The 72,089-nt window shown below is 36.4% G+C and overlaps 1 protein-coding gene across 1 annotated transcript; it reads left to right on the top strand.

Annotated features, from left to right (window-relative positions):
- The first annotated feature begins 37,122 nt into the window (after positions 1 to 37,122).
- On the top strand, positions 37,123 to 58,943 carry LOC137400637 (calponin homology domain-containing protein DDB_G0272472-like). Its single transcript, XM_068086967.1, has 11 exons — positions 37,123 to 37,557; positions 40,758 to 40,892; positions 42,291 to 42,301; positions 43,214 to 43,356; positions 48,930 to 49,039; positions 49,364 to 49,480; positions 49,656 to 49,807; positions 50,756 to 50,902; positions 52,291 to 52,519; positions 58,197 to 58,317; positions 58,639 to 58,943. The coding sequence occupies exons 1-11, from the start codon at positions 37,123 to 37,125 to the stop codon at positions 58,941 to 58,943; spliced, it is 1,905 nt and encodes a 634-aa protein (XP_067943068.1).
- The last annotated feature ends 13,146 nt before the right edge of the window (positions 58,944 to 72,089 follow it).

The following is a 72,089-nucleotide window of genomic DNA, read 5'->3' on the forward strand; positions in this document are numbered from 1 at the left end:
TCACCTCCCTTAATTCGAATATCAAGGTATGTGTCACACAAAAATCCCGCACCACATGTGTAATACACGCTTGCAATACTAGCTATTTGTTGCAAAAGCTGGAGGAGTTTTCAGCGTTCGAATTTTGGCCAATGCATCAACCACAACTGCGTCAAAGACTGGTAGCTGATTCTGGTTAACATAGATTGATGGTTGATCAGCAACATCTTTCTCAACAGCAGCCATTAGAGCCAACTTAGCAGTCTTCAATATAGAGCCATCACAGTCTGCCATGGGCCAGCTGATGTTGCCAAGAGAGAATGATAACACTTTTTTCAAATCTAAGTTACACTGTTGGCTGATGACTACCAAATTCTCAAACAGTCTGTGCGAACACTCTAGGAATTTTTATTTTGATTTCTTTGTAGCTAATGGTAATGTGGTGAAGGTTTTGAGCTTGGTTGACTTGATAGATCCATTGAAATCAACCTCTTGGATGCTTAACCTCTTCTGGACAAACTCTGAGAGCTGTTTCTCTCCTATCACATTTGCCATTTCAAGATCCTGCTTCACTTCAATGGAGGCTTTTGCACCACTGGTAATATGTACTAGCTTATTGGTTTGGAACGCAAACTGATTTATTCTTGCTGTTATGAGTCTTTCATGACTTCCCTCATTTCTTCAGCAGCCTTCCATGCCTTTTCACGCATCTCATAACTTGCTGCATCCGAATCACCAAGAACTGGCATCTTCTTCATCTCTGTATATACAGCTGTTCGTTCCGGGTGAGATGGAGTTCAGCTTTGAGAGGCCAATGACTTCCTGGTAAACCCTATGATTCTACCGTGAGACTTTGAGTCTCTTTTAACTGTTTGCTCAACAGATTGATCACAAGCGATAGAGCTGAATGGACAGTGATGTCGTGATTGATAAGTAAAATATCCCTTCTTCAAAAGAGCCTCATACACCTTGCCATGCTATACTTTCAGATTAGTCATCTCTGTATAGTACGGCATGCCATATTTAGCGTAGTTTGTGTGATCATATGCAAAAATAAACAAGGAAGGATCATACATGTAATTTATCTATAAATTTATGTCCAAATTGTAGGCTACAACACGTCATGTAAACTGCAAAGAGTTAGTTTTGCTGCTCACAAAATGTGCAGACAAAAATGAAAATGTTTTCTTTTTCTCCCACCGAAGTACCATCATCATGGAGTAATCATCCTGAATTTGTAAAGTAATAAATATCTAGTATCACCTCTTCTGCTGTATCACATTCTTTCTGTTTTTTCTCATGTCTTTTCTCAGCTCTTTCCATAACGAGTTTGTTACAATACTTTTTATAACATGCATAATGACAACAAGTCTGAACTCTCAACACAGTTCTTAAAGCTTAGCACTTTTGGAGCAATTTCATATTGATTGCTTTCTTCTTCCAATATCAACCATCTGTTTGAATACTGCTCGGCTGTCTCATATTGAGGTTTAGTCACTCTGACGAGAGCCTTATTCACAGACTCATCAAGACTGCGAAACAAGCAATTTTGCTGCATCCTTGGCATGGGTTAAGAAGTGTTGAGAGTTGACTCACCTAATTTCAAATAAAAGCACTTATTAATTTTTGAGATTATAAAATATTGTTCTTTGTCGGATATGTAAGGTTTTCCAAGCAAACTTGGAGTTCCCCCTCCCATTTCAAAAGTGTTTTCTAGCTCAGAAATGTGCAAACACATAGATGTAGAAACATTATAATTGAATTCAGCATAAAATTCTGACTATGAAACATCTTTGTTTGAGTAGCCCACCCTCCGAAGGAATAAGCTGATTATAAGTTCATGTTCCTGCTTGACTATTATACACGTTTATTGTAATGACCCTCTGTTTTAAGGATTATTAACTATAAGTGCTGGATTGGTGGTTCAAGTAGTTGGTTTATGATTTGCAAATTTAGAGTACTGTATCTTAGGTGTAGATTTAATGCTGAGAATTAGGCTGGTTTGTTTTAGCTGAAAACTTAAAAACAGATTATATTTATTAAAAATTCAAACGTTCAATAGCAAAAACATAACATATATAAAGGCTAATCAAGTCAAGAGTTGATGCTAATTGCGCAAGTCTAAAAATATAAAAAATAATACAAGAGCAGAGTGATACCTAGAGTGTGAGTAAAATATGGAATTCAAGTAGTTTCTGATTTACGCATGCTTATATACATTTGCCTAGTCATTATGACATATGTCGGAACTTCCTAGGCATAAGCGAATAAGTAAAAATAAGCAATTAACATTTATGCTATGCATTGAAATAGGAGGTGCTAAAAAATTAGAATAACAACCCGGCGTGTCAGGCTACCAAGAGTTCAGAATTCTGTTTCCTAATTATGTTAAAATGAGTAATATAAAAGATGTATGAGTGGTTCCGCAAGAGGCGTATAATGCTCTAACGACAGGATTCATAAATATTAATATAAAAGTGGAAACACATTATGAGTTCTTCAGAATGACAGGTTTTGATGGGCTGTGTAAGCAAAGATAACAAATGCTGGGTGCTTCACATCATCAGCATGAGGAAAAACTTTAATAATTGCTAATGAGCAAATGATAGTGCAGGTAAATAGCATATAAATAGCATGTAAACAGCGTTTAGCAAAGCCAAAGCTGAGCACAGCTGCTATACTTGAACAACTTCAGTTTTTAAGGAGTGAGGTGTAGATCAACCTTGCCTATAAACATAAGTTGACAATATTAAGGGAATGTTTGCTTTAACTGAAAACCAAGGTTAAAGCCAAATGAGTTAACGCATTAATTTTCTACATAGTATTAAATTAACAACAAACTTGGCGAATATTTCAACATAATTACAGATTACAAATTAAATCGTAGATAAAGTTAAATTACATGACAACAGTTGGATGGCATAACATTTAATTGTGATAATTTGTGTTAATTTTGAAACTAGAAGTTGTACTAATACCTGAAGCATTGAACACCAATTAAAAAAATTGTCTATTTTCAAGTTGTCTTACCTTTGTGGTATGATTCATGAAACTGTAATAGTCAAAGATTTGTTTGCTCTTGAGTGTTCTAACTGGTTGATCCTATAAACTGGTCATTTTCATATTAAATTTGTTTGTTCACACGGAGTGATGTAAGCACAATGACATATATTACAATATAATTATTTATAAAGAATATCAATATTTGTTTAGTAAAATTCAGCTTGCATGCTTGGCAGGGGGTATTAAGCTAAATTTCATTAAATTGTTATTCATTGTTTTTAAGTAGCAACTGCCATTCATTGACGTTCCAAATGTGCATTCATGGATTGGAATGAAAAATGTTAGATGTGTACTTAACCTAAAGCTACCGCGTTCGCATTCCTTTGGGTGAACCAGTCAAAATATCTTTCATTTAGTTGATGCCAGTCAATAGGGCACATTGAATAGAGATCAACCTTGCTCCATGTTTGTTAAATTAATTCACATTTTACGCCTGGCTGAGAGTAGTAAGCTCAAGGTTCTAAGATTTCAATTAATAAAACTTAATGTGTAACTAAATCTTTAATATCACTTATAATCTGCAAGTACAACAGGGCTAATGCAACTATGGTGTATGCGTGAGGCTTTGTAAACAAGTCTATATTCGTACATCGCTCTTTTCATGCTTCTCAATGTGGCTGCCTAGTACACTAGTGGTCTAGTGGCAAGACTACTTTTCACTAACTTCAGAATGACTTGTCCTACCTTCATCTCTATATATTTTTTATAACCCTTCCCCAAATCTTACTTAAGAAAGCATCGCTTTTTTTATCTTTTGCCACAAATAACGATAGACAGAGGCACTACAGCTACAACTAAAACTGCTAAAAACTGTGAAAAATTATATAAAGAAAAATTTTGTGCATGTGGATGTATTCTACTAAGAGCTCATACACATATGTTTGTCATTTTATTTGTACTGCCAAATGAACAAAATGTAAATCATTCTGTTTTGCTATTTCATCATTAAACAGTACTACCGTTCTTGTAAAGCTGGTAAATATCTTACTTAGCAAGCTTTGAGAGAGTTATTGGTGATAATGTACTTACTGGTGCTTCATTTTAGTATTATCTTGTTATTAGTGAGGAACCAGATTATTAGTAGCAAAAAATAACATTTTGTTAGGCAAACCAGATTGAATGCAATTTCTACTGTGATGTTATAACAGCAACAACCATGGTAACGATGCATCTTAGGTCGGTACAACGCGTATACAACGCATGCGCAATGCGCATACAAGGCACCTGCAACGCACATACAAGGCACTAGCAACACACAAACATGGCAGATAACACGCGCCTACACTAGCATCACAATGAAAAAAGGCAACAAGGAGCTCAGGGTTGCCATAAACAAAAGAGTTGTTTTGTTTTAGAGCTGTTTTATTACCAGACTATAAATATAAATATTTTTTGTTAATGCGTTGTTACTTACTTGTGTCGGCGTTGTATCCACAAAGTATGTGCGTTGCAAGTGCCTTGTATGTGCGTTGCGCATGTTTTGTATGCGCGTTGTGTGCTCTGCACCGACTTAAGATGCGCCTTTACCACAACCATATCTATAACTGTGGGTTAAAATGATGGGTGTACCTTTGTTATAGCTACCGCCTGTTTATATAGAGGTTACTTCTAGAAATTTATCAGTTAGATTCAGTAACTAACTTGACATTGATAATAGATTGTAAACAATGTAGAGAACATCTTGTTAGTCTTATATCCAAGTTGAAATTTTTTTATTTTAACCAGTAATTTTTATTTATTTATTTAGTTTTTATTTTAATTACTCAACTAGAAAACAGTTTTGAAGAAAAAACTGTACTCTACTTAATCAAGTATTAGTTTTCTGGAACTAAAGCATTATTGATAATTCTTTTATTGTTATAAAAGGTAAGGTGAATGATGTTGCCATTTGTCTTTTTGTAAAGGAATTTGCCGGCCTTTAGTAGGCATGATCTAGACTATTACATACAGAAGAGAAAATGTGTAAGGGTTTCATTTGCTTTTATTTCAGCAAAAGATTTCCTTAGTCGAGGAGCTTACGACTGTATACTCTGCCCAACTGAGTGAGCGCGCTCCTTTATATACAATAAATTCACCCGTTCCTGCTAACAGAACCGAGTAAAAACCGTACAACAACAGTAATAAACAGAATGCGTTGGCATGGGTATAATACAGCGATTAACGAATGCATAATAGCGATATAGTATAATGAGCAAATTAATAACAATGCAATAAAAGAACAACACAGCATGCAAGATATATAAATATAAAAATATTCACAAGAATTACAAAGCGACAACCCGGCGTTCACCACACGCTCCCCTCCATTAGAGACAGTGTCGAATTAATACAAAAGGGTGGAGCAACCAGCCGGGCCCACATCTCAAGCTGCTTAACACGGTGTTCAAGGCAGCTAATTTCTTGATCAATCTACTGTTTGTCATCAGTAGCTGGTGTATCCTGGTTTTGGTACTGCGGGCTGCCTCTTTGAACTGTCTTTCTTTTTTTTAAAGTTATTACTACATGACCTGAATACAGGTGACCAGCTGGAGGCTGTCCTATTAGAGTGGTCAGACAATATGGACTAGGCTCTCGGGCATCTGGTCTGTGGCTAGGTCTTGGTATTCTCTCGTTGTCTGATAGACCCAATCACCAGTGGTCAGTTCCTTTGTAAGGGCCAAGCCCTCTTGGCCCCTTTTCATATTTGGCCCTATTCGAAGCTCCAACGTTGCCGGAGCACAGCCAGGGCTTTTTGGACAGGCTTGATAGGGATTTAACCTGAACTCATGTTGAGTCAAGGTTTGGCCCTGTCTTTCCATCACATAAGTGTAGTTGTGACTTGGTAGGGGCATACGAACTTAGCTTGTAGCTTAGTATTTGCCCTCTTTTGCCACCGCCGCCTTACCAACCACACCCAATCATCAGGTGCGAAGAGTGGTGGCTTTTTCTGGTCTGCTTGCCTAGCCTTCATCTGCCCCTCCCTGAGAGCCTCATGCGCTTCTTCCAGCCTCTGCTTCCTCTGCAGCACGTAGTAGCTGGTAGATTGCATATCCGTGGGAGGGGGGTGACACATGAATATCATGAAGCTAGCCGTCTCGCCTGTCACAGTGTGGGAGTTGCCTTGGTACGCCGGCATAAGCTTGGGCAAAAGCTCATTCTATTCCTCCTGGCCTTGTTCCAACAACATGGCTCTCAGAGAGTCGCCCAGGCCTTGATTGTTTCTCTCTACGGTCCAATTTGCCTGGGGATGGTAGGGAGTAGTCTGTGTCTTGCTCATCTTCAAGAACTGGCAGAGCTCCTCCATCAGTTGGCTCTCAAATTGAGCCTCTTGGGCTGCATAGATTTGTTCTGGAAGCCCCAGGTAGCAGAACACTCTTTCATCCAGGGCACTGGCAACCCCTGGAAGTGTGGCCTCCAGAATGGCAATGGCATCCTGCCATCAGGTAAAGTGGTCTGAGAGCTCTAATATTCGCTTATTGCCTCTCGGGGTGGTAGGGAGGAGACCCACAAAGTTGATGGCAACCCTCCGCTAGAGATGGCCAGCATATAACTGCTGCCGGCTTTCTGCAGGCTTAGTCTCCCCATGTTTGGCAGTTTGGCACCCCTCATAGCTTTGTACTAATCTGCGGACAGCGGCTGCTAGTCAGGGCCAGTATCATGTAAGCCGGAGGCAGCTTACCATCCTCTCCACACTGGAGTGGGCCATTACATGGATCCTCCAGATAATTGGCTGCCTCATAGCGGGGGGCACGCAGTACACTATCGGGTTTGACCATGAAGAGCCACTCTGGCTTCTTTCACGCCACCTTGCCTGATTTTCAGGGATTCCCTCCTGCTATGCAGAACCCTGAGTTCCTTGCTCCCCAACTCCAAATCTTCAGAAGATACTTTGGTGTGGCTCCAAAGAGCTTGGTACATTACGGCTACAAAACTCTTGCCCTCGCTCTTCAGTTGAGCCAACTGGTTAGTTAGCTGAGCCGATGCCTTAAGTCTCAGGGTTGCCTCGACCGACCTCAGACCAGACCATGCCCTCATGGGGGTAGGGCACTGGCTGTCTGGTCAGTCGTCTTACACGCAATCCCAGCGACCTCTGCCCATCTCCTATGTGGTTCCTGAAGGTAACTAGTAGTGCCTCAGGTCATCACCTGCTCAAAATCAGGGGATTTCAGAATGGCCTCGACTAGTCCGGGGTTGACCTTGGCTGTCCCGGTCGAAACAGGGGATCACATCCGTATTGACTAGCCGCTTCATACGTGGGCCTGCCAATCCCTGACAGAGCATGGTTTTCCCCCGATCACTCTAGCCTCCTCTTGTTTTTTTTTGTTCAACTCTAGCTAGTTTGGGCTCCCATCGCAGTGCTCTATCAGAGCAGACTGTCAACAGTCTTCGCAGGTCTGTCGGCTTAAGCCATATGTGTTGTCGTGCTTCAGCCCCAAGCGGTGTTGAACATTTTTGAACTCTGCTAGTACCTCTAGCTAACGCGCCACCTGGTGCGAGGGCTTCTTCCCATGGCAGAGCCGTTGCAGGGAGGCATGGTCCATGCAAAGCCAAAACTTCTGTCCGTATAAGTACGGGCGAAAGTGCTTTACTGATTTGACCACTGCCAATAGCTCTCTGCATGTCATGTAGTATTTTCGCTCCAAAGAGGTGAGTGTTTTGTTGTATTAAGTAATCACTTGTTCCTATTTGCCCTGCTGTTGTGACAGCACAGCTACCACGCCGCACCTGCTGGCATCTGTGTCCAGGATATAGGTATTCTCAGGATCCAGCTACTTCAGCATGGGCGCTGTGGTGAGGCTGTGGCGCAGGGTGTCACAGCCTTTTGCTTTTTTGCAGAGTGCTTTTTGCTTGTCTATCGCCAAGACTCATACTTCCCCACTAGCTGATAGAGGGACTTTGTAATGGTGGCAAACCCAGATATGTACTGCCGATAGTACCCAACCGTACCCAGAAAACTTGCAGGTTCTGAACTCCACGCGGGGTTGGCCACTTCTCAACCACCTCCACGTTAGCTGGGTCCGTGGCAACAACTTTGCTACTTACTATGTGACCCAGATACCGCACTTGAAACTGTAGCAGATCGCACTTTGTCAGTTTGAGTCCGGCTCGCTGTAGCCGCTGGAACACTTCTTCAGCTGTTGGAAGTTGGTCTCAAAATCAGGTGCAATCACAATCACGTCATCAAGGTACAACAGTAAAGTCTGCCAGTGGCGCCCGTGCAACACTCTCTCTATCTATCGCTGACAAGTGGCTGAGGCAAAGCTCAATTCGAAAGTAAGGACTCCATTTCCACAATCTCAAGCGAGTGATGAAGGCCAATCTTACACTGACATCTTTGTCCAGCGGAACCTACCAGTGTCTGCTGTCGAGATCAAGGGTACTGAAATATCGGCTACTAGCTAGGGCATTCAGACTTTCATCTATTCTGAGAAAGGGATAGGCATCTTGTTCGATTACCGCATTGAGTCTATGGTAATCCACACAAAACTACCACTTGCTATCTTTTTTTTTCACTAACACATTAGGCAAGCTCCATGCTCCTCCACCCGCCTCAATCAATCTTCTGGCCAACATATCTTGCACCTGTCTCTCAGCCTCTCTTTCCTTTTTAGGCCCTAGGCGGTAGGGGGTTGAGGGGTAGGCCCGGTTTCATTGTTCACGGGTATGGAGTGCTCCACGAGTGACGTTCCACCCATATCGTTGTCTCCATTGCTAAACACTGACCCATATTTAGACAGTAGGGTAGCCAGCTTCCTATCTTGCTCTGCGTTTTGGCATAAGGGTCTGGCGGCCCGGTACAGCTCTTGGAGGTACTGAGGGATCTGTGGCTCGGCCTCAACTCGGGTGATCGGCATGGCAGAGCCTGCCTTGAGGAGAGGGGCACCGGCAACGGAAGGAGGTGCTTCTATACTAGTGTAGGTGCCTATGGTGGTTCCCGAACAAATGATCAGGGGCTGGGGGCTTGAGTTGAGACACCTAACCAACACCTTTCGATCTACTCCGGGCTTGTTCAGGCTTGTGACTAGAGGTGGGCCTTCAGGGTACCTTTCTATTAACCTGAGTGAACAAAGGTTTTGTGTAGTCAAGCTACATCAAACCGCAACCTCTGTCTGGACCTGCACTTTTTTTCTAGAAGAGTTTCTCTACTTGTTGGGTACAAACCAATGGCTTCCCATTCACCATTATGGGTGGTTCAAACTCCATTGAGCATTGGAGTGCCATAAAAAAGGGCATGCAAAAAGTTGCGTCTTCGCTAATCTGGCTGATTATGGAGACTTCTTTGGTCTTCACTTTGCAGAGCTTTACTGGGAGCCAGATATCCTTGTAAAAAGGTAACCTGATCCTATCAGCAAGCAGGCCATGGGTGTCACTCTCTTTCAATTGGTCATTTATACCCCAGAAAGTCGGTCGAACACCTGTTTTCCCGGCAGGTTAATAGTGCATCTAGTATCCAACAGAAAGTGCACCGCTCGATCTTTGATTTTTCTTAAAAGAAAGTAGCTGGTAGAGTGTGGACGCCGCAGCAGGCCTGCTTTGGCAGATTCTCTGTGCTCAAAAGAGCTCCCTGATGCCGCTCTATTTGTGCAGGTAAACAACGTGTCTGGGCAAATATTTTTGGGCGGCAGGGCACTGTCTTCTGTGATACAGGGTGCCAAGATACCTAAAAGAAAAGCATAGTGCTTACTTCGGAAGGACTCATGGCTGACTCTTCTAGGCCTAGTGGTTGGAACGTGGTTGGAAAACTGCAAGATCCCAGCAGAGTTCTCAATGATAAAATCAGAGCAAGTTAAAATCAATAAAACAGTCAATAAAGTTATAGTCTGTTTTATTGATTTTATGTATATATATATATATACATAAAATCTGTCCTGTATATATATATATATATACAGGACAGATAGTGCAGTTGGTAAAGTATTGGGACAGTGATCATTAGGTCCTTGGTTCAAACCCCAACAACTGCACTTTTCTGGTGGTCCTTGGACAAGACCCTTGCTTGTATAACGTCTACAACTTCTATGATGAGTGCAATAACCAAAGCCATGCCGGCTCAGGCGTCGCCCGGTCAAACGAGGTCCGCGCTGCCTGTAGCCGAACCAGGACAAGGCAGTGAAAAATGGGCTACTCGTTCAAAACGGATGAAATGGACTCGACTGATTTCACGGACCTCATGCCGTGCTACTTTATGAGTGAACCTCAAAAGTGGGGCTACATGGGAAAGATGCTTCAACTGAGGATAAACATGCACCCTGAGTCGCCACTAACCGCTAAGCAACTTGTAGCTCAGAGGAGTAACATAATCAAGCGGCACCTCATATCAAAACTTGAGGTAGATGAAATTAGGGAACAGTTCACCCAAGTAACCTCAACCAACGAGGAGTGCATATCAAGACACACTGTCATGGATACACGATCATGTGTTGATTCACAGGTTGAAGAAGACATGCACTTGGACCTTCACCCAAGTTTGAGAGAGCTTGCGGCAAATATCATCAACAAGATGTCAGCTGCTAATGATTATGGAAGCAGGGTACCACTACAAAGAGTTAGCAAGGCCATACTTTAGAAGCTGTTAGAAGACATTAACCTGGCCCTGGAGTCGATCTCAACTGGATCAATCAGTGAGACTAATGTCTTAATCTACAGTACAGCAACCGTCATCTTGGAGGAGATGGATATTAAGCCACTGCCAACAAGGCTTCAAGCCATTCCATCCTGGCAGCTGAGGCTACAAAATAAGTTCAAGGACTTGCACAAGAAAGTTAGTAGGCTCAGTGAGAGATCTAACCACAGTTTGGAGCGTCCAAAAAAGGAAGCCACAATAGAAGCTCTAGAATCTGCCAAACAGCAGCTAGTAGCACTCTCGGCACGACTGAAGCGGTACACCAAAGAGCGGGATAACAAGAGAATGAACAAACTGCTCATCAATAATCCATCTAGAGGGCAATCCCAGTTAAAAGTTGAACTGCAGAGGCCAATGTCTGATCTAGCACTTCAAAGTTCTGGAAGGACATCTGGGAGAAAGAGACTACTCATAACACCACTGCAAATTGGCTGAAGAGGCTTAAAGAGAGCCATCAACACACTGTGGCTCAGCAAGGACTCACCATCAGCAAAGAGGACATCAAGTGCAGAGTGCAGCGTATGAAAAACTGGGCAGCACCTGGCCATGACATGATTTAAGCCTTCTGGTTAATGAAATTGACGTCACTTCACACTAGAATGGCTAAGCAAATGGAATGCCTAATAGAACAAGGTGACCATCCAGAATGGCTGACCAAAGGACGAACTGTACTTCTGATAAAAGATCCAAAGCAGGGGCCAATTCCCAAAAACCATCGACCAATAACGTGCTTGCCCACCACTTGGAAACTGCTCTCAGGAATAGTTGCAAACGAACTGGAAGAGCACATGAGTCACTATACGACCAGTGCTCAGAAAGGAATTGGGCGCAACACTCGAGGAGCTAAACATCAGTTACTGGTGGATCGGACGGTCTGTCAAGACAGCAGGAAAAGGCAAACCAATCTTGCCATGGCTTGGATTGACTACAAAAAGGCCTATGACTCAATTCCCCATAGTTGGATACTTGAGTGCCTCAGTATGTACAATGTTCACCCTGCTCTTGTGGCATTCATCAAGATGTCAATGACCAAATAGAAGACGGAACTGGAGGCTAATGGCAAAAAGCTGGAAAGTGTACAAATTAAGCGAGGTATCTATCAAGGTGACTCCTTATCACCGCTGCTCTTCTGCATATGCTTAAACCCTCTAAGCAATATGCTGGAGGAGACTCAATATGGGTACCAGTTTAAGAGTGGCACCAAGATAAACCACCTCTTCTACATGGATGACATCAAGCTGTATGCTAACATAGAAAGGGATATTGATTCGCTAATACACCTCACTCAGGTATACAGCAAGGACATCGGAATGACCTTCGGTATTGAGGAATGTGGAAGGCTAATTCTTAAGAAAGGCCATTCTATGCTCACAGATGGCCTAAGAATGCCAAATGGTACCATCAAAGCTATAGAAAAAAGGTACAAGTACTTGGGGATTATGCAAAGCAACATCAACCACAAAGCCGAGGTATGTCACAAAGCCATTACCAAATACAAGAAACACTTTCGGCAGGTCTTATGTAGCCAGCTCAATGTCAAGAACCAAGTCATGACAATAAATACCTACGCACTGCCAGTAGTAAGATATCCAGTAGGCACAATAAAGTGGACTGTGGAAGCCATCAAAGAAACAGATATAGCAACTCGTAAACTGCTGACCATGCATGGAACACTCTACCCAAAATCTGATACTACTAGATTGTATCTTGATAGGAAAGATGGCGGTAGGGGACTCAAAAGTGTACAGCAGACAGTGAAAGAAGAGGAGCAAAGCATCAAAGCATATGCAGCCTCCATGGCCATCTCTGATAAGTTGCTAGCTGAATTTCAATAGGCTGCTCTTACAATGGACCTATGCCCTGATGATGAGAAATTTGACTGGCACACAAAACCTCTTCATGGTGCTTACCACCAACAAATATCTAAGGTTGGCGATCTTCACCAGACATATATGTGGCTGAACAAAGGAAATCTAACAGCCAATACAGAGTCGCTAATCATGGCAGCCCAGGAGCAAGTGCTCCCAACAAGGCAACTGCAAACAAAAATCTATCACACTAGAGACGATCTTAGATGCAGACTGTGCAAAGATGCACCTGAGACTATCCAACACATCATCAGTAGATGCAAGCAGCTAGCAGGAAGCGCATACACTGAGCGGCATAATCATGTCGCAAGTGTTGTGTATAGAAGTCTTTGTGATGAGTATGGCCTTAATAAACCACAACACTGGTGGGAAGCTCCTGGTAAGGTGAATGAAAATGACCGCGCTAAGATCCTCTGGGACTTCTACATCCAAACTGACAAGCATGTCTTAGCAAACCAACCAGATATATTGGTGGTAGACAAGGAGAACAAGAGGGCTACTATAATAGATATAGCAGTACCCAATGACTACAATGTAGCCAGTAAAAAAAAAGAAAAGGTAGAGAAATATCTCCCTCTAGGAGAAGAAATTGAAAAATGCTGGAATGTAAAAACAACTGTAATCCCAGTAGTCATTGGGGCACTGAGTGCAATAACACCGGCGCATAAAATGTGGCTTGCCCAAATACCAACAACAATCAACTCAGGTGAGTTGCAGAAAAGTGCGCTATTGGGAACAGCTAAGATCTTGAAGCGAGTGCTCAAACTCCCAGGTCTCTGGTAGGAGACCCGAGTTAGAGCAGAATTTACCACCCGTACGGGATATCCGGGGTGAGGAAACAATTTTTTTATATATTTATGTATATAATACATAAATATATACATATGTATATATATACATATATATATATAAATATATATATACTGTATATTCATCTCAAAAATAGTCTGTCATCAGCCGTCGTCTTTCGTATATATATACACAAAAGACAGTCGATTAATTATTTTTATATATATATACGAAGGACAGTACATATATATATAATTATATACATGTATATATATATATATATATATACTGTCCTTCGTATATACATGTATATATATATACAAAAATAATTAATCAATAATGTATGTATGTATGTACGTACGTACGTATGTACGTACGTATGTATGTACATACGTACATATCTATGTACGTATGTATGTATGTACGTACATATGTACGTACGTATGTATGTATGCATGTATGTATGTACGTATGTATGTATGTATGTACATACTTACGTACGTACATACGTACGTACGTATGTACGTATGTTCGTATGCATGTACCGGTACATATATACAAATATGTACTAGTACATATATGCAAGGTACAAAGTACATATATATATACTAAAGACGAGGATATAAATATCTTATATAAATCTAGAAGATTGTGTGTGTGTACTTCGGTTTGTCTAGCTGTAGCTATTAGAATTTGATGGCGAATTATCCGTTTCATGCTGGTTTTAATCTTGGAGCCTCCCGTTTGCTAGGCAAATATTTTACCAGTTAAGCTACAGGAAATGCATTGAATTCTGAAGCGATATGAGCCGTTACGAGTCACATTATGCAACGCAAGGTGACTAAAGCTTGCTCACAGCTAATATTGATATGTTTAGCAATACAGATAATGGCATACTCAAATTAGTCTATGGCAAGTCGCAGGCAACTACATTACCTGCAACTATTTATAAGCTGCTGTTTTTAATACCTGTGTTTTTAATACCTGCGCACTATAATACTACTACTACTATACTATACCACTATATATATACAGTATATATATAGTAGTATAGTATAGTAGTATAGTACAGTGTATATACTATCATACTATGTGGTCAGTGGGGTGGTGGGGTAGTGGGGCGATGGGGGCAGTAGGGCGGTGAGACGGGGGGACGGTGGAGCAGTGAAATAGTGGGGTAGTGGGTTAGTAGAATATTACAGTTTAATAATTCATTAACATGTTAATAATACTGATTAATAATAGTGATTAATAATAGTCAATAGTAGAATAATATAATATTAAAGAAACTTCTCTCAATACACCAGCTACAGAGGGATTTACATGTATAGTATAATGCATTGTTACGGCAGAGCGCCATGACCAGCATCATAGAGATTGATCTTCTGGCTACCGCGGTCACAGATTCCAACCTTCAGGACACCAAGAAAGGCCTTGCTACCATTAGGAGGCTCGGGCTATCAAGAAAAACCGAGAAGAAACTGAAAAGACCTTGAAAGAGAAACCAAATGAAAAACAAAGAAAAAGAAACAGATAAAAGCAAAAGTATAAAGGGGAGAAAATTACATTGTTTTGGCAGAGTTGTGTGCACACTCTCCTCATGTTTGCATCTGGTTTATTGCCAATCTCACATGTATTTTGATGTATATTAATTATTCATATAAAAATATATATCGTTGGAGTTTAAAACTTGGTGTTATTGCTTGGCTGTCTTGCGGAGAGTAAAGGAGACTGGCAGTTTCCTTTACAGTATTATAGTATAGTGTATAATATAAAAAGTACTTAGCTGTTAGTTAATTGCTATAGATCGGCTTCAAACAGAGTTAGGTCCGCTCTCATCAGGTGATGACTTCAAAAAGGCTTTCTGAAGTAAGACTGTAATAACATATGGAAACATACAGAAAATTATGACATATGAAAGCTCTCTCTTTTATGTGCACAAGTACACATTTTAGCTAGATTTATACAAACCGTCTAGTCATGGTCAGTGTTGAATAAGACGGAATCGTACCAGCTACTACTGTTCTACCTACTACCAATATCAAACACAGGTAATACACAATGAAAATGTTTTCAGAGCTAGATTATTTGTAGCTTATGCACAGAAGGAGGAAGCATAATATCATTTCAAAAAGTGAAGTTATTCCTGTCGCATGATTAGTATAAATGAAGGTTTGTCATTGTGCACCTGACTCTTAATCAAATTGATCACTTTCATTGCCCAATACAATAGCCTGGTCGCTGCTTTTTTGAGAATTTTGATCACCCAACTCGTACTCATCACTCACATTACTATCTGTTCATCACTAATACATTTCAAGCCCACAACTTTTTAGTTTACTTTACTACTAACACCTTTCAATTCACGGTCAGCCTTTTTTTCAAAATTAAATTTCACCAGAAACGTCTTTATGGCTCCAATATTAAATTTAAATTATTTTTCATCTGATGTAATGACTTTTTACAGATAACATGGTTAAAGCTGAACTGGGAACAAAGTTGCTAGACCAATCAAACTAAGGGTAAACATGTGGTTCTAAAATTATTTCATATTTGAGATTATGCTGCTGAGCATGAGAGAATAACCCCAAAATATTTGAGATCAGCCACGATAACATCCACAGATGCCCTAAAATGAAAATGAGCCACAAGTTGTGGCTACCCGGTAAAAGTTCTATATAACTTACTGAGATGCTCATTACGTTATGTCAACCTTGCCATGTTTACTTGACTAATGTATCAATTAACAAGCTATTGCTAGGCAATAATAGAAGCGTTAGTGTGAAATCTGATCAAATCACATTTACATTCATGTCCTAACAAAACTGAGTTCTTTGTTAGTTACTGACTTATACAAATACTTGTTTTCACTGAAAGCAAATGATTTAGTTAACTGATTTTATTACCTGTGAGAACTCCTACCAATCGCTGTTATCAGTAAGCTTTGAGCAGTGCATTAGCAATACTTGCAAAACCCTAGATACGTATCTGCACTCAAAAGGAAAGAGACAATGGAGCAGCAAGCATCGGTAAGGCAGTATTTAATAGTTGTTTGTGGCTGTATAGTCTTACAGCCTTATTACATCACTTCAATGGTAGCAGTTGTTTACTGACAGACACTGTGCATTGTTTTATATCCATCTATGTTTTCTTCTATTACAGAAGCCCCAGGAAGTCATTCAACTGACAAAGCAAGGTCCTCAATATGATCTAGAAGCGTTTGAAGAACTAGTGAAACAAATGCCTGGCGATGAAGACACAGAGGTTTATGTTATTAGTATTTCTGGAAGTTTCCGAACTGGTAAAACCTTCCTCCTAAATCTCTTCAAGATTTACCTCGACTACTACACTCAGGTATATAACACGATGAGAAGTAATCAAGACAGTTTTGACATGATTGCGTATTATTAAAGAATAATGTGAAAGCTATTGGTAATATATTAGTTTACAAATTTTACAGTAAATGTTAGCAGTTATTCATAATTACTAAACACTTTGTGATACCTGTGATTTGAGCAGGCTTTATTTGAAACATTGTTACGAAAGCTATTTAATAAATTTGAGTGTTAGTTTCTGTAAGGTAATAATTATTATGAAACGGTATAAGGTTTTGAAAAGCTGCATAGTGGATGGTTCTAAAACAATAATATTAAACAACCAGTGTTGCTATCATCGTTTTTATAAAGTTTATTAAAGATTAGCTAGCTATTTGCTTCATCAAAACAATTTGAAAAAGATATAGTTTGCATCTTGGGCAAACACCAAATAGCAAGCAACAAACAGCAAGCAGCAAACGACCATAATAAAAACAACTGCATGTGTATCATTCGTACTTTTTAGTTTCAAAAAGATGATGGGTGGACAACTAGGAAAGACGAGCCAATCGTAGGCTGGAATTGGAGAAATGGCCAAAAAAGTGTTACTCATGGAATTTGGATGTATGCATACCCAAAGCTCGTCAACAATGTATGTATGGAAAAGGTTAATCAGGGATGTTGTCTTAAAAGAAAAACAATGACCTAATAGATTACATTAGACATTAATCATGTATTTGTAACTGAAAAACATCAATAGCATGTGCGTGTCTACAAGTGCTAAATATTAAAAGCATAACGAAAAGTCATAGAGAACCTATACGTACCTGTTATTGCAAATATTAAAAGAAATCCTCTAAACAAGGAAAAATGTATGCATACCTAAAAACAATCAAAAATGAATGTGTACTTAGAGGTCATGAATAATGTATGTGTAGCTAAAGATCATCAATAATAAATGTGTAACTTAATCATTAATAATGTATGTGTAGCGAAAAACCATCAATATATATGTGTAACTAAAGATCGCTAATAATGTATGTGTACCTAAAGATCAAAAATAATGTATGCGTACCTAAAAACCATCAATAATGTATGTGTACCTAAAGATCATCAATAATGTATGTGTACCTAAAGACCATCAATAATGCATGTGTACCTGAAGACCATCAATAATGTATGTGTACCTAAAGATCATCAAGAATGCATGTGTACCTAAAGATAATCAAAAATGAATGTTTACTTAGAAGTCATGAATAATGTATGTGTACCTAAAGACCATCAAAAAGGTATGTGTACCTAAAGATCATCAATAATGCATGTGTACCTAAAGACCACCAAAAAGGTATGTGTACCTAAAGACCATCAATAATGCATGTGTACCTAAAGACCATCAATAATGTATGTGTACCTAAAGATCAAAAATAATGTATGCGTACCTAAAAATCATCAATAATGTATGCGTACCTAAAGATCATCAATAATGTATGTGTACCTAAAGACCATCAATAATGCATGTGTACCTGAAGACCATCAATAATGTATGTGTACCTAAAGAAAATCAAAAATGTATGTGAAACTAAAGATCATCAATAATGTATGTGTACCTAAAGACCATCAAAAATGTATGTGTACCTGAAGACCATCAATAATGCATGTATACCTAAAGATCATCATTAATGCTTGTGTACCTAGAGACTATCAATAATGTATGCGTCCCGAAAGATCATCAATAATGCATGTGTACCTAAGGACCATCAACAATGCATGTGTACCTAAAAATCATCAATAATGCATGTGTACCTAAAGATCATCAATAATGCATGTGTACCTAAAGATCATCAAGAATGCATATGTACCTAAAGACCATCAATAATGCATGCATACCTAAAGACCATCAAGAATGCATGTGTAACTAAAGATCATCAATAATGCATGTGTACGTAAAGATCCTAAATAATGCATGTGTACCTAAAGACCATCAATAATGCAGGTCTACCTAAAGATCATCAATAATGTATGTGCACCAAAAAATCATCAGTAATGCAGGTGTACCTAAAGAACATCATTAATGCTTGTGTACCTAGAGACTATCAATAATGTATGCGTCCCTAAAGATCATCAATAATGCATGTGTACCTAAAGAAAATCAATAATGCATGTGTACCTAAAAATCATCAATAATGAAGGTGTACCTAAAGATCATCAATAATGCATGTGTACCTAAAGATCATCATTAATGCATGTGTACCTAGAGACTATCAATAATGTATGCGTCCCTAAAGATCACCAATAATGCACGTGTACCTAAAGACCATCAACAATGCATGTGTACCTAAAAATCATCAATAATGCATGTGTACCTAAAGATCATCAATAATGCATGTGTACCTAAAGATCATCAAGAATGCATATGTACCTAAAGACCATCAATAATGCATGCATACCTAAAGACCATCAAGAATGCATGTGTAACTAAAGATCATCAATAATGCATGTGTACGTAAAGATCCTAAATAATGCATGTGTACCTAAAGACCATCAATAATGCAGGTCTACCTAAAGATCATCAATAATGTATGTGCACCAAAAAATCATCAGTAATGCAGGTGTACCTAAAGAACATCATTAATGCTTGTGTACCTAGAGACTATCAATAATGTATGCGTCCCTAAAGATCATCAATAATGCATGTGTACCTAAAGAAAATCAATAATGCATGTGTACCTAAAAATCATCAATAATGAAGGTGTACCTAAAGATCATCAATAATGCATGTGTACCTAAAGATCATCATTAATGCATGTGTACCTAGAGACTATCAATAATGTATGCGTCCCTAAAGATCACCAATAATGCACGTGTACCTAAAGACCATCAATAATGCATGTGTACCTAAAGATCATCAATAATGCATGTGTACCTAGAGACTATCAATAATGTATGCGTCCCTAAAAATCATCAATAATGCACGTGTACCTAAAGACCATCAATAATGCATGTGTACCTAAAGACCATCAATAATGCATGTGTACCTAAAGATCATCAATAATGCATGTGTACCTAAAGACCATCAATAAGGCATGTGTACCTAAAGATCATCAATAATGCATGTGTACCTAAAGATCATCAATAATGCATGTGTACCTAAAGATCATCAAGAATGCATGTGTAACTAAAGACCGTCAATAATGCATGCGTACCTAAAGACCATCAAGAATGCATGTGTAACTAAAGATCATCAATAATGCATGTGTACGTAAAGATCATCAATAATGCATGTGTACCTAAAGATCATCAAGAATGCATGTGTACCTAAAGAGCATCAATAATGCATGCGTACCTAAAGACCATCAATAATGCAGGTCTACCTAAAGATCATCAATAATGTATGTGCACCAAAAAATCATCAGTAATGCAGGTGTACCTAAAGAACATCATTAATGCTTGTGTACCTAGAGACTATCAATAATGTATGCGTCCCTAAAGATCATCAATAATGCATGTGTACCTAAAGAAAATCAATAATGCATGTGTACCTAAAAATCATCAATAATGAAGGTGTACCTAAAGATCATCAATAATGCATGTGTACCTAAAGATCATCATTAATGCATGTGTACCTAGAGACTATCAATAATGTATGCGTCCCTAAAGATCATCAATAATGCACGTGTACCTAAAGACCATCAATAATGCATGTGTACCTAAAGACCATCAATAATGCATGTGTACCTAAAGATCATCAATAATGCATGTGTACCTAAAGACCATCAATAAGGCATGTGTACCTAAAGATCATCAATAATGCATGTGTACCTAAAGATCATCAATAATGCATGTGTACCTAAAGATCATCAAGAATGCATGTGTAACTAAAGACCGTCAATAATGCATGCGTACCTAAAGACCATCAAGAATGCATGTGTAACTAAAGATCATCAATAATGCATGTGTACGTAAAGATCATCAATAATGCATGTGTACCTAAAGATCATCAAGAATGCATGTGTACCTAAAGAGCATCAATAATGCATGCGTACCAAAAGACCATCAAGAATGCATGTGTCCCTGAAGACCATCAATTATGTACAGGTACCTAAAGACCATCAATACTGTATGTGTACCTGAAGATCATTAATATTGTATCGGTAACTAACGACCATCAATATTGTATGTGTAACTAAAGGCCATCAATAATGTATATGTACCTAAAGACCTTCAAAAATGCAGGTGTACCAAAGGTTCGTCAATAATGTATGTGTACGCAAAGATCATCAATAATGCATGTGTACCTAAAGACCGACAATAATGCATGTGTACCTAAAAATCATCAATAATGCATGTGTACCTAAAAATCATCAATAATGTATGTGTACCTAAAGACCATCAAAAATGCAGGTGTACCAAAAGTTCAACAATAATGTATGTGTACCTAAAGATCATCAACGATGCATGTGTACTTAAAAACCATCAATAATGTATGTCTCCGTAAAGATCATCATTAATGTATCTGTAGTAAAGGATCATTAATAATATATGTGTACCTAAAAACCATCAATAATGCATGTGTACTTAAAGATCATGAATGATGTATGTGTACCTAAAAACCATAAATAATGTATGGGTACCTAAAGATCATCATTAATGTTTGTGTACCTAGAGACTATCAATAATGTATGCGTCCCTAAAGATCATCAATAATGCATGTACACCTTAAGATCAAGAATAATGTATGTGTACCTAAAGACCATCACTAATCTATGTGTACCTTAAGATCATCAATATGGTATGTGTTTATGAAGACCACTAATATTGTATATGTATCTAAAAATCATCAATAATGTATGTGTACCTTAATATCATGAATAATGTATGTGTACTATAAGGTCATTAATATTGGATGTGTATCTAAAGATTCTCAATCTTGTAGGTTTACCTAATGACTATCAATTTTGTATGTGTATCTAAAGATCATCAATAATGTATGTGTACCTTAAGACCTCGAATAATTTATGTGTACCAAAATATCATCAATATTGTATGTGTATCTAAAGATCATCAATATTGTATGTGTAACTAATGACCATCAATATTGTATGTGTACCTAAAGACCATCAATAATGTATGTTTCCCAAAAGACCATCAATAATATATGCGTACCTAAAGATCATCAATAATGTGCGTGTACCTAAAAACCATCAATAATGTATGTGTCCGTAAAGATCATCATTAATGTATCTGTAGCTAAAGTTCATCAATGATGTACATGTACCTAAAGACCATCAATAATGCATATGTACTTAAAAATCATGAATAATGTATGTGTACCTAAACACCATCAATAATGTATGGGTATCTAAAGATCATCAATAATGCATGTGTACCTAAATACCATCAATAATGCAAGTGTACCTTAAGATCATCAATAATTCATGTGTACCTAAAGACCATCAATAATGCAGGTGTACCAAAAGATCATCAATAATGTGTGTGTACCTAAAGATCATCAATAATGCATGTGTACTTAAAAGCCATCAATAATGTATGTGTCCGTAAAGATCATCATTAATGTATCTGTAGCTAAGGATCATTAATAATGTATGTGTACCTAAAGACCATCAATAATGCATATGTACTTAAAGATCATGAATGATGTATGTGTACCTAAAGACCATAAATAATGTGTGGGTACCTAAAGATCATCATTAATGCTTGTGTACCTAAAGACTATCAATAATGTTTGCGTCCCTAAAGATCATCAATAATGCATGTGTACTTAAAGATCATCAATAATGAATGTGTACCTAGAGATCATCAATAATGCATGTGTACCTAAAGATCATCAATAATGCATGTGTACCTAAAGACCATCAATAATGCATGTGTACCTAAAGATCATCAATAATGCATGTGTACCTAAAGATCATCAATAATGCATGTGTACCTAAAGACCATCAATAATGCATGTGTACCTAAATACCATCAATAATGCAGGTGTACCTTAAGATCATCAATAATTCATGTGTACCTAAAGATCATCAATAATGCATGTGTACCTAAAGACCATCAATAATGCATGTGTACCTAAAAATCATCAATAATGCATGTGTACCTAAAGACCATCAATAACGCATGTGTACCTAAAAATCATCAATAATGCATGTGTACCTAAAGAGCATCAATAATGTATGTGTACCTAAAGATCATCAATAATGCATGTGTACCTAAAGATCATCAATAATGTATGTGTACCTAAAGATCATCATTAATGCATGTGTACCTAAAGATCATCAATAATGTATGTCTACCTAAAGATCATCATTAATGCATGTGTACCTAAAGATCATCAATAATGCAGGTGTACGTAAAGATCATCAATAATGTATGTGCACCAAAAAATCATCAATAATGCATGTGTACCTAAAGATCATCAATAATCTATGTGTGCCTAAAGATCATCAATAATGCATGTATACCTAAAGATCATCAATAGTAATTGTGTACCTAAAGATCATCAATATCGTATGTGTACCTTGAGATCATTAATAATGTATGTGCACCTTAAGATCAAGAATAATGTATGCGTACCTAAAGACCATCACTAATGTATGTGTACCTTAAGATTATCAATATGGTCTGTGTTTATGAAGACCAGTAATATTGTATGTGTATCTAAAGATCATCAATAATGTATGTGTACCTTAAGATCACGAATAATTTATGTGTACCAAAAGATCATCACTATTGTATGTGTATCTAAAGATCGTCAATATTGTATGTGTAACTAATGACCATCAATATTGTATGTGTACCTAAAGACCATCAATAATGTATGTTTCCCAAAACACCATCAATAATATATGCGTACCTAAAGATCATCATTAATGTATCTGTACCTAAAGTTCATCAATGATGTACGTGTACCTAAAGACCATCAATAATGCATATGTACTTAAAATTCATGAATAATGCATGTGTACCTAAAGACCATCAATAATGCATGTGTACCTAAAGATCATCAATAATGCATGTGTACCTAAAAACCATCAATAATGCATGTGTACCTAAAGATCATCAACAATGCATGTGTACCTAAAGATCATCAATAATGCATGTGTACCTAAAGATCATCAATAATGCATGTGTACCTAAAGACCATCAATAATGCATGTGTACCTAAAGATCATCATTAATGCATGTGTACCTAAAGATCATCAATAATGCATGTGTACCTAAAGACCATCAATAATGCATGTGTAACTAAAGATCATCAACAATGCATGTGTTCCTAAAGATCATCAATAATGCATGTGTACTTAAAGACCATCAATAATGCATGTGTACCTAAAGATCATCAGCAATGCATGTGTACCTAAAGATCATCAACAATGCATGTGTACCTAAAGACCATCAATAATGCATGTGTACCTAAAGACCATCAATAATGCATGTGTAACTAAAGATCATCAACAATGCATGTGTTCCTAAAGATCATCAATAATGCATGTGTACCTAAAGACCATCAATAATGCATGTGTACCTTAAGATCATCAATAATGTTTGTGCACCTAAAGATCATCAAAGTTGTGTATCTACATAGTTTCACCAGTGATTTGTATGACTATATGATAAAGTTTTTGTTCCTGAAATTGTTGTTTTTCACTTAAGATTCCTTGAACTTTATTGCCTCGCTTTTTAAGTTTTGCTAGTCTCTGTTTTGTGTCATTGTTAGTCTTTAAACTGAACTACCTATTATGTTGTTCAATAGTAGAAGTGTATATTTTTACCCCTCAACCATTTAATTTATTCACTAACTAAACTGAATTTTCATCAATCCCAATTTATACAAAAACTTGTTTTTACAGAAAGTGCTCATTTTATTGGACTGCCAGGGAACTTCAGATTCTATGAAAAGTGACACAGCCACAGACAACTTGATTTTGTTCCTTGCATTACAGTTGGGAGATGTGCTCATTCAAAATGTGAATAAAAGTTTTGGAAGGGATGCTCTGTCTCAACTCAATGTGAGTTGTGTTCAATATTATTTGTACATTAGCGTAATTGTAATCCTTTCCCAAGAACCACGTTAGAAAAAAAGTGTTTTGACCCTATTTTTGAAAGGGCTTGACAAAAAGTGACCAGTTAGTGTTGGGAAAAGTCGAGAAAGTGAGAGAGAAAAAAATGGAGAAACAGAAATGGTATACTGTAGGAGAGTGAGTGAGAGTGTGAAAGGGCTAGTCAGAACAAGAGTGAGGGAAAAAAAGAGAACTAGAAACATAGCGAAAAAGATAGTAAGTGAACATTTAATAGCCAAGAAAAAAAATGGAACAGCAGCTGGAAGAGTCACAAAGAAGAAACCGGAAGAAAGACGCGATTGCTAGAGAGAACAATGGATAAGAGCTATGTATAACAAGATACAAGTAGAGATAGAAGTAGAGGAAATATGATGAACGAGAAATGATCGAAAAAGAAAAGGAAAACAGGAGGAGAAAAAGTAATAATTGCGAGGAGAAAAGGATCAAAAGATCAAAGGGACAAAGCAAGGAAGAGCAAATAAAAAAGACCAAAAGTCGGAGATGAGTAAGAGAGTAGGCTCAAGTAAGGCGAAAAGAGAAAGAGAGTGAGGAGAAAAGGATGAAAATTGAGATGTGGGAGAGAAAGAAATAGACCACAAGAACACTATGAAGAGGTTAATGCAGAGGTAGGGTGATATAGCAAACAAAAAATGAGGAAGAGCAAAAGTATGAGAGAGGTAAAGAGATAAGAAAGAAGAAAAACAAAGAAAAGAATAAACAGGCAAAAGGATTTGTGAGAAACGGAAAGACAGAGACAAAGAAATTAAGGAAGATAAGAGTTAAGAAGGTGCAAATAGAGAAAGCAGAAAGGATTGAAGGAGAAAATTTGAAAATAAAAGTCTAAAAATTGAACGGGACAGAAAAACTAACAAAGCAAATAGAGAAAGAATATCAATAGAATTTAGGGCAAAAGATGCAGAGAGCTATGGTTAATGAAAGACATGGTCAGATAAGAGAGAATTCGATCGAGGAGAGAGCAAAGAAGAATTGAAGAAAAAGGTACAAAAATAAGAAGAAATACAAAAGCAAAAGAAAAATAAGAATAAGAGCCTGAAAAAGAGGGAAAGAAAAAACAGTAAGGAAAGAAAGAAGAAAAGACTCTGGGAGACAGGAAATAGAGAATGTGGATAAAAACAAATGGAAGGCAAAATAGAAAAGAGCTTTTAAAAGTTATTCCAGTGAAAACTAAGCAAAAGAGGATAGTTTGGCCAAAACTGCATATATTGAAAATATTTAATAAATTAGGTATATCAGACTTCAGTCCATTGAGTTTTATATATATAATTTTTTATGACTTTTTACTTGTGCTTCAACCAATTAAAAATGATGCTGGTACATATTTTGTGTCTCTACATATTAAAACTAATAAAAATATGATATAACAATTTTTGTAACTATAGTCTCTTATTCAGTGTTTGTAATCTGCAATAAAATGTAACACCACTATATATAGTACCGTATTATGTTCTTACCTTTGAGACCGAGGTAGTAGCTAACTGTGGTGTGAGAGATATTGGACATCAACTCATACACTAGACCTTTGTGATACTACTTAGCATAATACTTATAGATTATAATTAATATACTGTCACCTTTTATAGAAGAAATGTCATATTTTGAAAAGAAGATAACAAACATGATACAAAACATCAAGTTCAAATCATACAACAATGAGCTTCAGCAAAGACTACTTCAAGACAATAAAACAATACAAGCAAGCAAAAAATACTTGTTAAAGCTGACAAAACAACGAATTTTTACAGACTTGAAAATGATAAACCCAGCAAAATGTTGCAAAATAACATGACTAAAACATACAAACAACTGAAAAGACAGCAGTAAACCAAATTACATCAAAAGACAAAGAAATAGCGCACAAATTAGAACTTGAGAAAAGAATTAAGACAATAGCAGAGAAACAGCCATTTATAACGTTAAAAGACCACAAAGATAATTTCACAAACCACCCCCACATGCAGACTGATCAATCTAATAAAATTTGAAAAAAGTAAAACTAAGAAAACCCTGCTCACAAAGATCAACAACAAAGTAACAAAAGAAACTAAAGTGAAATTATGGCCAAGTACAGGTGATGTACTGAATTGGTTTAAAGAAAGAAGGAAAACAACAGCAAGCATTTAGTACTTTTACGTTTGTGAATTTTACAGTTCAATAACAGAGACACTATTAAAAAGTCTTTAGACTCTGCAAGCAGCATAACAGAAATCACACAAGACTAAAAGACAAGTATACTACATGCAAAAAATCGCTTGTATTTCACAACGACACGGCTTGGTCAAAGAAGAACTCGTAATAAATTGTTTGACGGGACTATGGGTAGCTATGACGGAGTGAAGACTTGTGAATTAGTAGGGACTTACTTACTGATTCAAATACCAAAAAACTTGACTTGCAGTATTAGACTATAATACAGAGACAACAGACTTGCCATTTGCAAGGAGATACCACAAGCTATAGAGAGAACAAAGAAACTAATATGCGACATATTTAAGAAAAACCACTTAAAAATTAATATTGACGCGAACAAACGAACAGTAAACTTTCTTGATGTAACTTTAAATCTACCAGATGGCAAATCAAACCTTTTCAAAAGCCAAGTAATACAATACTACATGTTCACAAGCAAAACAACCATCTACCTTAGGTATTGAAAAATTTACCAGACAATATCAACAAACTAGAAAACGCACTCTCATCAATTGAACAACAATTTAACAGGACAGTGCAACCATATAAATAAGACCTCCATAAGAGTGGATACAACACCAAACTAGAATATGAAACAAATATGAAAAAATCCAAAAAACATAACAGACAAAGAAAGATCCCATGGTACAACCTCCCTCCATTCAGGGCCAATGTTTCAACCAACATTGGCCAAAAAAGTTTAATATAGTTGCGACATACTTGTTAAAGAAATGCCCACTCCAAGCAATATTTAATAGACAAATGTTAAAACTGAGTTACTCAGTAATGCCAAACATGAAGACAATCATTGATGAAAACAACAAAAAACTCACAAAAACTATTGCACAGCAAAGAAAAGACATGGAAACAGTTGTGACTGAAGACAAAAGAACAATTGCCCTTTGGAAGGTAAGTTCCGAGCTAAGAATGTGATATACCAGGCAACAGTGAATAACTATACAGACAACCGCGAAGCAAAGCATGTAGGACTTTGATCAACAGAAGTTAAAACCAGATATAACAATCATGAAGCTTCATTACTACAAAATCAAGCAGCACCTAACAGAACTGAGCAAGCACATTTGAAAGTTGAAAGACAGCAACTCACCATACAACATAACATGGAAAATATTAGCTCAAGCACAACCATGTACAAATAAAACAAAATGATGCAAACTACATGTATGTTTACTAAAGAAATACTTTGTAATATGCAAACCACACTTGAGCACAGTGAATAAAAGAAACAAGTTATGTTCTAATTGCAGACATGCTGAGAATTATCTTCTCGGTTACCTTTAGCACTAAATCACATGATTAAAACATCGAGCCCATTTCAAAAATTTTGGTACAGCTTCTCATTTTAGTCAAACCGCCGCCTGTGGTGTCCATTGCACAAAACAAATTAGTAGCGCTTTTACTGAAAATTTACATCCTTCTTATTTATTATTTGCTATTATATATATATATATATATATCTTTATATATATTTCTCAAAGTATGTACGTCATATGTTGTCTATTTGCATTCCGACTATAGCTATTAAAATCTTGGAACAAAGAATTCATATCAAAAAAGATTTTATCTCAGACCCTCCCGTTCGTCAGAACAAAGCCGTAGCCATTACACCACCGAGATTTATTTTTTTGCTGGCTGATATATGTCATTATATGGGAGCAAATACTCAACGGGTTTGCGTTTTATGCAGGGTGATTGTGTAATGTGAGACGGAAAGCTCTCATTAGTAAGCGTACTCAAATTTTCTATTGACAATGCACGAGGCTAATAGCAAGTGGCAGGCAAATCTCATTACTTTTCATTGTTTATAAGCTGATTGTTAATACCTGGGCAACACCGGGTAGCACATGTAGTATATGTATACTTACATATATACATACATACATACAAACATATGTGCATATGTACATACATACATACAGACATACTTACGTATGTACATATGTACATACATACACACATACACACATGCATACATATAGGCATACGTATGTGCATACATACATACTGTGGTGGATTTGCCACCACGTAAATAACATTTTTTTATAGGGAGTTGTGCCCTATTTTATTTTTATCTTTTTCCGAGTAGCTACGCCCTCGTGGGCTGGCCTTATGTTCCACTAATTTGCATATCTTATAGTATATAAAGGAAGGCACCAGCCTTATTATTTCGTTCTGAAATACATGTTGTTCCATGAACCATCTCTCTTTTCAGTTTTTCTGATAAGGAGAATTACTTGCTTTATTGCAAGTATCTCGGCATTTTGCCTCTAAGCGCTGCTCGGTATATCAGGACAAGTCGACCTGTCGACCTGTCGACCTGTCGACCTCTACTGGCTGTCGACCCTGTCAACCTTGCGGTAGATTGTCGACCTGTCGACCGGGAGTCGACCCCTGTCTAGAGACGAGCAATTGTGTTGCCTATAGCGTAAGACGTCTCGTACGCCGCTGTGTGTTGGTGACGCAATCTAACGCAAGGTTGCCCGAGTTGGTGACTTGTTACCTGTAGCATAAGACATTCCATATGCCGCTGCGTGTTGGTAACTCGGCCCAACGCAGTGCTACCCGAAGTTAGTGATTGGTTGTCACCTGTAGCGTAAGACGTCTCGTACGCCGCTGCGTGTTGGTGATTCAGTCCAACGCAGTGCTCCCTGAGTTAGGGATTGTTGTTACCTGTAGTGTAAGACGTTTTGTACGCCGCTACGTGTTGGTGGCTCAATCCAACACAATACATACGTACCTACATACATATGTACCTATGTAGATACATATATACATACATACGTACAAACATACATATATACATACATAGGTACATATGTACGTACATACATACATACATACTTACATATGTACATACGTACACACATACATACACACATACATACGTACATACATACTCATGTATATACGTGCATATGTACCTATGTACATACATACCTACTGTACATACATACATGTATACATACACATATATATATATATATATATAAATAACTAGAAATTCCCCTGTCATACAGCCCACGGCCAAAGTGATAATGGAAAAAGAAAGGGTAATGCTGGTTGAGAAATGCAATATTAGCAGTCAAATGGAACTGCAATGCAATAGGAGAACTGCAATGGTAGATGCAAAGGTAGCTGTAATGTACAGGTTGTTATTATGTACAGCAAACAGCAATAATGAAAAGAAAAGATTATATGTTTATATCTCTCCCCTGCAGTAGGAGAAATGCAATACTAGAAGTAAAATGGCAAGCTGCTGTGTAATATACACTGGCTGGGGGGCTAAATTTCATTGGTCATAGCAACCAATATCAAGAAGTTGTGATATTTATCTAGATTTATGTATTTATATCTAAAAGATTATGCTGAATTTAAAAATCTAAACAGATTTTAGCTGTTAGAATTGTGCTAGCCTGGGTCTCGGAGCAAACACAACTCTCGCGGGGCAGTCGCGTTGCCTTGTTAGGTTTTGGAAAACACGACTCGCTGTTATTGTTTCATTAGCTCATTCAGTCAGTAGACCCCGTGGTTCACAATAGCAAACCTTGAATTTTTACAATGTAGCGATGATATCTAACCAAAATAATGGATCTATGCAGAATAAAACATGTCAAATTACCTACTTTTAGTAATTTTAAAATTTGTAATGGTCGTAGTATATGCTTAAAGTTGAATATAATTTACCCGAAGTTACCCAAACAACGGCCTTTTGTTCCTAGTGTTTGATTAATATTTTGCCACCCCTAATATAAAATGACAAAGTCTTTCTTCGTTGTCACATTGTTTTATCTGGCCAATAAGATGGGACAGCAGGCATAGCTGTGCAGTGTAGTTTTTATACTCAAAATCTAAATACAAAACCGAATTTGGGCTATTTTACGATTGTGACTATTAATATCACGAATGCTTGCAAATGGCAACAGACCGATCATAATGGTGACAATATTTGGATGCTAAATTTATTTGACAACAGAATGAATTCAACAGATAAGTAAAATAACCACTATAGTTGATAATATTTGTAAATTTACAAGTTGCTTTATTCAGCATATTTGTTTGTTCGGGTCATTAAACCCCGCTCATATGAGAGCTGTCAGCTAACCTTGGGGGGCTGTATATCATTGCCATTGGTCACTATATACTTCGATCTTGTAAATTCGAATGAATATTCTTATTATTAAATCTTATAATTATCTTATAAAACCGAATACTTGTTCTTATAATTAAATATTGTAATAATGTTATAAGAATCGTTAGAAAAATATCATTGTCATTTCTTTTACTTTCACAGCTTTGAACATCAGTTGGAATCAGTGTTTGAAGTGTAAGGGTTGTTATGGGGGTACTCTATGGTGACAGGTAGGCGAGGCGACTCTCTGGCCAATGGCCTGCCCAAGCCGCGCAGCGGTGCGTGAAGAAACCAAGAGGGGCGCCGAAGCGCCCTATTGGTAGAGAGGGGATGTGGGGGAACTCACCCGCAAGATTTTTTTGTAAGATTGTCTGTTTTATACCTAATTTCCACTGCTTTTTAGTGGGAGAACAAATATTTTGCAATGGTATAATTGGTATTTTTTATTACACAGTAAATTTATCTAGAGTGTTTAACTTCACAGATATATTCATTAAAATGGAAATGAAATGAGTTTAGAAGAAACAATCAGTGCAACAAAAGAATAAGAAGGGAAATTTTAAGTTTTTCCAAGAAAATCAACAACTCAGGAAAAATGAGAATAGTTTAACTTTTAAGCGAGCACATCATCACAGCCTCATATTTTAACATAGACACAAAAAGAAACGTAGCAAACAAAGATCCCTATAAAGCTTGATAATATCACCCATTAAAGTTCTGCCCCAAATAGCTAAGAAACCTGCGAGTCTAAAATTTAAATTTACTGGCCTCAGACTTTCATCATTCTTATTCATCTAAGATGAAGCTTAGGTTTGATGTAGTATTAGCATAGCTTAGGTAATGAGTTATAGAGGTCAGTTATACAAAATATATTAATTTACAAGCATTGCCTTGCATGATATTAAATATTTAGAGCTGTGTGATACACATACACTCCTCATCAGATGTTCTGGAAAAAGATTTGTGATTAATTGAGGTTTCGTAATAGCCTGTGCATCTGATGTAAAAATGCTACCCTTTCCACTTGAGAGCTATTTGGAATACACCTTCAAATGCACCTTTGATCCAATCATTTCTAATATTGGCAACGTAAATCAATCATCACATGCTCTCACTCACCTTTGAAATACCTATCAATTGGTCAATAACGGTTCATTATTAATCAAATAAAAATAAGAATAATAATGAAAAAACAATTTGCTTTGGATTAGGTAAGTTTTCTGAGAAAGTTTACTTCGATTAGCAAAAGACCAAAAAGTGCCTGCGCATGGAATAGTCTCAAGCTATTTGGCGATGTTTTTGGACACGGGACAAGGACGCTCGTTGATTGTGTTGCTTGAAGAAAAATTGAAGGAATTCATGCTTTTCACAAAGTAGTATAGTTGATCTGTTGACGCGAGAAACTTGCTCAATGATTGGTAGTGCAAACGCTGTGTCACCCCTGCAATAGTGATTACTGTTTTCAGATTAAGAAACACTCAGACTGAAAGATTAAACAGCTACGTGGATATTTGTTGACTTCATAGCAATTTTATCGCATTTTAATAGTGCACGAGCAAACTAATGTTGGGGGATACGCTTTCCAGAGAGTATCCCTATAACTTCTTTTTAGGGATACACCGTATTCCTGCGTATCCTCTATTTCAAACACTGGTTGGAATACCAAAGCACTCATTATAAGTGTCCAAATACCAGAGTCCGGTAGAATCGGCAAAAAAGAAATGATTACTTTTCAGTACTTGTACATTAATAACAGAAACCTTCGACAATTGGATAATGCCATAGACTGCTGAAATGTGCATGTTTTTTTCGTGAAATGCGCATGGCTTAATGGTTCTAACCTTTGTTGCACGGCCTTATTGGCGTTTTGCTGGCCGGTCCTAATTTTGATTAAAAAAAGCTTGTCAAGTTTTTATTTCGATTTCAGGTGAAGTTAATCTGTCTATTTATGCATCATCCGATCAGATGGGCTAATTTTAGGATATTGCAGAAACTTTTCAAAGATTTGGTAACGTATTTAAATAGGTTTATATGTGTTTTGTATTATTATTAGAGCTGCACAATGATTATAAAAGTTGATCTCGATTAATAACTGGTCTGAACCAGTTAATCTTCGATTAATTTTAGAATTAATCTAGCAAAAATCTGCATATTCAAAAAAATCATACAGCTACATATAAATTGATTATATTTGACACAATTGTTAGCAGGAATACTGGTTAAGCACAATGTACATAAGTTACAATGTAATAATTATTATGAGTATGAAAACAGTCTATGAAAGTCTATAATTAAGTCAGCCAAGAGTTGAGGCAGCACAGTTTAATCACATTATTCAAATAAAGAGATGTCCTTTTCCTACATACGATATTGTCAGCTTTAGAGAGTAGCCACTCACAAAGGACAGTAGTAGTAATTATTGTCTGCGACAGCTGGTGATGATTTTTGCTCGGTAGGATGAGATTTAGTTAAATTATATCTTGATGATGTGCTGTGGTGGTAGGCAAATTATTTCTGGCATATATTGCACTTCGCTTTCTTGTTTTCGCTTCCAACCACAGGTGTCTTTTAGCGGGAATATTGCCAAAGCCGAGACCGGGGCGTAGTCTACACACACAAAAAAAACAACAAAAGTCCACGTAGTTATTTGCAAAAACAAAAGTATCTACCCAAATATCTCACCAATCCGATGAGCAGCACACACAAAAACTAAACCATTCGACAGAGCCACACATCATGTCAAAATATTCGAAGTTTTAAGTCATGTCTTGCACAACTCACCTTATGGTTTGTCAAAACTTGTCCCAAAGTCCATATTAATTTGAGACTGTCCAAAATCTGTTTTAGAAATGGTCGCCGCTAGCCTAGCCTAACGTACTGATTCAACATCTTAGTAACTATCGGGGCATTGCTGAGTGCTCCAGATGCTTTTGAGTTCCTCTTAAGTTTTGCTTACAATAGTGTTAACCTGATTTTGATTGGTTCTTGTATGCTTAAGATAGACTCAAAAAGATTGGGAGCATTCTGCAATGCCCCGATAGTTACTAAGATGTTGAATCAGGACGTTAGGCAAGGCTAGCGGCGACCATTTCTAAAACATATTGGACTGTCTCAAATTAATAGGGACTTTAGGACAAGTTTTGACAAACCATAAGGTGAGTTGAGCACGACATGACTTGAAACTTGGAATATTTTAACATGATGTGTGGCTCAGTCGATTGGTTTAGTTTTTGTGTGCTGCTCATCAGATTGGTGAGATATTTGGGTGGATACTTCTGTTTTTGCTCATAACTACGTGGACCTTTGTTGTTTTTTGTGTGTGTAGACTATGGCCCGATCTCGGCTTCGGAGAAATCCCCGCTAAAGGACACCTGTGCTTCCAACAACATACAGATATGTGCTACCTAGTATAGGAGACATTTTTCTGCTTTCATGTACCAATAGAGTGTCAATCTTATATTACTAATAATCTAAAGCTGAAATATGAGTATGATTTTTTAAAAATGAAAACACCTGTATAATTTACCTAAGAAAGTTTTTAAAAATAAACAACAAATAGACATAAGATACATGTATCAAACAATACTGAAATAGCTTTTGTTGCTGTTACCTAGAAACATGTTGGAACCGTTAACAACATGGCGGCTAACGGCTAGGGAATCTAACTGCTAGATTGGTGCGGTGCTTGTGCATTGCATAAGCGAGTTTAATGTCAGGGGCTCACTTTGTGCTTTCATAGTTGAGTGCAAAATAATTGTGGTTGTGTATAGTTGGTAAGAAGGTGTTGCTTGTCATAATATTTGTTTGTTAGTAAATTAAATGGTAGTAACCTGCTATGTTAATGTTATATATTGAACAAAACGAATTTACCACATCATGATCACCACCTCGGTTGTAGTTTATTTACGATTAATTGGCTCAACTCAGTTAATCATTTATTTGTATTGATTGCGTATAATTAATGCGATCATGGTGCAGCTCTAAAAATTATTATACTTGAATGACTCTAAAAAAAAAATGATTAAATTTGTTGATGAGATTTGGGTACAAGGGTTTGGTCCCGACCGTTAACGCATAATTTTTTGGGAGTTGTGTGCACATATGCATTTATGATAAATCTCCTAAACAATCGCTTCGCTCGTGTTTGGTCGGGGAAATATATATGTATATGTACATACATACATACAGACATACGCATGTACGTACATACATATGTATGTACGTGTGTACGTATGTACGTACATACATAGGTACGTACGTATGTATAACATACATAATATAACAATGTACGTACGTATGTACGTACGTATGTACGTATGTATGTTATATATTTATATATATTGCCTGTATATATATATATATATATATTGTCTGTATATATATATATTGCCTGTATATATTTATATATATATATATATACATATGTATGTACGTATGTACGTACATACATAGGTACGTACGTATGTATAACATATGTAATATAACAAATGTATAACAATGTACGTACGTATGTATGTTATATATTTATATATATATTGCCTGTATATATATATACATACATATATATATATATATATATATATATATATATATATATATATATATATATATATATATATATATATATATATATATATGTATATATATATATATATACAGGCAAACTCGGATAACTCAAACTTCAAGGGACCAAGTTAAAGTGTTCGGAGTTATCAGAGCGTTCAAGTTACCAGAGCACTGTCACAAGGGCACATATTCATCAGTAGATACATGTACATATACAAACTATATATAAATTAAAAACATAAATGGCTTGTTGCAAATTAAAAGGCTTATGTAAAGTAAAAGAATTTTTTCATCAGAGAGTATTGATATTTTCCTACTAGTTGAGATTTGTTTGTTTTAGGTGATTGGACGGTCAGAAAGTTTTGAGATTAAAATTAGCAAAACTTGATCGCTGTTAAAACGCTCAGAAGAAATAACATCTTTTCCTTTTGAGGGGTTTAACCAAGATCAATTTTGTCGATCTTTCTTTAAGTTTATACGAAGGTCACTTCGCTTTTCTTTGCTTTCGAAGAGCCATCCCAAGCGGATGTTGTAAAATTTGATTTTTTGCAAACCTTTAGAAAAGTCGCTAACAAAAATATTTTGCCGATGGTAGCAATAATGAGGCTTAAGAACTACAATAAGTTGATGTTCATCTCTATGGCTTAGAATAAAGTGATATTCTAAAGTGATAACAACCATTTTGGTAGCCGTTGGGCAAAAAACTGTTCGGGTTAACAAAGTTCAGATCAAGTTATCTAAAGCAACGGATCATTGCATGGGAATGGGACCAAACAAATTCGTTCGATTTAAACATGGGTTCGAGCTATTCAAAGGCGAGTTGTTCAAGTTTGACTATATATATATATATATATATATATATATATATATATATATATATATATATATATATATATATAAATATATATATATATAACAGGATTAACCGGAATCTTGGTTAGTGCGCCTCTTTACAGTTTTGAACAGTCTGTTCCGTTTTAAACAGCTAAGTTGCTGTTGTGTTAAAAAGCGCCGTCTTAAGTTCTGCGGCTTATGCAAAGGTGCCTATACAGCTATGCAAATGCACTACTCATTAAATAAAATTAATTAATAAGTAGTAATTTACATGCAATTAATATTTACTGCCAACGTGTACCGAGAAGGTCACGTAAACGTTTGTTTCTTGCGGTCACTGAAAAAAATGCAGATCTCACCTTTTAAATTTCTACATCAAAGAGGTAAGTACTTCTTATTCAATGTTGTATTGTCTATAAATTGCCACACCTCCACCACGTAAAAACATTAGATTTTCAACCGTTTGTGATAGTAAGCATGCTCATTTCCTTCAGCAGCTGACTTACTTATACTTTGTTCCAGCTACGAGTACCACAGAACTACAGCTATTACAGAACTTGCACAGGCATTCTGAGCGTTGCGATAGGCGGCAGTGAGAATAAAGCGAGCAGTGTATATTACAAAAAAGCACACCATCTCATTTACTTTCAGAAACGCTTGAAGCAGTGCAATGCCTCTCAAGAAGCTTACTGCCCAACAGCAAGAACAGATCGATTCCCGTAGAGAAAGAGACCGAATTCGCAAAGCCGCAGCTAGAAGTGCAGAAACTGCAGAGCAAACACATCAATGCCTACAACAAAACAGAAAAGCAGCTGCTAGAAAAGCAGAAACTGTTGAACAAACACAGGTACATCAAGAGCAAGCCAGAATAGATGATGAAGCTGCTAAAAGTGCAGAGACTACTGAGCTGACCCAACAGCGACTCAAACGGCTCAGAGCAGCCGCTACACCGGCCAGACATGCAGAAACCCCCAAGCAGATACAGCGGCGACAAGAACATGATGCACTAGCTGCAACAGCTGCTCAGCTAGCCATAATTTTAGAGCAGATGAAACGGCGACAACAGCAAGATGCACTAACTACCGCAGCTGCTACCAGGCACCGTGTATGGGCAGAAAATTTCGCACTTGACTACAGTTCTGCAACGCAGTTTAGGGCCAAATTTTTCTATGGGACGAATGTCAAAAAATGCTCCAGATGTAATGCCTTACGTTGGAAAGACGAGAGGCCATATATGTAGTTGAAATAGTAGATTTCACTAATAAATTTTATTAGCACAACCACACTGCTGCTGCACAGTTTGTATATACCATGTCAAAACACAGGCTATAGACGAAGAACTGGTGAGTCATGATTAATGTTTTAAGCATGTAGAAGTCTCAATTCAATAAATGCTGGCAATAGCTTAGCAGTGCAAAAGCAAAATATTTTCTAGAATTTCTTAAAATATGGAAAACTTTTCGATACTGCCAGTTTGAAGAACTTCAGTTTGCTTAGCAATGTCAATTTCATTATCAGTTGTGTACAAAATTAGGACAACTCCGATTTGAGTGGTTCAAGACTGATGCATTTTAGACTAGCTGTAGAACACATTGCATATTTCCATTGGTCTCTCCGACATTATTGACATGTACGACTGCACATGTGTATGCAGTCTGATCAGCACAATAATTTCACTAGATTGCACAATTGGAGTTGTTTTACAGTAGGAAAGACAACTCTCAATAAAACTATTGCTTTGCGTAAATCTGTTCCTGAACACGGGTAATGCAGCTAGTATATATATATATATATATATATATATATATATATATATACATATATATATATATATATGCATATACAGATAATGGTTGAGACTTCACTGATATAGTGCTCAAGGTGGTCCACCGAGCCTGTATAAGTACAAAGACGGAAAAAGATTTTAGCAACAGTTTATTACTTAAAGTTTCATGATGCAAAATGATGTTAAGTTTGCACCAATCTTCAGATAAAAAATTGCATGACACAAACACAAAACCAAGAATACACTAAGAACACCAAAATGAAGAGTTACCTGTATAAGTACAAAGACGGAAAAAGATTTTAGCAACAGTTTATGACTAAAAGTTTCATACTGCATGCAGTAATCATCAGATGCTAATGTGAAGTGCTTGTGTATAATATTTGGTCAAATCAAGTATAAAAGCCTAACTATTAAATTGGTTAATTGGTGAGCTTAGCCTTAGATAGGTAAAATTTGGTGAGTCACCAAAATTTACCTATCTAAGGCTAAGCTCACCAATTAACCAATTTAATAGTTAGGCTTTTATACTTGATTTGACCAAGTATTATACACAAGCACTTCACATTAGCATCTGATGATTACTGCATGCAGTATGAAACTTTTAGTCATAAACTGTTGCTAAAATCTTTTTCCGTCTTTGTACTTATACAGGTAACTCTTCATTTTGGTGTTCTTAGTGTATTCTTGGTTTTGTGTTTGTGTCATGCAATTTTTTATCTGAAGATTGGTGCAAACTTAACATCATTTTGCATCATGAAACTTTAAGTAATAAACTGTTGCTAAAATCTTTTTCCGTCTTTGTACTTATATATACATATATATATATTTATATATATATACATATATATATATGAATCTAAGACATCCTTAAATACTGTTACAGTATGCCGTATGCAAACGCTAAATGACGTATTATTTGAAACTCTATGAATTCTATCAACTCTATGAAACACAACGCTTTGTCGTGTTTTTTTGAAATTTTTTCGATTGCTAAATTGCGATCAAGACCAAATCCTTTTGCGCAGACAATTTTATTATCTTCATAGGAGGAGCCTCCACATTCTCTCTCTTTTTGGTTAGACAAAGACAGTCCGATATCTCATTTTCAAATTTGCACCAGTATCGAAAGATACCAGTATCGTCGAGTTCAAAGTTTTTCAAGGAAAGCTTTTAGCGAAACAGTAAGCTCATTCACACACACGCGCACGCACACACACACCACACACTTCTACGGAGTAATTATTATTATTAATTCAACATATTCAGGATTTTTATTTCGTTTTCTCAGTTTATATTAACTGTATCATTACCGAATCGTGTTTTAATTTATTTGACCAGCACAAAACATTTTCCTCATGATATGAAATTGGAAAGTTACAGTTGTTTGACAAAGTTTGAAAACCTCTTCTACAGTTGTTTTATTTTCTCTTAAATTATTTCAACTACACAAAACACTTTTCCCATGATATGTAGTTTGAAAGTTAAATTGCCAAATTTTGTTATATGATAAATACGAATCAAATTTCTGACCAAAGACTTTTTTATAACCCGGGCAACGCCGGGTAGTGCAGCTAGTCTAAATATATTTCCACAGTTTGTCGTTTTTTTTCCTTATGTCCAGCTATAGCTCTTACAAGTTTGTAATTGTAAGAGCTATATATTTTTACAAATTTATTGTTACCAAATATGCATATGTATTTTGGGTTTATACTATATATACATGTATATATATTTGTATATATATATATTTATTTATATTAGCTGTGCTACCCGGCGTTGCCCGGGTAATAGAAAAGTTTTTGGACAGAAAATTGATTTGTATTTAACTTATAACAACATTTGCCATTCTAACTATCAAACTACATATCGTGAGAAAAGCGCTTTGTCTTATAAACAATGAGAAGTAGTGAGAGTTTTTGTTATTGGCCTGCGCGCTATTAGCCAGTACGTTTAATAATGTGAGCGAACAGCTCCTCATGACAATATGCTATGACCGGTTTTGTACGCAAAGCAGTTAGGTATTTGCTCTCATATAATGACTTATATTGGCTAGCTAGCAATTCGATTTCTGTAGTCTAGTGGGTAGGGTGTTAGACTGCTGAACGGCAAGGTTTGAGATCAAATTTTTTTTAGTATGGAAACTTTATTCCAAAATTTTAAGATCTATAGCCGGACAATCAATCCTACAAATACACATACGACGACAAACCTTGAAAAATAGATATATATATATAAATATATATAAAAAGATATAAAAAGATAACCGCTACATAATGAGATCATAGCTACCTGCCCCATAAGCTTGATTGTCAGAAAATCAAGTCATAGTACCTAGAGGCAATCTAGCGATAATGGATAAGATAGTCAGGTCATATGATGTGGTGAATATCCCTTCTAGTACATTAAGGTCTGCTGCTACTCTACCGAATTTGAAATAGTAATGTGTCACAAAGATCAACTATGATATGTAGCTTCATGCAACTCACATTTCAGATAGAATAATTTATCAAATACTTTAGGTGTGTGCTCTCCATACTGATGATGTTGATGATATGGATGGTGATGATCATGCAACAGAGCCTCTTTTCCAAAGAAATGTTGTCTTGGTGAGAAATTGGGAATCTGATGAGTCACCAATGCAGCTTGATGATATGGTAAGGTGAAGTTCATTAATATCTATTACTGGAAATCCCGTAAAACTTCTTTTCTTGTGAAAGTTTTAACAATTTCTATCGTTGTTTAAAACTAAGTAACTAACTAGCCAAATTCGCGACATTGCACAGGCATTGTCATTGCACGGGTATTAAAAACAGGTTATAAAATGTTGGCAGGTAGTGTAGTTTCTGTCATTTGCCATTATCTTGGCACATTTCCAATGACTAATTTGTGTAAGTTACTATTTATATTGGTGTACTTATTAATAAGAGCCGTGAGAGCAAGCTTCAGTGACATTGCATAACGCAGAATGCTTTGTGTATTTTAACAGGCATAACGATTCATATCGCTTAGCGAATCACTTGCATCTGGCATAGCTTAATTCATTAAATTGTTGCCTAGGGAATGGGAGGTCCGAGGTTAAATTTAGCTGCAAAGCAGATTTTTCCTTTCTAGGTTTTAATAGCTGTAGCTGAAAAGACCAAACGATGACTTTGAGATTTATATATACATGTATATAGATTATGTTGGTAGAGCCAATGCATCACTATCATATATGCTGATTCAGTTTTATGCATTATCTAGCATGTAATAAAAATATTTTGCAAGCAATTGAGGACTGAAATTGGAAATTATAGTTGAAATTTTTTCAACATAAATAAAAAGGTTCTAATGTGAGGTTTTTCAAGACAATCTGTAATGGCCGCATTTTATGCAGTCTATCCAATCAGTATTGAAGCTACTGAAAACCCCGATATATTTTACTGTTAAGTGGTTTAGTAGTTCTGGTATCAAAATAAAAGAACCAAAAAGCAACCATTTTTGACAGTCGAGGGTATCACTCAATGTGTAAAAAACATATTCTACAACACTATTGCTACCACAAAAGCTAAATGGCTCTGAATGTCAAAGCCATTTGGTCATTTGGCCGATTTTTGGTTATTCAATATATATTAGCAAAGGAGTCATAAACATTCCCATTCAACAAAACAAGGGATTGTACAAACCTGGTATATTTGCTCCGAACTAACTAATTTATTTTGTAATATTTATTCAAAGAACAACAAGGCACACAACAAAATAATTCTTTGGCCTGCGATTGTCATGAATTTTAAAAAGTTTTGCTAAAATTCATGCGCTGCAAATAATAGCTTCTATCTCCTAAAATCTCACAAACAGTTCACTTTAATGTATATTCATTAATTTTGCTTAGGCTACAACATTTTAGACACATGATGGTGCATTTTAAAACAGAATAAATTTAAAGTGTTAGACCATTATTAGTTAGCTTTTGGTCTTAATTTGTGTGACAATTTGTACCATTTGTTAGCTACATTACTTTCCTCAAAATCAAGGACATCTTTTATATGTCACTGTGTGAACTATCATAATGACAGAGCACACTCAGGTAAGTTTCAATGGCTCCACAAGACTAGAGTATCTGATGGCCTCACTAGGGTTTACCCTATCAATTCATCGCTATCACGAGGCTCTTGTTTGCCTCTAAAATTTTTATGCTTAATCCAGGTGTGAGATTACATGAGCATTCAAACAGCTTAACAGAATTGAAAAGGCAGAAATTTTGTCTTAATCTGATTAATTTGTAGTTTCTGTATGTAGTTTTTATTTTTAACACATAAAATGTGGAAAGTGGGTAGATTTCAGTGTAGTTATTGTTCTGGTCCTCCATATCATGTGACCAACTGAAACATCATGTTGGGCTCAAGATGACGAAATGAAGCTGAAAAGCTAGTAAAACTTTATTTCAGATTACTAGTCTAATATCAATGTTTATTACTGATGGACATCATTACTGGTCTAAATGTGATTATTCGGACCACTCTAAACACATACTTTTTTATTAGTTTCCTATCACCAACCTTTATAATTTGCAACTAGCTTAAGTTAAGCAGTCTCTAATGAGGTTTTTGCTAATAGTTATTGCAAAACAACACTTTAAGTAGCTTAGCTATACAATTATTTCTAAGTGAACTTCTTTTAAATATTTGGATGTTATTAAAAGTAAGCATTTTATCTGCATTTCAAACTACTTTAATTGCTGTGAGTGTGAAACTCTCTTTTAGTTACACCTTGCACTACATACCAAAAGAATTGCATTTTTTGTGGGTTTGTTGAAGCAATCTTAATTTTAGCATTCTGCTTTTCCGTTACCTAAAGGAACTAGAAAGTTGTACATAGAAATGTTTTTGAAGAATTCACAAAGAAATTATGAAAATGTCAGTCTGAATGATCAGTGTTTGGATGTTAAAAAGCAAATTGTGCTCAAAGAGAAAGAGCTTCTCAATTCAATTATTTACAGTACAAGGTGGCAGAAACAGCTTCTGCAAAAAAAAGACTGTGAGGGGATCATGAGGGCTTTCCGTGTGTTTGATGTTGAAACTCTTCCACATCCTGGAAAAAAAGTAGCTCGAGCATCTGAGGAAAAAAGTATCACTGTTGGTGGTAAGTTTAAAAGAATTACAAAAATTATAGATTAGCATTCACATGTCAGTTAATCCCTATTTGTTAATCAACAGTTGTCTGTTAGCGCTTAATAAAATTGTTTTGTTCTTAAATGGTCCTGAGTAAAAGTGGCTATGAAGCAGACTAATCCTAGCATTAAAGCCATTACTTCATGTTTACTATCAATGCCCAAAGAGGTCTGTATTATGAGGGCATTGTTAAATTTTTTGTCTAATGCGACTAAACAAAAAATGTCCCTGCTTACAATCATGTAACATAAAGGAGTTTAATTTAACTGACTTAAGCCAAATGTTCTCATTTAGCTATTTTTTTCCATAGTCTTTAATAACTATGGTAGAGAATTAATGGAAGTAGGAAATTAAAATAACCTGTTTTTGTTATAGATAGTTTCTAGAAAAGCCCTGTAGCATAAAATGTAAACTATTGTCATAAAATGTGAACAGCTCAATTGTGACTCGAGAAATCAGCAAAAAAGACTAACAGTTAGGTATGCAACAGATACGCCACAAATACACACCAAAGTAACTATAAGCACAGCTTATTTAACACTTAGCTATTCTGTCAGTATTGTGACTCAAAATTTGTGACAGTAGTGAGTATACATAGTCTAACAGCATAAAAGGATTATGTTTAACTTTTGTGGCTACGATGCTAACATGTATTAGTAAATAAAATTTACTGAATATTTTCAACTTGGCATGTAAACTTTAGTTTAATATATTTTTATTGAAGTCTTCAATATTTGCTATATATTTATTATAATAAGAGCTGATTCTTACAACCTGTCTCTTTGAAACCACACCGAGAGCATTGGAAAAGATAATTCATTGTACTGCGATCAGAGTCAGATATTCAGATTCTATGCTGAACATACAACCATCTGCGCCAATTGATTACCTTAGCATGCTTAAGAATTATTACGCACACAGTTACTATGGCTGACGACTTCTCACGGCACACGGGACTGCCAGGGTATGAGTTATACTAAAATGTTTAGGTTTTTAAAGTTTCACAGTAGGATTGAATGTTTTAACCCTCTGATGGGCGAAGCAATGATTATTTCACTTATACTTTGTACTCTTCCATGATTAGAGTGACATCACTGTTGTCTACGTCAGCAGTTTTTATATATGCTAAAATATTAGACTACGTTAAAAAAAGACTACTTTGAGTACAACATATTAGACTGAGAGATCTATTTTATTATGATCATGACTTATTTTGATCATGTCACTTTCAAAGCCTTGACCAGAAACCAAAAAACTTAAAAAGTTGAAAACGAACTTCAAAACTTCATAACAATAATGCCATATGCTAATCTTGTAAAGCGTTATAATTGTTTATGTAAACATTTTAGTTTTTAGATCAGGTTGTAAACTACTTTTTGGACCAATCTGAAGACTTTACATATAATTTCTTATCAGTTAAAATTACCTAAGTAACTTCAACTTTGACCATAAGTCTGATTTTGCTGTTGATCGATCTTCTCAGACGCATTTGTGACAAAAACCATGTCAACAACAACAAAGTAATTCATAGACAATGATGAAATGTAAACTTTAGTAAAATATTTTACTGATAACTTTTTATTATGGGCTCATCAAGATTGAAGTCTAATTTTTAGTTGTAAACAAAATAGTGAACATTAAATATATCAATAAATTTTTCATATCGACTCGCCCATGAAGGTGGACACTCTAAAATAAATTTTTCATCTGCAAGAGTTAAAGTTATTATTCTAATTGACTAAACTACTTATTAACCTATAATAATAGTAAGGAAAAGTTGTCTTTAGCTATGGAGGATAATATTTGAAACATGAACATTGCGTCAATCAACTTAGCTGATTGTTTCAATAATTTGGAAGCCTTATACATAACACATGTATTATACATGTGTTATGTATAATACATGTAATCATTTAGTCATTTAATTCGTCATTTAGTTCATTGAGAGTCATTTAGTTCATTGAGAGTCATTTAGTTCTAACTGAGGTGTCGACAGTCTTCGGAGAGGTGCAATGCGTGACTTGGCAAGAATCAACCTGCAGAAGTATGTATCATTTGACAACTTCCATTTAACATATGCTGCAAACCCATATGCTTTGTCACTAGCGTCACTCAGTATTATTAACATTGGCTTGTCAACTGCACCCTCAGGAGTCAAACATCTATCAAACTCAATTTTATGAAGATTTCTCATTTGATGAAATAACTCTACCCACTTTTTCTGCATAATACTACATGCCCTATTCCACACTTTGTAAATAAAACTGTCAATTCCCTTTACTGCTCTACAAGAGAAAATACACTGAGTGTAAGCAAAAATATTAATGTATATTTGCAACAATATATATCAAGACATGTGATCAATGTGTGCATTACAATGAACAACATACAGAGAGGCTGCAAGCACTAGTTTTGCACTGCAGAAGAAGAAAACAGGCCTGAAAACACTAAAGAAAATACTGAACAATCGGAAGAAGCTGAATTAAAATGAAGGCAACAATTAGATCACAACTGAGAACTGAGCTCAAGAAACAAGCAATGCTAAATCATTTTTAAGTTTTTATTTTAACTTCTGCAGGTATTATAAAGATTGCTTGCTATGTCAACTGTTTTTGAATATACATATATATTCGTAGCATCTAATAGATTATTATTATTACACAACTTATAAATTTACATACTTGTAGCATACCATTTGAACTTGTAAAATACCATGGCCATAATTTAAGCTATGTTTTCGATGAACCAAAGCTCATAAATTACCTTTTATTGCACATGAAAAGTCATTTTATACTGCAAACTGTAGCAAACATATGAATCTGTGCAATGAGGTTTTACGCAACATGATTAAGTACAAGTACAAAAATGAATTCAAATGTAACCTTTTAAAAAATCTTTGAACGTGGAGCTTAGATAATAAGATTTTCCTAAGGTAACTCCAAAAAACAATGTATCAGCTTGTAGAGAAATTTATCAGATTTCCTATGCATAATTATTTAGGGTTGTTCTATGACAAATTGGAGGTAGGTTATAGCAGCTTTAATGCAGCCATGTCCATTTGCTTGTTTTTTTGGGCTCTTCAGAACCGTGAGACCCTGATCTCAAAAGATTAAATAGACTTAACAAAATAATAGATGTAATTTAGTGGACTAAATGAATTGTGTTTAGGTGTACAATGTACTTATAGTTTGCAAGAAGAGGAGTGTTTTTATATAATGTTATTGAGGTAAGTTTAAATGAACATAATAAATTTGTTTACATCCTTAGATAATAATACATGGTCCAGCGTTTGTGGTATTTTACTTTGATGGCAACTTCCAAACTAGACATTATTTCTTCCTTTCATTTGCTGCATTAGAGTAGCAATTCCACTGGTTTTTTTGGATTATTACATTTACATAATATTTGGCTGATGATGGAATATTTGTAGAAGCACACTAACAATAGCAAACCATTTCTCAAACACTTCAAAAGTCAACTATGTTGATATCATGAACTAAGAGGCTGGTTTTTTTCAGTAAATTGACTCTCAACAATGTCTTGCAGTCAAGAGATGATATGGCCTGTCGGTTGATATACTGTACTATTGAATGAGTGGAAGAGGTTTTCTGTGTCTATCTGTTGGTATTTGAGGGTGATGAAAATGCTTATCCTTAGGGTCAGGTTTGACTGAGCAGGTAAATGATAACTTGGATAATTGTACCTGCAGTGTAACATTGGTCAACTCAAACTGAATATTATCAACAGGTTATCTTGAAGTGCTAGTCCATGACATTACAGTCTAATGATTAATGATTAATGATTAACTTGAATAAAAAAGCTCATCAATTTTTGTTTCATACAGCATCTGTAGGTGCCGTCAGATTTAAACAAACTTGCTAAAATTTTGCTGTAGTGTCCACATGACTTATGAAATTATTGGTGGCATTTACAGTACATAAAATTAATCGGAACAAACTGCATATGTTGCAGATTGGTACATTTTAGACAGATTTCTGAATGCAAATAAATTTTCAGATAACTTTGATATTTTCTCTATTTGTGACAGTGAACACATGACACAACCCTGACTAACTCGTACCTCATCTGACATCTGACAGTGAAGTTTTTGTCCAATTGTTGCTAAGTGTTCAAAGATAAAAATATGATTTTCTAGCTAGGCAAGCAGGTTTTCATTAGTTTGTTCAATTTTTTGCTCCGACTTTCAATACTCCACTTTCCTACCTGTTAAATTTTTACAAACGGATGTAAAATTTGTAAAGGTTTTTAACATTTTGTGCTTAGTTTGGCAGTGACAATTTTGTAGAGTGTTTATTAAATATTCTAGAGAGGGAATTTTGAAATTACTATAAGATAAACAAATTTGTAGCGAGTTATATAATTTTTACAGCTACAAGAACTTTTATTTATTCAGTTCACAAACTAGATAGCCTATCATTTGAGTCTAACGGTAAAATTTATGTGAGTGTTATGCTAGGTATCTTAAAGTGTATTACAATTTTTTAAGTTGTATGATATGTTTGCGGTAACACTGAGTTGCTTGATCGTTTATTCCAACATTACATATTGCAAAAGCGACATTAGTAATGGTTTTCATGGTTATGTTGATAATCAGTTTTCATCAAACTAAGGTGCCATTAGAAATCGTTCACATGTATAGCTGAAATGTTTCCATATTAAAAGAGATGCTCAGCTGAATGCTAATAACAAAAGCACTATTATGAACTAAATAGTGGTGAAAGACTCCAGTTTTATTACATCCACATTGCCCACACAGAAAACTTCAAAAAGAGTGCTTATTGGAATTTTTAACCATTTTTGGAATTTCCAAGTTGGAAATTCCAAGTGAACGAGCAATGCTGCAATGAGAATGCTGCAATTCTTAGTAGGCCTACTTAGCCGCCGAAAATCACTAAAATGTTGGGAATTCCACCCCAGAGAATACCGGCCTGCTCTATTCTCCTACCTGTTAAATTGATGATCAGATGTAAAATGTTGTGCTTAGATCGGCAGTAATAATTTTGTGGAGCGTTGATTAAATATTCAAATTAAAATAAGATGAACTAATTTTTAGTGAGTTATATAAACTTTTTACTGCTACATGAAACATTTTTTCTTCACCACACAAATTGACTAAAATGTATAATCTATTATCTGAGTTTAACAGTAAAATTTATGTGAATGTGATGCAAGAATACCTTAGAATGGATTACAATTTTACGAGAACTGCCTTATAAAGCAAAGAGTGAACAATTGCAGTTGCTGTAGGTAAACAGTAAGATGTGAAAAGTTTTATGCAATACACAATAACAGATTAAAAAGCAGTGAGTGAAGTTTACTCAAAGATTTTTATGATGCAAGTGTTAGCCTGCAAGAGCGGAAAACTTCCAGATTATGCTTGCCACTTGAAGGCTAAAAAACTTGCTTACCCAGACATTGTCATGAAAATATATCACTTTGTGTAATTTTAGCCTAAATTTTCATTTTGTGCTAACAATGGGCAATGTGTATGTTGTATTTATATAGTACGAATTTTTTTAACAGATGTGGATGAAGAGTTTTTGGAAAAAGCTGCAAGATTTTTTAATAAATTGCTTGTTTCCATGTCAGCTGAAGCAGAAATTACCAGAAGTGACCTACTTCATAAGTTCAAGGTGAGGAAAAACCGGAAACAAAATTGAATACTTATATTCTCATTTAATCAAATGAAGTCCATTGTCAACTATTAATACCACTAAACTGATCTTAAAAGAGCTTTGATAAAACTTAGTTTTTTGGTCAGGACTTGTGGAAATGGCTGTTTAATTATTCTTGGATAAGTGTATTCAAGACTGTGAGGTACAGTGTTTGCTTTAAACAACATTTATTGATCACATTAGGAAAACCAAGCAGCTTATTGAGTATGCTTTTGGCTTTCATAAAATTTTTCACAATTTTCTGAACAGATTTTATTTGGAAAAAGGCATTTTTATTTGCAGTTTGTTTCTGAGAGGAGTGTAGGAAAGATTACAACCGTAAAGCAGGCATACGAGGAGTCCTTAATCAAAGCAATTTGTCAGAGGTTTTTTGAAGAATTCGAGAAAAGTGCAGCTAAGGTAAAAAAGCTTTCCTTTGTCACATTTATTTGTATTTTTTAGGGATGAACATTAAAAGGACTAAAAAAGTATATGTAATTTTTGTTTTTTGTAGAAGCCTTGCATAGGTGAGAAAGTCTTTTCGTGGTACGCTACCTAACATTAGCAAAAACATCTTTTACAATATTTCTTGCAGCAAAGTGAGATGCTTGGAGGTGAAGAGAAACCAGGTAACTTTCCCACTTGGCCACAAGTGAAGGAAAAAATTGATTCGCTTTTTGAAGCAATGATAAAAAGATATGATCATCATCCAAGAGTTAAAAGCTGCAACAACCAGCATATAGTGAAGTAAGTACTTATACTGCCTTTCTTTGTAAAACTAGAATATCGTGGTGCAACTAACTACCTTTAATTTTTTTAGATGTTTTAAACTTCCTTCACATTCTCATTTATATTAACTACAATGCAGTTCTGCATGAAAGTCATGTTTCTTTAAGTGAGCTTGTAAAAATCAGAATGTAGCTACCAATGATTGCTGTACCTTTCAACGTGTGACGGGCAGTTAATCTTAAGACATATTCATCAATACAAGCGTTGAGCTTTAGGTATTTCTTGGAAATAGGATTTTTAAGTCTTGCTTGCAAAATTTAAAATGTGGTATACTCATAACACTCATGATATCAGTATCTATTGATTGAGAGTTAACGGTTTGTACATGTATATGTACTGGAGTAGGTTATTTATTTTCAATGCTCATTCATGTCGGTATTCAAATGATCTCCTAGTCAAGTAAATGTGCAGCCGTTGGAGTCAGTCACTCGTCACTGTGTTTATTTTTGCGGTCAAGCGTTTAAATGGTTAACTTATTTTAGAATGAATCTAAATTTGAAATTTTAATTAAGATTTTTAAAATATACACATGTAAGTAGCGAACGATTGTAGCAAAAAAAAGTTAGATGAGTGCTTGTCTCTCACCATCACTCAAACTACATTGCCTTGTATATTTGATAAAACACTTCAACTATTTAGCATCCGCTTTTTGAGAGTTTAAAAGATTTTTGCTAGTAAATCAGACGGGAGTTTAGTTGTACCTGTGCACTCAGCATTCTAACATTAAATTTGGTTGTCTTGGTCTTCCAGAGATTTAGTGTATTTCTGGTTTACCAAAAGGGAGTAGTAGAGAGCATCTACTTAATTTTTTAATGGTCTATGTATACCAACAACAAACTCATCTCTATTGTCGATTTTTATAAGTATTACCAGATTTTGTAATGTCATTGTTCATTTATTTTCAAGTGACTACCGCAACTTTATGAAAAAGAAGTACGAAACGATTGATGACAATTGGAAAATTGAATATATTATGCAACAAAATCGCAAGCTGGCCAAAGAGCTTGAAGACAAAGAACGTCAAGTGGAGGAGTTAAAAAAGGCTATTGACAGGTTTGCTATAGCATTTTAAAACATTTATGTGAATCTATTAGAGACATTTATGGGAAAAGTCTAGCAACCGAAAAGCTTTTCACCTTTATGGTGATCAATAGCAATTTGGCAGCTATCTGCTCTAACAGAGTGACACATATCTTGCAAGTCATTGGGTAGGATGACTATTTGAATCCACAACACCTGCACTTGCTCATCTCCCTAACATGTAAAACTCTGTAAAAAAACTTTTGGGCAGAAAAAATTGCTTCCTGGATCAAATGTGACATAGGAAGAAATTAGCGACATGATTCGCTAGATAGAAACTTTGAAGTTTTTTTAAACAAAGGAGAATATAAATGAGATTCTGAGGTCAATTAATCTTATGGGTTTTGGTTTTGAAGCAATATTTAGTAATCATAATTTGTTAGAAAGGTGATATAGTTCATTTCATTTTCAGACCTGTCAACCCAAGAGTGGGGCAATGCGTGAGATTTGGTTTTGGGGCAATTGATGTATCAATGATAGAATATATAAAATTGTGGAATTTGGGGCAAAAGTCTCACGCATTTTCATTTTTTCTTCGGGGTGATTGCGTGAGTCTCACGCCCAATGCATGAGAGTTGGCAGGTATGGTCATGTTATAGTAAATTGTGAGTAGAAAGTAGTAATTGCTTGGATCACTGTTAATATGAACATCGTGTGATGGAAATATATTTGTATCTTTCGGTGTTTATGGTAGCTTAGATAAAAATGGTGGCAGAAAACTTGAGAGAAAACTCTTTCTTGAATAGAGAGGTCCAGTATTTCATTTTTAGATATCTAGATATACAGGTATAAAACTAGTATTGTGCAATAAGATTAGGAGCAACAGTTTATATATGCATTTTGCTACCATTCAAACTAGCATGGAGCATGAAATTCATAAAGACAACCATCTCAACATTGGCTCTTTAGTACAACCTTCATTGACATGCTAGTGATGTCTTAATCATTGAGTTACCATCACCAATCTGCAGGCTCCCTTTGCAACATGTTAGTACAGGCTTTAAGTAAAGGTTTTCAAGAGTTGATACCTTCAATTTTTATTACTCTACAATACTGTTGATAACTGATGTTACATCAAAGTAATTACTTTTAAAGACTACAAGCAACAGTTTCTAATATTGATATGTATAATATTGCACAACAAACGAGACAAACTTTGTTGAAAATGAGTAACCATTAATTGTAAAACCACAGTTACTTAGAATTCTAAAGCTTTTTTTCATTAGGTTTGTGATCTATTTAAAATAGCTACACTGTCTAATAGATAGTTTACAATAAGTAGTGATAGCCATAGCGATGCCATAGACTATACTTATAAATCGATAGATAGATGATGAATTGGTTTAATTTACTGCTTTTAGACAGGCAGCAGAAAATGCAAGCCAGAAAGACCAGTTCAATTCTGCACAAGGGGCCTTCGACCAACACGCATCAGCTCTTACAAACGGGTCGCAAGCTATGAAATTTCAGGAAAAGGTAACTCAAGCAACGCAACAACTTGAGGAGGCAAGAGAAAGATACAATGCATTTGTCAAGTCAGAAAAAGTTAAAGAAAAGGAACAAAGATCTCAAAAAAAAGGAAACAGAAAAGTGAAATGCTTTATTATGTAAATGTCGAAATTATTATTGACAGAATAATCACACCAACTTTGTGATAACTTTATGAATGAAAAATAACATGCAAAGAGAAATGGTTTGAGTGAAATTTTCAAAGCTCACAACAACTGGGTATCGATGGCAATGGATCATCCACCAAATGAAAGATTATATATTATATCATTATAGTATATTAGATATCATTATACATCTTATTTTATTGTATAGGAAAAAAATTCCGATTCACCAAATAAACTGTAGCAAGATTGATCTTATAATTCTTATTTTACTAGACAGATGAGTTTTATGCACACATGCAAATGCGCACGCAGACACACACACACACACACGCACGCACGCACGCACGCACGCACACACGCACACGTGAATAAAAAATCATTTCCTCACACCTGTTAACCCAATGGAGATAGTAATGTTCACTCATGCTCGAGTCCCCTAACATAGATGTGGGAGTTTGAGCATTCGCTTAAAGATATTTAAACATTCTCAAAAGTGAGCTTTTCTGCAACTCGATAGAGTTGATTGTTTCCAGTATTTGTGCAAGCTGCGTTTGATAGACAAGTGTTATTGCAATTAGTGCTCAAATGACTAGCGGAATTACAGTTGTTGTTAATGCAAGCTGCATTTGATAGGCAGGTGTTATTGCACTTAATGCTCTAATGACTAACGGAATTACAGTTATTATTGCATGCCAGTTTTTTTCAATATTATCTATGCGTTGGAGATATTTCTCTTCTTTATTTTTTTTTACTTGCTGGTTATGATGTACTCACAGGAGCTCTTTTTTGTGCAGTCAGTTGTTTCAACAAAGACCATTTTATGGTTTAAGCATTATCACCGACTTCCATGCAGTGCTTTTTTCCGTCTCTTTTGTCATCTGTTTGTGTCTTGTTTACGTCAACTTCATGTTACTGTTAGCTATATCTTTGTATTCTAATTCGGGTCTGCCCTGATTCCTCTTTTCTTTGTAGAGTTGTGAATATAATAGTTGTCTTGGCAATCACTCATGACCCATCCTGTGCAAATGTCCCAGCTATCTTAGGCTTACTTGTCAGAATATCTGCCTTGGAGGAGAGACCAGACTGTCTTAGGATGTTTGTGTCTTTGACTTACCTTTCTATGTGAGATTCATTATGCAGTGTAATTTTCTCATCCAGACTGAGTGCAGTCTCATCACTTATGTTTGGTACACTGTCCAGGTCTCATCTCCATATAATAAGGCTGTTAGAATTACAGCTCTGGGTACCTTATGCTTAGTTTCGATGGTTACATGCTTGTTCCCCCACAAACAATAGTAATTTTTTCTAAAGGAATCACTGGCAGCTTCTTTTCTGGGATTAAGTTTTTTATCAATGTTGGCATTACTGGATACAGTGCTACCCAGGTATCTGAAATTAGTACAGAAAGTGAGCGGTTTGTCTGTCAGGGTATGTGTAGAATCTAGTGGTGGATGCAGAAGCTTCACAGGTTGGCAAAGACATTCTGTTTTTTATGTTTATATTTAGGTTGAATTTTTATGTTGCTCTTACAAATCAGTTTATAAACAGTTGCATATCCTCAGCTGAGTGAGCAACCAGAGCACTATTATCCTAACTATCTAAAGACCTTTTTTGAAACTGTATCAAAGGTTTTGGTAAAGTCAATTAAAACAACATACAAGGGATTGTCTTGCTCAAGACATTTGTCCCGTACTTGACTAGGCTGAACACATATCTACTGTACTACGTACCTCGCAAAGTCTGCATTGTGTCTCAGGCAGTACATTTGATGATATTACCTAATTGATATTGTTGAATAATACAAGAGCCATAATTTTTACAGCGATTGACAGGTGAGAGATGTCTCTTTAATTCCCACATTTCTTACGATCTCTTTCCTTAAACAACTGTGAAAGGCCAGTTTCACATCGTTTTGTTTATCACCACAGCATCTTTTTTAATCTTATGGTACATGTATTTCCTCCTTCTCTCATATATCTCTAATCAGTTTGAATAGTGCCTTTTGTAGCCTCTGACCACCATAATTTCATGCCTCTGCTGAGATCCAATATCGTCGATATGCTCTATTTTTTCATTATGATGACTACAGCAATGGCTTCCGCTTTGTCATGTGGTTTATCCAGACTGCTCATGATTAGTCTTTGCATGAAGAAATTTAAGACAGACTGCTCTAGCATTTTTGAGACATTTAGGAGCTGGTTGAAATGTTTGACAAATTGATCCAGAATTCAATTTTTATCCTGAAGAACTGTTTCACAATTGAGTGTTTGAGCTGGACCATTACTCATTTTCTTGGGCCATATACTTCTATGGTACCATGGCAGAGGTTTTTCATATTATTGCCATCGACAGCAGACTGTAGGTTTCTCGCTTTTTTCTTCTACTAATCTGACTTTACTTCTATGGTATATTGTTGAAGTTTGTTTTTCACTGTTGAGTTTTGCCTTGTTCGATCTGGTGAAACATCACATATACCGACTTCAGGCAACATTTCTTTTTTCAATCAGCCTATTTAGGTTTGTATCAGGTTTTTTAAAACCAAGTTTGATCTCATGGATAGTCTGTCCATTAAAGTCTTCCATCATTCAGTGATATCTCTTACTACCTTCTCATCTAGCTGTTTCTTTATTTTCTCTTCTAAGCTTTGTTGGATCTTGTTCTCTTTTAGCTTTTTACCGTTTAGCTTCTTTGATGGTTTTGATTGGGTCGTGCCATGTTTCTTTTGTATTTTGACTGTCATTTTAGAACAGACCATGCTGTGGTCTGTAGAGCAGTCTGCACCTCTGTAAACACAGGTGCCCAAAACATCTCTTGTTCACTTGTTTTGTAATCACAATGTTTAGCAAGTATTTATGCTTAGACAGTAGATCCTGATGTTTGAAGAGGGTGTTTCTGAGAATGAGATTATGCTCAGAGCAGAAAGCAAATAGGATTTCACTGTTAGAGTTACATTTTCTTAGAATTTGTTATTTGATTGATATCTCCTGGCAAATTCTGATGATCTGATCCAACTATTGCATTAAAGTTGCTTGCAATGAGCAGCTTACCTGTGTCAGGGATGCTTTTCATTGCATTGCAACTGATGGTGGATTGATTATTTCTACTGAATTTGTCATGGTGGGAGCACATATGCTTATGATCCTGTCACTCACTGGGATTGGGTCTTGTTCCATTATCTTGACTGTCATATCTGATAGCAAACTCAACTTCTGTCTTTCTATGTTCATGTTCTTCTCTGCCTCTTTGGTGGAATATGTAGCCACTATCCAGCAAGCTCCCTAGGGATGCTACACTGGTCTTGCAGAGTGCTGCAATATCAATAAGTATCTTCGAAGTTCTTTTGTTACCTGTGCAGTTTGTCACTTTGATTGCTTTGAGCAATCCTAATCAAGAACTATTCTTACACTCTATTCTGCAGTTTTTAAGTAAACTTGTCACTTTTCTGTATGCTTTCTAGCTGATCTTTTACTGGGTATCGGAGCAAGAGCTACACAGAGCAAACCTTTTCAGGCCAGGTGACAGTCGAGGTGGTATGATTATTTTTTATTCGTGACATTTCCATGAAACTGCTGCAAACAGTATTAACCCTTCGACTGCCACATTATTTCTTGTGCCAAGTGCTACACTGCTGCATTTTTTTCACTCAAAAACATGGCATTTTGCTTTGGCTGTTGTTGTGTTATTACTTGGTAGCCTATATCTAGCCCAAATTAACAATGCATCATTATAACTTTTTTAACAGCAAACTATGGTCAATTGTACCAGTTTTGGGTAACATTATGGCAAACCAGATGATGCGGAAAACAAAAATGCTTGTTTTTTAAATAAAAATACAACTGTTTGAATTCTGGTTCACCTTTCTTACACTCTAGCTATTTTATTTTGCCACTAAAAATGTTAAAATAACATGACGGCAGTTTAAACAAGCTAGAATAAATTGATGCAGAGTTGTATAACATAATATGAATATAAAACAAACCGGAAATAAGGTTCCAAAAATTTGTAAAATCGACTAACTGATATATTGGTATCATTCAAAATATGATTAACAATATCCAAAAATTCCTAAATTTAAAAACAGTGTGTGTTCCGACCAAGAAAGGTTTCGAATTTAAACTAAAAGGCGTTGTAGCAACGTTTGGCATAAAACCCATGCAAAAACATTAGCCTATTTTACAAAATTTTTAGGCAGTGTTTAAACTGACTACTGACTTGATCTGAATATGAATCAGAATCTCAATAAGGTAACTGTATACTATATTAAGGGTGATCATAATTTTGCAAAACAAAAGGTTTCTTAACAATTGGAGAATATTTAATCTTAATTTAAAAAAATTATTTGTTTGTAAAATGATGTCTATAAAGTATCGAAATGAATAATAGTAAAATTATGAGCACTCACATAAGCCAATGTAGAGCTCTAGCACGTGCCGTTTGCACGTTTGGCTGCCGAAGTGAACTGTTTTAGAAGGTCTTTTCAAATAGATATGTAAATGTTGTGCTTATGTACAAAAGTAGAGTGAGCTTTGATGCCTTCCCAAGAGTCCCATGAATAGCTTTGGTTACTTTGCAGAATTAGAGACCGGAACAAGTTAACAGTTAGCAGTGCTGTCATGTTTAATTCCCAGTTAAGTTAGTGTGATAAATGGCCATTTGCAAATATGAAGATAAATGTACTTGTGCTTACTTTCAAGCCATCATCTACACACAGCTATAAACTATGTGCAAAGCACAACAGACTGGAGCAGCAAAGGGCTGGTGAAATGTCATCACCTTTCTTCTCATCCATGTCTTCTCAAATTTCTAGATTATCTACCTCACAAGGATCTTCCTTATTGAATTGTAGTAAGAATGCTTTGGGCATATTTGAGGCATTGTCTGTCACTATGAATCTAACTTTGTTAAGAAATTCATAAGCTTTTAAAGCATCCCTCACACTATGTGATCTCTAGTGCGCTTTCCTGCAAAATAACCTATAGCTAGCCAAGCCGAAAATAATACAAAAAAACTTATACCAACTCTACAGGCAATTAAAGCATAAAAAACTTAAGCACTGAAATGGAAACTTGTATAATAGAGCTGATAGCAAAGCACTCACATATGCATCACCAGATTTGCAGGCAAACATCAATTTGAGAACAAGTTAGCAGCTAATGTTGAGTTTAGGTTGTTGCTTTTGCCAAACAACTAAGTATAAGCTAGTTGTAGTCATAATTAGTCTCTCATAGCCTGGTGGTTATGAGCAGATGAGTAAATTATAAAACAAAACGACTTTACTGTGAGACAAAGGTAAGTCCCGTGATTAATGATTATGTAAACATAAACGAACAAGTATTTCAACAGTTGTTCAGCATGGCATAAATATAAACTACTATTAGAGCCAGGAACTCTTGTAATTCACGCTATTGTTCATCTTAGTGCATTTAATTACCACATATTGCTCATCATTAAATGCAGAAGTCTCACCTCAACCTAGCGAAATAAAGCAAAAGCCCTTCAATCTCATTTTGTAGCAAAGGTGATGGAATTAGTCTCATAATTTGTGACCGCACTGTATAAATGTACTCAGTAAAATTAATATATGATATTGCAATGACAGAACACTATGGTCAGGGCTGTAGCAATAGACCTCCTGTCCACCACGATTGTAGGATCGTTCATTCAAGATACCAAAGAAGGCTCAGCCACCAGTAAGAACTTGGACTACCGAGAGGAAATCTGAAGGACCGAGAAGAAATGGTGCGTATAACAAAGAAAAGAAGCAGAGCCTAGGTTGTAAACAAAAATATAAAATGAAAAGGAATCGTTCGTTGAAGTAGAGTCATACTGCGCACATACTTTCTGCATGTATGTTTTTGGTCGATTGCCTGTCATGAATGTATGCTTATATATTTATTCATTAAATACATAGTTCATTGAAACTTAACACTCAATGTTGCTGTTTGACTGCCGTTTGGAGAGTAAAGGCAATCAGCAGTTTTCTTTACAAATGTACAACTACAGCTGTTCATTGTCGTAAAAGCTGTGAAGCACTTTTGGTCATACCTTCACAGCACGCATCTCCTTTTACGGATAGATCATGCCTCTATGCAGTGACTGTGTCAATGGGAGGACCCTCCAAACAAACAGCCATGCAGATAGAGGTCCTGACTGAATTCCAGTCTACAGAATTCCAGTTTACAGTGGAGTACTGGGCCAGTCTGCATAATGGAAACACTGATGGGTTCAGTCAACAGACTTGCAAAAACTGCCGGCAATGCGAGCTCACTGCGCTGAGAGACAAAAGACCGACTGGCAAGAAACTGGCTCTGGAAAGGCAGTGCCCATCGTTAGGACTCAAGGAAAAGCAACTCACCATGCCGGGAATTGACAGTGTCCTGCACAAATCAGCCAGTTGAATGGGACAGTTCACTGCCACTCAGCAGGGGGAGCCTGCCTAGGACTGACCGAGGCCACCCTGGGAATTTATGGTGTGGCACGGGTAAATACTAGAGAGAACTAGAAGAAACTGGTGCAGATGCAAGTCACTGGCCAAAAACCGGTGGCCACCATGTACAGCATTTTCGAGTGGGCCAAGGAGCTGACTCGAGAGTAGCCGGAGCTACAAGGCCAAAAACTCCGCCAACTGCATAACATGTGTCCATTTTTTAGGCTATGATCCAATGAAGTACTGGAAGCTCAGACCTTCCCCATGACCAGTTGCGATAGCAAACAGTATGCTCATCAGCTATTAAAGAGACAGCTGTCTGGCAGACTTACCCCCTTGATCATTCTGGAGGGGGTAAGACAATCAGCCGGCTGCGACAGATTCAATACTGGTCAAAGATGTCTGCCACAGTGAGAAGACTGATCAAGAGCTGGGAGGTTTGTCAGGCGACAAAGCATGGTGGCACCAAAACAGCCAGCGACAGGAATAAGCTTTATGTCAGGCGCCCCTAGCATGATGTGGTTGTAAACATATTGGGACCAATGCCAGATACACCGAAAAGGAATAAGCTGTTCCTGGTGTTCACAAATCACTTTATGAGGTGGCAGGATACCGTAGACTTCCCAGAGGCCACAGCCCCAGCGTTGGCGAGTGCGTTAGACAAGCGAGTGTTTTACTACATGATGCTACCTGAGCAGTTCCACACTGACCAGGGTGCACAGTTCAAGATGCAATTGATGACCAAGCTGTGTCAACTCTGGCAGGTGGAGAAGACACACACACAACACCCGATCACCCACCAACCAATAGTGTAGTGGGGCAAAACAATCGACAGCTGGGGGATTTTGGACAGAGGGAGACAGGTTGCTCCTTCGGCTGATGCAAGCATGTCATGGAATGCAACACTCAAGTAATGGAGAGATGGTCAATCTGCTGATGCTTGGACACCACCTGCGACTTCCTGCTGATCAGCTAGAGTTCGACCCAGCCCTTTCATGAATAAGTGGTGGAGACATTGAAAAGGCTGGAGGAAGCACCCACTACCCTTTGAAATGAGCAGATGGTCATTTGGCAAAAGGACAGAGAGGAGTTTACTCTATATGCACGGGGAGACTGGGTCTGGCTTCTAAATAAAAAAGACAAAGGGACTACCTTAAACTACAGACAAAATTTGTAAGGCCTTTCTAAAATAAAATAGTATGGCCAAACCATTTGTGCCTAATAAAGCGACAGGGCCAGGCAAAATGAGAGCAGGCTGAAACCGTTCCATCCATGTCCAGAGGAGCTTGGACAGGCACTTTCGACCATAAAAGGAAGGTTGATTGCCTGCCATGCATGTATACCTACATGTATATATTTATGCACTGAATATTTATTTTATTGGCACTCCACACTCGGTGTTGTTTTGAATGCCTTGCGGAGAGAAAGTGGAACCGGCAGTTTCCTCCGCGAATGGACTGTATCCATATGGCATGCAGTAGCATGCATACAAATGACAATACGCATACAAACGGCAATGTTTAAAAGGAAATTGGTAAAAGATAGTTTGTTATAAAATATAGTTCTATCTAACACTAGATGACTGCCTGGCGTTGCCCTGGTAATCAAAGTTTTTGCACAGAAATTTATTTTTATTTAACATATAACAGCAGTTATTATTTTAAATTTTAAACTTTATATCATGAGAAAAGTGTTTTGTGCAATTTAAATAAATTAGGAGAAAAAATAAAACAACCGTTAAGGTTTTCAAACGTCGTCAAACCACTGTAGCTTTCAAACTTCATATCATGAGGGAAATGTTTTGTGCAAGTCAAATAAACTAAAAAACAATTTAAAACAACTATAAAATTTTTTAAATGTAAATGTGAAATAATTAGCATGCAATAGCTAAATTAAGTCTTTTATGCTACAATTACAATAAAAGATGATTTTGTAATGATACAATCAATACGAACTGAGAAGACAAAAATAAAAATCTTGAATATTTTGAGTTAACAATAACAATTCGTGCGCAGAAGTGGTTGGGTGAGTATAAAAACGGTTATTGTTCCAGCAGAAATTATCTATCAAAACTTTGAATACGTCGACACTGGTACATCATCGATACTGGTACAAAGGTAAAAATAAGATGTTAAACTGTTTTTCTGGTACTTTGTCTGACCAAACAAAAAAATAATTCCTACTCAAAATAATAAAACTGTAAAATTGTGAAAAGTATTAGCCTTTACAGCAATTTAGAAATTGATCTTTAGGAAAAATTGCTATTGAAGTTCACAAACCACAAAAAGTATCGTGTTTCATAGAGTCAATAGAGTTCATAAAGTTTTGCCTATTACATAATTTATCTGTGCAATTGAAAAAAAGGTGTACGGTATATGATAAGAGTGCTGTAATGCTAAGGACTAGATAGCTCCATAGTTAAATTTGTGGTATTGAAACTTGCGGTTGCAATCGCCGTGAGTTCAAATCCAGGGTACAGCGAGCTTTTAATTCCAAAATTTTGATAGCCATAGCTAGACAGGTAGGCATCTAAACAGACAACAATGACAATGACAGACAATGACAAACTTTGAGATATATATATATAATAATAGATAAATAAAGAAAATGGGCAACGTTTTGTTCGCATTCAATGACTGCGGCACCCAATCTCTTTAGCGAGTAAGCCAGCTTACTGAAGTTTCCTTTTTAAAAGCAGCCTTTATTAAAACTGGATGTAGCTCACGGAAAAACTTAGGTCACTAAGACATTCGGAAAAAAGATTGCACATCCCAGCAATTGAACTTGGTGCATTCAGATAGACGGATGCGAAATCACACGTGCTTCAATTGGGAGCTGCAATAAGTATGAGCGCCATGGCACGGCAGGGTGAGATAGCCATGTGGAATGGTGGGTTGAGTAAGTGTTACACTTTCCAAACAAATTGGGCTTTGGGGGTTTAATCCCATTACCAAGCTGATTTCTCTTTGCATAATTGTAGTCCCTATAACTCCACACATATTTGACAAAAAGGCAAAAAGACAAGCACTGAGATTTTTATATATAGATTATAAAATCCGATATTATTTCTGCACGTAATTGGTGACTCACCAATAGTGATTGTATTTAGCTGGGTGAATGACACTTCATTCATGGTAGAGATCCTATCATACAAAAAATAAAAAGTAGCCTGGAGAGTTTAGAACAGTCGAGTGATGCTTGAGTGAGAAAATTATTGTTTACAAACACAGAGCAATACATTTGAATGCAGTTATTGAATTTGTTATATATATATATATATATATATATATATATATAACAAATTCAATATCTGCATTCAAATGTATTGCTCTGTGTTTGTAAACAATAATATATGCTCCCTTACTTTGGTTCGGTTGAGCACTCTGTGAGAGGTGCGGCACTGTTAGCCTTTGTGCAAAGCTCATCACTTCTGTGATTTGAGCACTCTGGTGCCTGCACATTGACTTTCTTAAAGTCTGCGAGGCAACTTAGTTGTTTTGTGGCAGGAAGTCAACTCTCATTGGTAATGGGAATTGTATCCCTTGCTTAAGCTCTGAGCTGCACTGATGAGGCTTCAATAGCTGAAACAGTACTGTCTGTAGCATGAGTATATGCTCCCTTACTTCAGTTTGGTTGAGCACTCTGTGAGAGGTGCGGCACTGTTAGCCTTTGTGCAAAGCTCATCACTTTTGTGATTTGAGCACTCTGGTGCCAGCACATTGACTTTCTTAAAGTCTGCGAGGCAACTTAGTTGTTTTGTGGCAGGAAGTCAACTCTCATTGGTAATGGGAATTGTATCCCTTGCTTAAGCTCTGAGCTGCACTGATGAGGCTTCAATAGCCGAAACAGTAGTGTCTGTAGCATGAGTATATATATATATATATATATATATATATATATATATATATATATATATATATATATATATATATATATTAATCTGTGTCTAAGTGTATGTCCTGTTATAGCAATGATAATAATTACCATCTAGCTTTAGGGCTCATAGCCTCACTAGGTGAATGCCCGGGATTGCAGGGGTAATAAAACAACTTATAAACAGTTGCAGATAATGTACTGTAATTGTAATGTAGTAGGTAATGTAATGTTTATAAGCAGTTCTATTACCTTTGCAACGCAGGGCATTCACCTAGTAATATATGAAGCATTGTGCATGTCCTGACAATGTTCTAATGAACTGGAATGTTTTGCAGAGATAAATTAATCATATTAGCAATGAGCATATTAGTCTTATTAGCAATGAATGAGATGAATGTTTGAAATATGTGACATATTATCTGAAAACCTACCTCAAAGAAGAATAACGGCGAATTTTGTGAATACTTTTTACTGAAGCAGCGGACTATTTTAGCCTTAGCTCAAGTGTTGTTTTTGTTGGCCCAAATTTATTTTGGCTTAGTTTAACTTTAACTTAAGTGACCTCATAACACTTTTTAGAGGTACATGTATATGGTTTCATCTGATACCATGCCTTCAAAGTTTGCTCCATAATCGAATTAAGGACAAGTCAATTAATGTCAACTCATGCATACCTCAGATGTTTAGATTTGTCACTCTGTAGCTTTTAAATGGAGTAGACGTATTGAAAGTGATTGTGAAATATCCCTACCATAACTTTGCTAGTAGATGAACTAGTAAGCCTCATACTAAGTCATACACTGTGAAAAGAAAAGCGATGAGACATGATCAAAGTCAACTAGCATTTGCAATGCTTTGTGAAACATGTTTATTCATATAAAAGAGCAATAAAGGTGAAAAGTTCAAACAGCAAGCGATAAGCGCTGTAAAATAATCAGTTTGTCTGAGGTTGGGTAAACAAATTTCTCCATAAAATGACAAGAGCAATCACAAAGAGTCTGTTATAAATTCTGATGATGTTCCAAGTTTTAGCTGTGGGTAACAACATCTGTAAAGGCAAAGGCTTACAAAGATGTTTGAAGTCAAAGATAGTCATTGACTTCGCCCAATGCACTCGTGCAACTGCATCAAGCTTCGAAAATATAAATTCTAACTGTTTACATGTTTCAAAAAACAAATAAATCTGGTAAATCTAAAGTTTTACTGTGCAATCATCGGTGGAGTTGTAAGAAGTTGCAGCTATGTGATTGCAGCCAATTTCATGTGCAACTAAAATTGATAGTAGTTGCTGCAGTGTAAACACACCGTAAGACATTTCTACTGTAAGCCTATTGAGTGATGTCATAGCGAAGAGCCAAACTGGTGAACATGACTAAAATAGTAAACTTCTGATTGATTACTGTTCATGCAGTCATAGAGCTTACTCCATGAATAATACCTACTTTGGGACAGCCATAGCAATACTCAATGAGTGAATGATGGCGATGTGATGCACATGAGACTTGTGGGTTTAAATATACTATAGTCATCTATTTTGGCAGCACAACTAAATGTCTGGCCAGGTGTTTAGTTGTTAAAGGTTGACTTGCAACAGAATTCACATTACCGTTATTTGATATGAAAAGATTCACCATGTCTTACTCTGCTGTGTTGTAGGTGCAAAATATGTGGAAATGTGATTACAAGCTCTTAAAAGCTCAAAAACGAACATAAAACCGCAGCCCCACGAGACCGCCGTAGTTTGGATTCCCTTTCCAAAACGGCTCAAATGTGATGTAGTTGTGAGAGATGGATTCTGTTTACACTTTCATGCAATCTTATTCGTCAAAATGTTTTCGCAAATATACTTCACGCATTCAATCAAACTATGTCTATTGTTCTTACGCGTCAGTTTTATCGTCATTGTAATGCTGTCACTTTTAGCAGTGATATCTTGTAACTTACCGCAAAAGTTCATTAAACATTGTAACCTTACCCCGAAGGAGAAGAGAAGAGTTCAACATGCCAGAGAATTAAGAGACAATAGCTGCGTTTCCATGACGCGCATAATTCGCAAACTGAGCCAATCCACAAGTTATCTGCGTCATGGAATCAGCATAAATCCGCAAGCTAAGCGAGTTTTGCGATCTACCAAACTTTATCGAATCCATTGTGCTTGCGAATTATGGAAACGGCACTAATGTTATTAATGTGCATTAGAATATCGATGACTATTACATTAAAAACATTTTCACGATTCAGTCGTTTTTATTTCCATTTCAGCAGTCTCAATACGCCAACCTTCCGAATCATTGCTCATTGCTGCTAAGCTTAGCACGACAAGACTGCTTAGCTATTTATTGAGTCATTAATTAGGCTAGTACTTGACCTATGAGGTCAAGCCTGGTGTTAAATCCACATCAGCAGGTGTTCATTGAAACGCTCGATTGCAGAGTACAGTGTGTACATAGCAAAATGCTTAATTATTCATATTCTCTGATTGTAACTGCGCAGTCACTCGTACTAATTCCTCATTGAAGTTGAGAGCAATTTTGCAGGAATTTATTACATTCAAGTTACTCTTTTCTACATTTCAAGTGAACTTAGGTACAATACACAAACATTTTACTCAATCGAGGCCTGCATTTGTTTCACCTATGTTGTCATTTAAGTTCCTTCTATTTTATTGTTTGCATGCAAAACTTTAGCACAGAATAGAAAACCAATTTAATATTTAACAAGGCTCTTTAAAGCACAAACAAAATTATTATTGATGAAGTATCCCTATTCAGCTTTAGTTTTGCTTCATGCAATGAAAACAACTTCTCTATAAGATATCACTGTTTTTCTGCAACAATGCTTTATTCAGTTGCAGAATGTTTTAAAAACTTTAGATAGGTTATTTTAAAATCTAAGCAAAAATCTTTTGCTGTTTTATGGTTATAAAATACCTGCAAATTTTCCAAATGTATAAAAGCAAACCTTATTGCAAATATTGTTCACAATAAACGAGCTGCTCTGTTTAAAGATCGATCTATTGTTAGGGCAACGTTAAAAGGACTATAACTATGTTTCCATGGTGCGCAGTACTGCAATGCAGCTCCTCCGAAGTCGAAGGGATTGTACGTTACCATGCTGCGCAGTGGTTTTCAGCAAATTAGCCAGAGAAGAGACATTGTATAAATCGAATCGCCTGATGGAGAAATTGAATCGATCATGGATACCGAACGTCAGAAACGGTCTTTTTATGCTTCTGTCATCATTATACTTTTATTTACAATACACATTCACAATATTTTACAAACCTTAACACAATTTTTACAAATAATATACTTTTAATAAGTATTTTTTAAGTAATATATTATTTAAACGTTATTTAGGACGTGCCTCCTGTTTTTCGAAAAGTGTTGGCATCGATAACAAAGTCTAGGAAAGTAATCACCTCATCATCCTCGTGGGTGCAGACCATAATTAAATATAGGTGAAAGAAAATCAGAAGATTAGAAAAAAAACAAGATTAGCGGGATAGCATTTGTACTATTTCATGGTCCTCGAAGAATCCGTTTTCACGGCATGAGAGCTATGCGCAGCCACTGTTTCCTTGCTGCGAATTTGCACTGGCTTCGCACTGATTTCAGTGCGAAGACGCCGTTTCCATGATTCGGAGAGGGCGCAACTCCGAAGCACTGCGCATCATGGAAACATAGTGTACATGTATGTCAAAAACCCTCCTAAGAAGGTTGAATTGGCTAATTTTGAGCACCTAATATTACTGCTGCAATATTGGGGTAGTCCTTTTGCTAGATTAATTTAACGCTCATGCTCAAATGTTGTTCGATTCATTTTGGTTCAGTAAATGTTTGTTCCAGCTGTCTCAAGCCATTTTTAGTCCTAATAGTCAAAATAGTTCTATAAAACCACGGGTACCCTGTTAGCCTCATAAGGACACAACAGAGAGCATTCAAATACAAATTGCTGATTACGGCTGATGTCTGATCAAAACTTTGCAGGATAAAAAATAAACTAATTTAAATTACATTTGCAAAGTTCTCGCAAATGTATTCATGTAGCTAAACAGCTGCAAAATGGCTGAAGACTGTTTTGCCATATATATGTTGGAGATTATATTCATGGCCAGGGGAGTGTCCTACTACATGACTGACCCTGGCACTATATTACACTCATGAGTGATGTTACCACTTATACCCCATACAGAGTGAAGGGGCAGGGATAGCTCAATATGTATGTGTGCCTGTGTGTGTTGGTCTGCGTACTGCTACTCATGTTTAATTCTCAGCTTGACCTTTGGTGTTTTTTAAATGCCAATGCACTGGCTGAAGCTCACTATGATGATGACCTTTTCTTGAAGGTGACATTTACGAGCGTAGACCTATTAGCTATAGGAGGCTGGGCAATGTAAAGCCGTGGTGAACTACATAAATAGCTGCATGCTTTGTGACAGAAGGGCAATGCTTTGTTCACTTGCAGCTGGTCAGGCAAGTGAGTCATCATTGTTTGCACTGAAAGAATCAAAAGTCATTTTTGTTGCTACCTGGAATTTGACATAACTACTAAAGTACACAAGATATTTGTTTCAAATTTTAGATACAAAGCTTATACACTATGTATTTCCTACCCTGCAAATTTATAAACATAAAGTTGAATATTTCAGATGAAAAGTGCGAGTAAAAGTTTATATTGATGTAGTAGCCTACATGTATTCCAAAAAATATTGCAAAATTATCAATGTTGCCATACGCTATGGGCTAACATGTCAGATAGCTAGGTGTACAAAATGATTTCAAATGCATACACCCTGGTACATCGTACGCTGATTGCAGTCTGCCATGAATATAAATGTTGGGTCTTGGGTGTTATGCAAACAGCATCAGCAAATTCGTAGAAAACAAGCGACAAATGGTACACTTTTCTAGACATACTGTGAAAGGCTAGTCATGACTAAAGACGACTAGTCGGCTGAGCCTTGATCTGAGATTACTCTTGTTAGCTGCTACCTTTGTAGCCTCCTGATGAATTATAATCCTGAAATATCTGGAGGTGATATTTTAACTAACGTTGCGCTGCTGCGCAGTGGATCGAGCATGGAAATCTCTGATGCAAATTGCTTTGTAAAACCGATGAAAGAGTCTTAGTGACCACCAGCTTGTGTATGTCTGCAGTGATTCCTTGTAAGTCAACACCCTGCCATATGCTCAGTTCTGAGCCTAGACATATCTTTGTGATGACAGGATGAGGTGTAAACAGACCACCTCTATCTTTTACACTGATTAGTATCACATCATCCCTGGTGCGTAAACCTGGACAGGAGGCTATAAAGCTGGTGCAGTCATTGCAGTTGAGTTTTAAGCTCCGTACCACATAACCTGCTAAATAAATATCATATGGTAATATTATTATAAAAAGCATATGTATCAACCGTAAAATAAATTTAACTACATTTCACTGATCTGCTGCAGTATTATTTCAAGCCAGTCTGCTTTCTGTATATCTGCTTTATACACTAACAATAAGTGAAAGTAGCTAATACCAAAATACATTTATATACCCAAATTATGCACCACAATATGAGCAGCCATGCAGTTTAGCATATGCAGCAAGGCTGCAATGTGTGCCAGATATTTTGTTTTGTAGAAAACCTGGATATATTGGTCATATTTACCTACCGATGCACTCCACTATGTCTGAGCCAGACCTTGACAGTTCGATTTCCAGCTGTTCGCTTGATTCCAAATCATCATGGAAGTCATCGTCACCTTCTACATGACTTTTTCTTGGTTTAGATGAGAGAAGTAGGGGCAGGAGCCATCTGTGTCATTAAAATCAAGTTTTAATTGCATAACACAATTGCAAAGAATGCTATTTTTAATAAATTTCGGTAAGTCTCAGGATCTTCTCATGAGTGACATCGGAATACTGTGCCAAAATTTATCCAAAGTTTCCAAACCAGCCATTGTACCTACCACTTAGATTTAATAGCAAATACTTTTAAAAATATTATTAAATTCACATAAAAGCCTTGCATCCATAAAGCTGGTTGACGTATCACATTAAATAATACTCAGCATTTAGGTGACTGAATGGCATGTAGTAGAGTCGCAAGTGGTGATAAGTGAGCATGCTAGTCACAGTAAATGTAATAAACACGGCTAGTTAAGTTGAATCAAAAAGCACTAGAAACAGTATTGCTGTTTTTCTAGCAAAAAAGCCATTTTAAAGCTGATCCAAAAAATAGGTGCGAGCTTAGCAACAAGGATAGTTACCATTTTAGAACACGTTCTCCTATTCTGTAATATATTTGATTGTTAATGTGTTTGCTTGCAGATTTCGATGCCATCTACTAAGTCCAGCATGCTAATAAGTTAAGACGAAGAATCATAGTGCTATACTTTTAAAATTATAAAATACATTTGTCTATCTTTGGGTTGTTATGTATAGAGTTCCATTATAACATGTTTTATAGAGAAAACAAATAAAGCAATTGAGGATTTTAGGCCTATGCCAGCAATAATAAATCTGACAAAGATACTAATGCTCAGCAAACCAAGCCAATCAATGATTAACCAGATTTTTGAGGATACAATAGAAACACTCATGAAGAGATCTGCCATCTTATAATATTCAGTTATGAGATTCACAGTTTTACAAGCAACTTGTGTGGAGTATAGTATGGAAGTTAGTGATGTACTTGCGGTTATTATACAATGTATATAGTTAAAATCAATACACTCAGATTTTCAACAGTTTTGCTGGAAACAATTTGCTGTCAGAAAGTTGCTGGCAGCAAAATCACAAACTACTATCTACGACCACCACAAACATGCTGCTTCAGTAATGAACTTGTCAATTGAATAGTTGACTGATGACATAGAAATTGTAATGACCCTCTGTTTAATGGATTATTAACTATAAGTGCTGGATTGGTGGTTCAAGTAGTTGGTTTATGATTTGCGAATTTAGAGGACTGTATTTTAGGTGTAGATTTAATGTCAAGAATCAGACTGGTTTGTTTTAGTTAAAAAACTTTAAAACAGAATATATTTATTAAAAATTCAAACTTTCAATTGCAAAAACATAAAATATATGAAGGCTAATCAAGCCAATGGCTGATGCTAATTGCGCAAGTCTAAAAATATAAAGAGTGATACAAGAGCAGAGTAATAATTAAAGCGTGAGTAAAATATGGAATTCGAATTGTTTCTGATCTACACAGGCTTATATATGTTTGCCTAATCAGTCAGGCAATCGTCACATCCGTAGATCACAGACGATTGGGCGCTGCAAAGCTTCCTAGGCAGTAAGCGAGTAAATACAAAGAAGCAGATAACATTTATGCTAAGCAGTAAAATAGCAGGTGCTAGGAAGTTGGAATAACAAATCAGTGTGTCAGGCTAGCAAGAGTCCAGAAAGCTGTTTCCTAATCATATCAGAAATGGTTAAATAAAAGGGGATGAGTGGTTATGTAAGAGGTGTATAATACTCTTACGACAGGATGCATAAATACTAATATAGAAGTTGAATAACATGATGAGTTCTTTTGTTTCACAATGACAGGTATTCATGGGCTGTGTAACTAAAGATTACAAATGCTGGTCGCTTCACAAAATGGCACCACAATGCACGATTATATTAGCTCAAAATTCAAAGGCAGACACTACCACTGAAGCTGCAATAAATTAGAACTGGAAACAATTGCCAAAAATGAACTAAAGTCAGATATATGCTTCTACTGAGAATACCCTCTAAAGAAGAAAAAAAACATCAGTTTCTATAAAGCTCCTACAACAAACTAATAAGCATTAAACCTGACACCACTGCCCTACTAGAGCAGATACACGATGTGACCAACCAACAATATTCGTTATAATCGCTTTTGCATAACATAAGTTTCCTCCTAAAAGCAGAAAGCTAAATCTAACAGACTAAAGCTGCGGTCACAGCAGCCGATTTTGGGTCAATTCTCTGACCAACTTTTCTACTGACCGAGAATCGTATCGTGTGAACAGCGCAAACAAGCCTGATACCAATATAGTCCAAAGAGAAAAAATTTTTTTAAAGCCAATATTTTATTTGAGTAGCCAATGACATCTTTTTTACCGTGAGTCTCAGTGTCATTAAAGCCTGGTTTCCATATGACAGCACAATGATCGTGCGCAGCCCAGTGATCGTGCACAATGCATTTCATGGGCCGCGATGCAGTGTTTCCATATCGCGCGTAGGCACCACGCTTGCATTGGACAGAGTGGATAATTTTCTTACTTTTTCGTAGGAGAGACAGATTTCTTCGGAAAACAGCCCTCCGTTTGAATTATGGGATGTGTTGACAAGGTCTAGCGGTGTATTGTGGGATACATAATTGCGCGCACCCATCGCAAGGACCCATTCTGTTGGATCCTTGCGATCAGCGTACGCACGTCGCGCGATCGTCGTGCGTTGAAGTTTTCATATCACAGCTGGCCTACGCAAGCAGGACGTCGCGGCCTTGTGCTGTCATATGGAAACCAGGCTTTAATATGAACACCATATTTGTCTTCACACCTGTGTATGCTATTGTCATAGCTTCACTCATGAGTAACAGCAACCCGGAAAACTGCTGTGGAATTGTTGCTCAGGTTCAATTATCATAGCAACCACATGCTAATTGAAGCATCTGCTGTTATTATAATAGTTGAAGCACATTGTGTTAGCAAAAGATCATCCTCCTTATGGTTATCCATTATTAGCGATGAGCAGTGCAAAATAATCAGGCAGCTTGCTAAAAAAGTTCACTAAAACAATGTAGGCAACAGTCAGCAAAATTCAAGGAGTGACTCACTAAAATATATCAGTTAAAGCTATCTGACCCTGCAAATAAAAAACGGACAAAATCACCCACTCTCAGATCAAACTTGGCCTCTGCACATTGGCTGATCTGAACGCAGCTTAATAATAAAGCCTGGTTCACATATCAATTGCGAAACTCTGGCGGTAACTTGCGCAGCAAAACGCTTGCGACACTAGGCTCGGTGGCATCTGTTCACATATAAGCTACATCGCTAAACATAATAGAGGAATCACATAAAATGTTCGCTCGCCATGCCGTTTCTATAATGGTGACCTTCACCTGTACGAGCATTACATGAAGGTTTTGCCTGCGGCCTTTTGCGACATTTGAACAGCCCTAAACTATTGCGAGGCCGCCTGCAACTATCGGCGGTCCTTGGCTGTACTCGGCGCATAGGTTCCCATTTCACCGCTAATAGCA

This window comes from Watersipora subatra, chromosome 7 (assembly GCF_963576615.1).
Source record: "Watersipora subatra chromosome 7, tzWatSuba1.1, whole genome shotgun sequence".
Taxonomy (NCBI): domain Eukaryota; kingdom Metazoa; phylum Bryozoa; class Gymnolaemata; order Cheilostomatida; family Watersiporidae; genus Watersipora; species Watersipora subatra.

Coding starts and splice junctions, on each gene's coding strand:
- LOC137400637 (XM_068086967.1), top strand. CDS start 37,123: ATGCCTCTCAAGAAGCTTACTGCCCAACAGCAAGAACAGATCGATTCC. Junction 43,357..48,929: donor AAAAAGTATCACTGTTGGTG/GTAAGTTTAAAA, acceptor TTTTTTTAACAG/ATGTGGATGAAGAGTTTTTG. Junction 49,481..49,655: donor TCGAGAAAAGTGCAGCTAAG/GTAAAAAAGCTT, acceptor TATTTCTTGCAG/CAAAGTGAGATGCTTGGAGG.